Genomic DNA, 72,089 nt, shown 5'->3' with positions numbered 1-72,089 from the left:
ATGTAATCTATATAACTCGGCCATAATCTAAATATATGGAATGATGGAATATTCAGGAAAGTGCATTTAGTCATATTAACACTTCGACTTTATATCAAAATTTAACTTTCAATGTTTACTTGCTATTTTCCGGTGTAATACCAAACCAGTAAGCGTGGGAATAAACGACCCGTTTCCTGTAAAAGCCATTACACGGTGTAATATGAGAAAGAGATCCGAAACACAAGCGTTAAAGTGATATGTAAATTTACAAAAGTCGCATTCTGAGTAAAGAGTGATGCGGTTCTCTCCGGACATCTATGACAGTCAAAATGACGAAGGCGTGCGTTCAAATGTTCAAAGCGTATTCCCGTGACATCTTTTTGTAATACAGAATTGGACGTTAAATATAGTAATGGTTTGGCCAAACCCGTGCCAGATTGGTTGTGTTATACAAATACTTTACAAATTACATTGCCAAACGAATATTCAAGACGGGTCACTGGTCATAACCTTCTTTCTCGGTCCAATGGTACCATTAATTTACAGCAGCCTATTGGTAGTACTATGTTTTATGGTAATTGAGCTTTTTTCAATCTGTACCCCTCGTCTAAGGAATGCCTTGTCATCACAGATCCGTGCTGCTTCATCATTCGACAATTTTAAAAGAAGTTTGAAAACTTACCTTTTTATGTTGTTTGTTATAATTAGATATTTTATTTTGTTTATTTTATGCATGTTTTCATTTTACTAGTATTTTCCTTATATCGGGACATTATAAAAAGTTTTCAAATAGTGTATTTTTGTTGTTTTTATGTTTGTTTTGTTTTTCCTGTTTGTTGTGTATAGCACATTGTGATTATTTTAAAATGTAATGCGTTATATAAACAACAAAGATTCAGATTCAGATTAAATTGTCTCCAAGTTTACTAACATCGTTAATCCTCTGTAATCTTGACAAGGTGTTTGTGTATGCAAATTTAACCACTTCAACCAGCCAATCACATCACCGGAATGATTAAGCCGGGAAAATTCAAAATCAGGTGTTGTTTCCGGAAGTACTTGTAAAATAATTACCACCTTCTTACCAGCGATTTCATAGGGTTCAAATATATGTATGGAGAAAAGCTGGAATGTCCTAAGTTAATGATGGTGATATGCCAATTGTTCGATTTGTACCTAACTCACATATCGATGTGTTCAGCTATCAATAAACCGGTGTATGAAACAAAATAATGAAAAACGTTTAGTATACAGTTACATTACTAGTATCATATAATTTTACATTCGAATGCGATGCGTTATAGACGATTTTCGAAGTTAATTATATATTTGAAGGAAATAAAATGATTTAAACCGTATTTCCTTTTTAGTGTGAATATTAAATTACTGATAGGTTATCATATTGGGTATGTTGTGTAGGTGTACAATGAAGATTAAATTGGACAATTTGATTAATTTCCTATTTCTATTAAATCTAAATGACTGCTATTATGATATCCCTAAACATTACATCACAGATGGTGGTTCATCCTCATTTTTATAAGTAATATCTATGACTCATGAATCTATTAAAATAAATGTATGAGAATGTACAACTTCTCTGTATAGTCTCCCATAGCTTTGAAGCTTAACATAAACAGTCCTAGCTGATATATGAAATATACCTATATGCATCATCAGTACATGACAACTCAATTCAACTGTAATCGCCTACTTACGTACATTCTACCATGATGTGCAGATGACCTTCGTCATGTTGTTTGACGTTCAAGTTGACATTAAACGTCACTGATATAAGCCTATTTAATTTGACTTTCAAATTTATGGTGTAAATTGTGATATGTGAGAACAGTCACAACCTTTACAAATGCCACAAGATGCAATATTTATGCGTACTAATGCATCAAGGTGATCATAACCATTGTCAATATTTGAATGTACAGAGATTGATCAAATGTATTTAGTATTGCAGACCAATGAACGATATTTCTCATGCGCGGCCATACTCACGCATCAGTCTCATTGATACTTCAGTTTTGTCACGACATTGTAAATCTATTAGCGATCTTCAACCGCCTGAGTAGTATTGACACCTCATCTTCTTTGTTCTGTATGAACGTCATGGGACTGATGTGTCTAGAGCAGTAGAAAAGCAAACATAGCCACAAAGCTGAGATGTTGGCACATATGGTATATTTTTATTTTGTTATACGAATAGAAAATTGTGATTTCCATGTTATTCTTAAGGTTGAATTCTTGTAAACTGATAAAAATAAATGTTCAGATGTGGATGAGATTTGGCCTACGGTTTTGACATCAGTTTATTTTACGAATTTAATATGTATACTAAAGTGGTAGGAATTTGTTAAAACGTTCATATAACTAATAATCATTTACAAGAACTAACAAACCCTACTACTGGCTAGGTTTACACCTGTTTTTCCAACCGACACCAATACAACCATCAAAACCATCACAAACACAAACACAAACACAAACACAAACACAAACACAAACACAAACACAAACACAAACAAAGTAAATGTGACTCTATACATTTGGGATCTATAAAATGTGATTATGTGGAGGATTTGTACATATGAGCTAAGTGGCAACACAGACTGTCTGCTCCCTTGGGTGTACGTTGAGGAAATATAAGGGCTTGCACATTTATTGGTCTTTGCAACGGTTGATGCTTTGAGAACCATTTCGAGTATGGAAATCGCTATACAAGCATGCGCTGTGTCATTATTACTGACTAATCGTGTAAAACACCAAATAATGAGATATAAACAAACAGTTTCACCTTTCCCTGCAATTCGAACATCATCCAATGAGACAATAAGGAGATAACCAAACAGTTTATCATTCGGTAAATGGTCATCCCAGTAAAATGTACTGGATAGACTTACGAAATATCTTTAACATCCATGTAAGGAAACCAATTTTTCTTCGCAAAAATAAAGTATGGCCAATGGCGCCACTTTCATTCCTATAGCAGTCGACCTTTGACCTTTGGTATTGTAACGATTATCTTTTATCGTCTGCTGCGTTCAGTGGAGACTACGTTGCCTGTTCAGTGTGATGATCACACGTAATGAGAGAACGACAAGACTGTTTCATATAGTATACATATTAGATTTAATTATATATTAGATAAAGTCAAGACTAATAATCTATACCATAGACAATACCAATATAGACCGATACATCTTTTTATTCGTCTGTGCTGTCTGAACAAAAAAACTCACTTCAACAGTGATATACAGGTCACAGACTTATTTCACATGCAAGTATGCATTACTTAATTTAAATGGATATTTGAAATATGAAGGGGTTTTACCCACAGTTGATCTGGAAATGTCACATATTAGTAATCTTCTTAAAAGGATGGCGTCAAACTCTATCATGGTGAGTAATTTGATATATCACTATTGACATCATGTAGTGTACACAGTCATATATCACCTATCCATGGCCAGTGACTATTAGTTTTCGATATGCCGCCTACAAATACATTTGACAAGTCTCTATCGCTAACACGGATCGGATGTTTTATCTTGTTATCATCTTAAAGAGATTGGTGGAATGTGAGGTGAATAACCGTAACTATTAGCGTACTGTTCAACACAGGAATAATCGGTGGTATTATCAACCTTTTTGTCTGGACTTGAAAAAAATCGAATTGTAGATTAAACGAGGATAGGTGTCACTTTGGTATCATTATTGCAATCACGCAACGGCAGATACAACAACAACAACAACAACAACAACAACAACAACAACAGCAACAACAGCAATAACGACAATAACAATAACAATAACAACAAAAACAACAACAACAACAGCATCAGCAGCTACATCACCAACACCAACAGCACCTCCAACAAAAACAAAACAACAGTAACAACAACGACAGACAAAAACAACAACAACAACAACAACAACAACAACAACAACATCAACATCAACAACAACAACAATTCTTCTAGAATTCATCAAGTTCTTCTAGAATTCTTCTAAATTAAACAAAGATATATACCAGGATGTCAACATTATTGTAATCACACCACAGCAGATACAACAACAACAACAACAACAACAACAATTCTTCTACAATTCTCCTAGATCAAACAATTCTTCTTAAACAAAAACAGATGGCAACATGTCAACATTATTGCAAATCAAATTTGCTACCCTATGTTTCCTAACGATGTAGTATCGATATACTATCTGACAATATGAAAGCTTAAACTCCCTACGTTTACTTATCATGTTTTGAACCTGATCCGTTGAAATGAATACGGTGAATCCCCCGACTACGATAACTGTGTGAGCCACTTAAATCAATGCAATATACAAACCACAAATTGAGCGAATCTAATGGCCATTGTCTAGCATATCAACGAGTACACTTCATTGTCATAGCAACGGGATCGCTTATTGTGATGCTTGTGACTGTTCAATAGGATAATGATGGTCGACACTAGTCAAGAAAATCTTGACATTCTACTCGTTAAAGTCTGCACATCGTCAGTGTGCAGAGAGTTAATAATATTGAGCGATCTATGTCCAAACTCACTATAGTAAACAAGGATTAATCCATCGACATGACGGGCCGACATTCCATGACAGATAATTAGATTAGAAATTATTGTAATGGGTAGCACATAGACCATGAGTGAAAAAGATACTATGACACGACTACCTCTGTAACTACATTCGAAATCAAAATCTCCTTATTTAGTTGCAATAATTGTGTTCTGCAGCTCCCCCCTCTCAGTTTTATTCTTGTTTTTTAAATATTTTCCGACAGAAGACGTCACAATATATGTCATGAACAAAAAGATGGATAGGTGTCGCTTTTATTGTTTTTATGTCATTTAGGAATGATGGCGTGTAGACGCTATATCGATGAAATGAACCATGTCTGTACCTGTGCTCGTCTGTTTATCCCCTGCCTGCCTGCCTGCCTGCCTGCCTGCCTGTCTGTCTGTCTGTCTGTCTGTCTGTCTGTCTGTCTGCCTGCCTGCCTTCCTGCCTGTCTGTCAGTGTCTGTCTGCCTGCCTGCCTATCTGCCTGCCTGCCTGTCTACCTGTCTACCTGCCTACCTCACATTCCCATACACAACATATGGCTTGATAACTTATGATTGAGGAGTGAAATATAGGACTTTAGATGTTATTGCAGCTGTATACATTAGTATAGAGTGATTGTATGCCATACATGACTTCATAACATCAAATGTATCTTGTTGATTCTATCGAAGACCCAGTGCAGTGGTGTGATACTATCAAAAACCATTTATCATTTGAATCTGTCTGTGTCCTGGTTCTAAATGTTTATACTATTCAGAAAAGAAGGGGTGTCCATAATTGTATCAAATTATACCTGTCCAATTCTTGTTTTGTATAATATGTCAATTTGCATAAATTCTAGCGTACATATGTACATCTAGTATTAAGAGTAACTTCTGACGGAACACCGACTGATACTAATACGTGTATGTCGGCAATGTCGACCACTTCACATCGTTTCCTCAATTCACTTCGAATTCACAACGACGTCTATTTGGCTATACTACGTACGCGAATACAAATTATTCATGACGGAACGCAAACAACATTACACCCGAGGCTTACACTGCAATGTGATATATTATATTTCACTACTAGATAGAGTAGGAAACGCACTGATTGTGAATGCTAAGTCATATATTGTACAGCAGGTAGTTAGAATGTTGCAGTGTGCACGTGTACATAAAAGTCAACAATAACAATATCATCATCATCATCATCATCATCATCATCATCATCATCATCAATAAAATAATGATAATAGTAATGATAATACCAACAAAAACAGCAGAATCATCAGAATTAGCAACAACAGCACCAGCCGCGACAACAACGACACCATCAGTTGAAGCAGCAACAACTGCATCAACTACGACTACTATTATCCTCACCGCATCACAATCACCACCACCACCACCATCACCACCAAAACAACAACCTCTACTGTTGTCCTTACAATCATCAACACAACAGCCACCCCACCCCCCACCACCACTATCACTACATTCCGTTGCACCACGCCCTGAATGATTCAATAATCAAATAACTATTCACTGTTTTGAATGCTTATAAAGGCCACACTAATATCCGCTTGAATACTATAGCATTAAAACGCGCTCACCTTATTTACATCTATGACGCCAGCTGTTCGCCCAGTTTCATATTTATTTTATGAATTTCCTGACCCTCCATTCATCCCTTGTTATTGTTCACTTTCCAAGCAAACAATTTTGCGACATCTGTTTCACCGTTTATTATATGTCTAGTGCAAATCACTCGACGAGTACGTTTTGTTCACGTATAAACAAACATTGCCGGTTACGGACCGTTGCAGGACACTATATCATGTAATTTTAGGAGATGTATTCGGTTTGTACATGTAGAGTAACATAACTGGAGTATAGCCCTACAGATGCACATAGGTTTGTTGCTGGGAACATGAGAGGCATACTAATTTTCACCTCCTTGTTTCGTGTTAACGCCGCTTCAACTGGTGAGTGTATATATATGTTTAAAATATGTCATGTTTGTTGATATCGGGAGTTTAACACTGACAGAATTCATCTCTTCACGCTATCATGTCATTCCAGGTCATAATGGAAACCGTCGCAGTTGGACAGTGTTCTGAAAGATGACAGATTATTATAATCACCATTAATTTATTTTCATTTGTGCAATTATTTAGTAATTAAAAAGAATGAGGACCTATGTAATACATCATTAGGTTGCACGCTTTCGTCAACGTAGTATCCCAGAATTCCATATACACGCCGCCATCATGTAATTAAGAGCACTACATGCAAACATACAGTTATTGCTAAATAAACACTCGCTGACTGTTTTTCGTTCACGCTGTTTAGTTGGTTACACCATCTACACACCTAAGATATTGGATAGCCGATAAGTAAACTACTCTAGTTAATTTATACTTTGCCAAACAGATAGAAAGCTCGATGCAATGTTCAAGCTGATGCCATGGTAACAAACGCTTGATTAATACCAATGATTGTAGGCAAATATTGCTTTGTCATGCATAGTTCTGGGTGGTTGAACATCCAATAATTCCACTATTGCAAATAGAAGTCTATGAAAAAAAATGATAACGTTAATGAAAATACACGGTCACGCATTATTCTGAAATGAAAAAGAACTCGGTGAAATAAAACAGGTATTATTGTGTTTGCACAAGCTTTAAAACCTACCCAACCCAAACACTTTCTCTTGTCCATGGTTAGTTTTATTGTGCCGTGTTTGTTTTTGTCCTGGGTAGAAAAGCTAAAAGTGATTCAATGACAACTGGGCATATTAAACATGATTATATTTAAATTATTGATAAAATAAATATCAGGCATAGAAAAAAAAAGTTGTTTGGTTCCGGTTACCCGACCCCACCTAGTTTTTCACTGCCGACCCTAAACGTTGTTTTACATGTTCGAGAAAAAAAATAATCAAATGGTGAAACTGTGAAGTCTCGCCAGAAATAGTGGATGCGGAAACTGACATCAACTAATAAAAAGACAACGAAAAACTGTTCTTCATATCTGTAATGGCTGTACATGTGATGGGAAGAAACCAATATCACAGAGAGACCATTTGCAAAACACATAACTACATGACCTAGACACACACACCTCAAAAAATACAATAAAATACAATACAGAATCTACCTACCCCACCTATTCTAAAATTGAGTGTAATCGGAACGACACAATTTTTTTATTAGGCATTACTATGAACGTAGTGTGTTTTATGCAAAGCTCAACTATCATTTTCTTTGGTGATTAGTCTATTGAATATTGCATTTTATAGTCTACTGCACATTGTATAAAGGGTTTCGTCTCACCATTCGAGACACGTATTCCCTACTCATTTCCAACATTTACAAGGTGTTGCTTCTTTGTGTACGTACGTACATACGTACGTGCCCGCGGGTCATGTAAACTCGATTTGCCCGACAACTAATCAAGATGTTCCAAACTGAAGAGACGATACGGTATAAGATACCGTGCATACGTATGTATTGGGTACGTACTAAAGTACCTTTATAATAACCATGATATACTACCAATTAATATTCCTTGGAGATCCATGGAAATGATCGCAAATATTCCCAGAAATAAAAAAAATATTCCCTTGATGTCAATAGTACGTACTTTCAATATTTATCTAGACCTGTTACCAATATATCAACACTTTAAAAAATTCCTAAAGTTACAGTACTTTGTGTTTATACATGTAAGTATATAAGATTATCGCAAAAAGGAATGCTGTGGGTCATGAGGCAATTAATGAATGAATGAATGGCCCTGAGAAGATAAGAAGTGGGGATTCTATGAATTGGCTATCAAAAACTAATAAGTACTAAAATCATGATTGGTAGATTTTACAAAAAGATAATGACCTATCATAGATTGTTCGTATTGGCCAAATTCCTAACATTCTTATATATATATATATATATATATATATATATATATATATATATATATATATATATATATATATATATATATATATATATATATATATATCTGGAGAGAGCAGTGCTCGATTCAATATTGGTAGCAGAGCATTACAGACTTAATTCAAAATAGTAAGGATGTTACTGATGTTACTGACTTCCCGGGCTTTACCTCAAATACATCCAATTTCAAAATATATAATTACAAACAAGCGTCACAACAAGTAGTATAAAGGAATTCGCACAAAAACACACCTTCGGCATGAAAAATACATTTCTGCCTCACGAGTACATCATAAAGTCAATTAATTCATATATTGTCTGGTAGTGACGTGTGTAATGGAAGGTATACCCTACATTTGCTTTTCTATCTCGGATAAATTATTGAAACATCCGTTTGACATTTCCGTACTAAGCTCAAATCAAAGGCCCACTTCCACACAATATGCGCACACTGATGGAAACATATACAGACATTTGTGTGTGTGTGTGTGTGTGTGTGTGTGCACTGCACTACATACGTGTATATAATAAGTGCATATTCATGCATGAATATTAAAATACATGTATATATACCCAAAAGATATACATTGTGACAACATATACTTTATTGAGGTTAGTCAATAAATTAAACAATAGGAATTGTACCTAATTTTCTTTGTGGCGCCAGACGATAAGATATATAGCAATATTACTGTTACTGAAGATTTTTCTTACAGTAACCGATGATAATATTTAGCTTAATACATTAATGGTGGTAGATAGTTGTCAAGACGGGCGATAAAATGTTTTCAAGATTTCTGAGGAATCACACGACGATTTATATAGTATTTTATCTTCAAACCATGTGCAATAATGAAGTCGAAGGAACAAGCAATCAGTCGCTACTTTTATACAGCGCATGCTCACATTTGTACCTGTTTTGGATCATGATAATCGGCGAAAAATCAAATAAATATATTAAAGCTATGAGTCGTTGAAAAATCGACTCCAGGTGTAGATTAAGGTGATCCCGTTCCCTATCGAGATAGCTTTGTCATTAGGGTTGATGATACATCGATGGGTTATCAAGCAACCTTATCAAAGGTCAAGAGTTCAGCGAACATTGCTAACACGCCACAACATGAATGAATAGCGCCATTACACTATTCAAAGACATGCTTCCTTTTTACTATCGGTATAATACTGCACAATACATTCAGTATTTTACCTTCATAAGATAATATTGTCATTATAATCATAACTACAAACGCACAGTTTACTTGGTTATTCAGAAGGGTATTGATTTAGGTTTGTCGTGTATATCGTATGTTATTAGTTGATAACTTATTTCCAATTCCTATAATACGATTTTCTTTATGAAAAGCTATGGATTATTAATGTATGGAAATTCGTGGAAAAAGTTTGAATGATGGCGTTAGCATCATCAATTGTATTTGCTGTGGTTGTCATTATTATCGTTGTACTTGGCATCGTCCTCCTCCTTCTCCTCCTCCTCCTCCTCCTCCTCCTCCTCATCATCATCATCATCATCATCCTTCTTCTCCTCCTCCTCCTCCTCCTCCTCCTCATCATCATCATCATCATCGTCATCATCATCATCATCATCATCATCATCATCATCATCATCATCATCATCATCATCATCATCATCATCATCATCATTTTACATAACCACAAATTGTCGCAACGATATTTCTTTTTCAACTAATTACCTGCATGGGCTTCCAGGGCATGCAAGAATATCTGTTCCTTGACATTTACGCATCTCATATCATCTCATCTAAGTTCTTCTCTGAGCTACAGGATAAATTACACTACATCTTATTTTATTTCAATAATTTATCATTCCATTTCAGTAATAGCTTGCCGGTTTTTATTCACGTAAAAATTATGTAAAATTCTCGACATTGGGTCCATTGTTCAGTGATAGAGCATGTGTAACATCTTCAAACTGACATGATATTTTCCCAAAACCATTATGTTCTTGAGACGTGGAAAAAATCCTTTTTACATTCTACAGTGCAAACATATAATGATTTCTAGCCTAAAGTAAGCAGTTCCACCTGATACTCGATATAATATGACGCCATTAAGCCGTCTATGTTCAAAAAACCATACAAACAGAAGCAGTGAACATGCGCATTCGCAACTGTTAATCTGCCATAGCTGGCTAGGCTATTATATTTTGCATATGCTACATGGACACAGTACTAATGATAATGGAAACCAGTTGAGTGGACGTTGTATGGCTAGATTCTTTCAAGCACTGCTACATTTCTGGCTTGGCGAATATCTTATACTAACTAATCTATCTTACTTGCTAAATGTTATCGTCTGCTTCGAGAAAAATCAATTTGGCACTGCTAAATGTTATGGCCTGGTGCTACAGAAATAAAAACACAATTGTTATAGTTCGATCATTTCAAATGCCTAGAAAAGTTGTTACAATATGTTCGAGTTGGCCATAATCTGATAAGAATGTAGCAATACTGATAATACGATAATTTTTGTCAGAATTTTTGGCATGCCAGACGATAATTTTTGTCAGAATTTTTGGCATGCCAGACGATAACACGTAGTAATGTAATTATGATTTTTGTTGAGCGAGACGGCGTTGGTTTTAACTCCGAGTCGACACCTGGTTTCCATTGTAAGAATAGTTTGATAGATTTTCAAATGACACAAAGCGTTGTCCTCATTCTCAGACCACCAAATGGTGATCTGAGTCTTAAATTATGACATGTGGAGTATTTATCTTTAATCATATCTTCACCCAAAAGGTTACGAAAGTTGGTGCTTTAGAGATTCCAAGAAGTTTGGGTAGACTGCCTGGCAGTCTAACAGTTGGCATGGCGTTTCAGTGATGGGACATAATGTTATTTTTACATAAAGTAATACAGTTCAACTCCAAAATGACCATAACAGAGGCACCACACAAACAGCAAGCTCCTGAACCTAACCACATCTAGAAGAGATTTCAAGCATCGTTATTTTTTAACAGTGCAGTAGAAACAAGGTTTCTGTTAAGATGATCACAAAATGGGTGATCTCAATGTCTTCAGATGTTTACTGTTAAACGTCACCATTTCTCCGCTTTTACATCCCAACTGTGTGGAGAACTTCTGTATAAGTTTAATTTGGGTTAGAACATATTTTTCAGTAAACTAACTGTCGTGTTCCATCATGGCAACACCTCACTAACCCTGTTTCTGCTGTAATATAAAATCCCATCCTAAAGGAAGCAATAGCAATGGCAATGTTATCCCTTAATTGCATCTGACTGTACGTCATTCAATATCTCTCAAGGATAGCATCTATGAATATTTAGTTCCTACTTTCTCGTTGCCAACTGATAATTGTACAAAAAATACAATATGTATGGCGACTAGGTGTCTGCTAAAACCATCTTTCAGTATCAGCGCTTAAATTCATTAACGCACTCGTTCGATTTTAATTTTACATTGACGCACTTCACTTAATTAAATTAAGTTAGCGACCAATGTTGTAAATTATGGCTCCATTCAATTACACAAATCTGGCCAATATACATCCTTTTAAATCATACGTGAAAGGGGGGCACAGATTTTCCAGATTTTAAATGTCTATTTCAAATGTGAAATATTTCTAAGGTGATACTACATTTATACTTTGTACCTCTGTTGAAATATTATTGACTATACCTTCGTTGCTGCGAGGTCAGTTCACACGTGTATATAACATCAAAATACGTCATCGTGTTAAAATATATATTCTGATGACGATAAAGATGATGATGATGTTGATGACGACGACGATGGTGATTAACTCCATTACGTGAATGTGATATCATTTATTGCAAATAACATAGCTTACAGACAGTCAGTCAATGACAATATCAAAGTCATTATTTTATTAAAATTATTGGTAACATCATATTTGACAATATTGTAGATATTCGTGTCTTTTTCCCTAAGACAGTTCAGTTTTAATAAAGTTTTCATATGCCTTAGAATCCCCATCAGATGCCGGTATTCTTTGATATTTTCTTCAAAAACGACAATATCAAAATGAACTTCAATAGCATTTGGTTTATTAATATATACATTCTTTCACATTTGCATATCTCTGTGTATGCCTATCCATCACTTAGCTTACTTTGAATACGTCCTTTGTTACAAGTATACTTATATCTACAAATGCATTCCACGAGCAAAAGTCCCTAGGTATTCTAATCTCTCCCGGTTATTACAGTAATTGATTTGATTTTCCTTTCTTTTCTTCCAGGCAATAAACACATATTCCCTGGCACACCATCAAAATTCCCAGTGGATGAGTGTAGCAATTATCTGGTGTAACCTTGCAAGAAGTATTATTAATCCATGTTTGATACAGGGTGTATGTGATCGCTACAGAAAAGGCTTTAATAAAACCATGGGGAACCGATGTTGTAGAGCCGGCGAAATTGACGAACACAAGACTCTATCAAGAGGTACATTGTATAAAACAACGCATTGCTCAATATGAGAGAGGCATACATACATACATACATACATACATACATACATACATACATACATGCATGCATGCATGCATGCATACATACATACATACATACATACATACATACATACATACATACATACATACATACATTCATGCATGCATGCATACATACATACATACATACATACATACATACATACAAACATACATACATACATACATACATACATACATACAAATGTCAACCTTGTTCTCAATACCATGTTCACGATTCCCCTTTAATAGTATCCCATTTCTATCTCCCTTTCCTCTTATTGTACTATCATCCTTGCCCTTCACATATCTGTCCATGTATTGTTTCTCTTTCCATTAATTGTGCGAATTCCTTACTTCTGGCCTAAGTGTAAACTATCTTTTATTTTCATTAATGTTCAAATTTCCAAAACACATGTGTAAGGCTAAATAATTAATGCAAACCATATTAAGTCTTGCGGAGGAGTGGTTAGGCCCTAATGACTATTCTCAACATCATTGATAAATGATCAATATGAACTCTAGTTATGTATGAAATGTAGACTGTCATCTTACAGTACTCTTGGAACCTTGTGGTCTGAATTCGATATCCTTGAGATCGTCTATTGACCTTTCAGTTGAAGTGGGGTGTGATGTGGTTAAAATGTTGAATTTGCTAAAATTATGAATGTCATCTGTGACACAAAGAGACTACTCAGCTGAGTCTAAAAGATATATAAATACCCAATTTTCTTTAATGTATCAATGACATATAACAACAATGGAATAGACGTCTCTGTTGATTACTACTCATGGGTATGGCCGATTGAAAACTAGCATTCTCCTCTCATTAATAATGAGGAATGCAATTACTATCTGTCTGCACAATTCGTGCCTCAGGGACAGTTTTCCTGAAAATCCTGTTTATTCAAAACTCTTCAAACAATTTTGAAATAATAAAAGACGTTTGGTATCAACATATTTTTTCAGGCAAATCACCAACTTTGCATTTCGTACTCAGTTATCACAATATTCGACGGCCATTTTGGAATCTAAAATGGCTTGAGTTTGATCATTGTTATTTTGACTTATAATTACAATATTTGTATGATAAACCCCGATATTTTATCTTCATTTTAACTGAAACAGGGTTTGCATTTTCCTGAACAAAGTGAGAAACTTTACTATTTCTGAGGCACGTACTACATTGATATGAACATATCAACAAATACCTATATTTGTGTATATAAGTGGCGGGCTGTGCGAAATAGTAGTTTTATTTCATGTTTTTGACAGTGTTTAATATGCGTATTTAAATGATTTCCTCCTGATGTCTTTTTTTTTTACTCATCAGAGATCCGTACAATGTAGGTCAAAATGACCAACAGCTTTGCGATCAGTGATTTTTGACTTAGAAATGCTTTTAAAATATTTGTTATATACCAGTAGCGTAAAATGATCAAAAACGTTATTTGATAATTTGTATAATGATGGACACAATAATACCTTGTTTATGAGATAGTGTTGACACTGCAGAAACATGATATTTACTGACTAATTATTAAATAACTTTTGTATGCGTTTTGTCATTGAGTAAACAGAGCTAGTTTTCATTTTTGAGAAACATATTACTTTTGCATTTGCATAATCTTTGAATCAACAGAATTAATAAATCACAAACATTGGTTTTTCTTTTTGCAGAAAATTCCCCGGATATTAATCAAGTGCGAGGCTTTTCGGGTTTCCGAAATCAGAATTATCTAAGCGAGGAATATTTTGATGATATTGAAAGCCTTCCGAACAGTGAATTTTACAAATATGAAAGGAAAGGTTCGTTTGAAAGATCTGATTCGACAGATGTTGTTCTTGAGATGAGAGAGGACTCACCGCAGTTTGAATCTTACAACAACAGACGCGGTTCGGAAGACAAAGACCTTGATCACATTGTGACTTCTAATGGCCATGGTACACTTGCCACATCAGAAGATGGTGGACAAGAACCTAAATCCACGCACAAGAAAATATATTTAAAGAATCGACACCATGATGGCAAATTCAAGAAATCAGAGAAATTTAAAGGAAACGCACAAAAAAGTGATAAAACTTATCACCAGGGAAAAGATACTATTAGAGACACTTTTCGGCTTCAGCTACCTACCATGGAAAGTGTAGAAGAGGAAAGTGGCGAGAGTGAAAGTGAAGCTGGAAGCGAAGGCGTCTACAGTGCTTCTGATATTGCCATTGTCCTTGACAAGGGAATGGTAGTAGAAGCTCAAATTGAAAAAGTGCCTAATAAAACCGAAGATGCTAAAACTCATATGGACGACACAAACCGAAAAGGAGACGAAAAAAACATTAAACCAACAAAAGAAGACACTACAGTCTCCAATATCAAATCTGAAAATGTTGCAAAAGAAAGCCACAAACAAAACTCTAAATCTAAAGCAAAGAAGAACGGGGACAAAACCAGCACGTCCCAACAAAATACAAACAGCGAAAGTACTCATATCAAAGACGATAAAGCTAAATTGATTTGTGAATCAAACGAGAAGGTAGATTCGAACAACGACAGGTTAGATTGTGAACACAGAGACGAAACAGATAGCATGTGCAGAACATCCGGGACAGAACAAGATGGCAGATCGTCAAGGTCAGAGTTCATGACATCTGATACGAGCAGAATTCCGACGGAAAGCAATTCGTCAAAGAGAGTACCTTTAAAATACACAAAAAGTGCCCCTGTTGTTATCAGTGACTCGGGTTCTTCAAATACGTCTTCTCCACATGAAAGTCCTACAAGACAAGTGGTTAGATCGAAGTCAGCCCCGATAACGGAGGATTCCACAGGTCTTGAACTTGATCTATCAGATACCGAATCTTGTCAAGAAAGTCCACGAAGTACTACTTCCACGTTGACAACTCCTCTTAATAGTGCCCGAGGGAAGAAAGTCTTTTTAACACCAGAAAAGTTCATGAATGCGTTGAGTAGTGCCGAATTTTCAGTTCTTGACAGTGGTGAAATTGTACGACATGGACAGGAAGACAAAAATAACCTGCCGAGTATATTGCAGAACGCCCTCCACGGAAGTGGAGATAAAATGACAACTAGAAGTTGTACTGATGCCGTCATGTATATATAATTGAACCTCTCTACAATTCACGATTCACACTGGACATGCTCAGACATAAAGACTATGAAGTAATTTATAATCGCACTAATATAGAATCTGACGGGTTGATTGGGAACTTTAAATTGGCTCCAACAAGGCTCATGGTCTGGGTAACCAAATAATGACTAGTAAACATTTGTAGTTTAAAAACATTGACAGGTTGTCCACATCATTAACAATGGCACTACAAAACTCTTACCAGCATTGCCACTATGACATTATCTGTACAGTAACTATATTTAGGTGATCGACACCTTAAAGTTTAATAATTTTAAAAAATTGTTTTTGAGCTGGGTGAGAAAAGTTATACATTTTAGAAAGATTTTTGTCGTGTCAGGAAATGTTCGTTTTCAGGTTAACTGATTTGTCATTGCGGCAATACTTAACCAAGGTAGATAATGGAAGAAGAGTTCAACTGGAAGGGACTGAATAACCAAGACTCACATACGTGTAAGTTGTTACCTATACAAGGTTTTCAAGATGTGAACACTCTGGTTTCTGTTGTTAAAAACAAATACATTATTACATCTTATAATACGTGTAGAATTATAAAGAGATCACTGGTTTGGTGCACTGAACACAGACAATGAGGTGATGTCATAATTATTTTGCCGTTACCCATACACTATTAGTTAACTTTAACTCGTGTGACTACCATATTGTAAGGGGAAGATAACATTTTAAAGTGGTAATAGAAACCAATGCAATATTACTGTAACTCTGGTTGATTTTCAATTTTACACTATATTCATACACCTTTGAGGGTAAGATCACATTGTCCTAATCTAGCTGAGGATAGGGGTCTGATAATGAAAACAGGAATGGAATGAAACGTTTGGAGGTAACCTGGGATAAGGAATGCAGTGCCCTAGAGCGATTCATCACAATCCTTCCAGTCTGGAGATTAGTCCAGACGTCAGTATCTCAAGATGATTTCTATACCAAGCCAAGCTAAGCCCAGTCAGGCCTTTTTGCCTATGGACGCACACGAATCTGTTCTGCTGAATTTGAATTGCTCACAACAGCTCTGCTAAATCGCGGGCCCATGTGACTGTTATTGGGAGGTAGCCTATTATTAGTACCTGGAGATCCACTTAGATTTCAAGCAGAGCTGTTGGTGGTAATTTCAAATTCAGAACAGCTGCTTGTGTTTTCAAGAGCAAAAACCTAGATTTGGTGTAACAGCTTGTTGAGGTACAGGGGAAACACAAAGATATAGCTAATATGATGTAGGCTTGGTGTTTCACTCATGGAACATTACGTTTTTTGTCACAGAGATAGACACATTTCAACTCTAGACTAACAATAACAGAGACACAACAAACACAGCATGATCCTTTACCCAATCACATTGAACACTGACAAGCATTGCTATTCTTTCACAGTGCAGCAGAAACATGCTTCTAATGAAAACACTTCACATGGACTTGATGATTTTAATGGCTGCAATTGTTTATTTTCTAACTGATAATCATCATTTCAACTTGACTACTTCTACATGCCCAATATGCACGACACCTATGTAATTGTTTCTTTTGCTTTATGACTGAGTGTGTGTATATTGAATAAATGTCATGTCACATGAATGAAACACAAAGCCTACACCATTTTAGCTGTAAAGTCACTGGGATAGTCTATCATAGACTTTGTAGTCATACACATTTTTACATAGGCTAGAAGACAAGTCTTTACGACACGAGTTCGTTGGCCACATTTTTTTATTTACATATAAGATTTATAACGATGATACGGTGTGAGATGTGCCACGTGTGTATAGAGTTGACTATTTCATTCAATAACTGCAACTTAATGTTCACTCTGTCTGTCTGTCTGTCTGCTCGGTCAAAAAAGTATTTGTGTTTGTCCTGCACAGTCCTCAACATTTTTCCACAATTAAAAGTGTTTTTAATTATTGTTTTACTCTCTTTGACGGCCAAAAGTTTTGGCCAGCGATTTATAGCGAGTGTGAACACGTTTGGTATTTATCTACACCGTACTGTTGTCACGTACTCTGTAGCCAGATATGCCATCTCATAATGGGCGATTAGAGGCAATGGTTATGGCCTCTAAAACGTTATCCTGGCTTTAAAAGAAACATTGTGTAAGGGTTTTCGTCTAAATTAATTGAGTTACCCCAGACAAGGATTTGTCAGTGCTAGTTCTGCATCAAAATATCGTGGTGGTTACTGTGTAAGTCTTACCACTGAGGGTTCGGTAGGAGAAAAGGGACACATATTATTGCTTAGGTTGCTGTTTTCCTAAGGAAAAAAATCTCACGAATCATGCTACTACAAGTGTTCTTTCCGTAAAAGCAGGGCAAATGTATCTAAGTCAAAACGTTGTCATATTTAGACTGTAGACAAGGATAACAACAATCTAAGAAATACTACATGCCCAAGGGTAGGAGTGAGAAAGGGAAGTCAACACGGGTTTGTACCCAATCTCACCACCAGAGGGAGTTGTTCATTAGCAATGTGTCCCTTTTCATGTGACAGGAGAGAGAAAGAGAGAGAGAGAGAGAGAGAGAGAGAGAGAGAGAGAGAGAGAGAGAGAGAGAGAGAGAGAGAGACTGTGTATGTGTGTGTGTGCGCAGACATGCCTAAAGTGAGTCAAGATGAACACAACTATCAAATCTTACAGTATACCAATTGATTTCTTTTGATTTGTATCTATATTCCACATATTCGTTCATTAGAGTGCCGTCATATGAATTGTATGGTTTCTAATAAAGAATAAAGTTTATAACATTGTGTGAGTATCTTCCATAGTTTTTTGTCTTTCTCATCAGTTTCTTGTTATTTTCGTTTAATTGTTGTTCAAGAGACCAACTTGATTCTTCATAATCATGGTCTAAAGTAAGACATTGGTCACGGTTGTCACACAGATACATTGAAATGGAGCACACGATTTGAGTGTGTTAAAATATGCCGTATGTATGTATGTATGTATGTATGTATGTATGTATGTATGTATGCATGCATGCATGCATGCAGGTATGTATGTGTGTGTGTGTGTGTGTGCGTGCGTGCGTCTGTCTGTCTGTCTGTCTGTCTGTCTGTCTGCCTGTATGTATGATAAAGACAGGAAAATAGTTTGAAATCAAGACTTGTAAGAAAAAAGATGGACACATCCTTTATATGCAAATTAGATCAAACGTTTATTGCTGGTCTAAATACAGATTGTACAGTATGTGTTGGGATGCTCCTTGGATTGTCTAAAAAGGTAATAAGTAATTGTTCAGCTCAGGAACACAGTAACACGATTCACACCCATACAGCGGAACTAGTAACGTGTTCGCTAAAATCAAATCAGGGGGAAATTACAATTCCAAACTACTAAGATAATGTTCCTTGAAACTACATTTTGGAATCAGTTGTGTTACAAATCCATTGGCACTATATTCTCTTTAGTATAAATCTGTGATGTTAGTCTCTTCCCTATACTCTGCCTTGCGATGTCGTTTTCGTTTAACCACTTTTTCAATGACGGGCAGAAGGAATGCTAAAACAGCTGCCAGGAGAACAGAAATTCCTGCCATCCAGAATGCCCAATCATAGACACCAGTTTCATCTCTTATCCATCCTATGAGAAGACAAGTTGATAAGAAAAGTGCAAGACGGTCATTTCGTTTACTAATTTAAGGTAAGGTTTTGGCAGTGCACCTTCAAGGGTTGTGTTTGAGATGGCTGAGGTTCACATACTGAGTTTGAAGCTATACCTGTTGGTATAAATACTTTCTTAATGTGAAGGGATCATAACAAAATTCAACATATATTAATATTCTGGGTTCCATTTATACCTGCACTTTATTTCAACTCCAAATCAGTTTGTTTTAAGAAGTTTCATTGCAAATTTCATTGCAAACATAACAGCAATAAACCATCCATGAAAGTAGTATAGCCCTTGGTTTTGATATATGCGCACTGGTTGTACCCAGGGGGTTTGCCATCTCTACTACACAAACTATTTAGAACACCTTCACTCTTGTTTTTGAGAGTACATGATGATACGTCAGTTGTCATTAGCACCATGTAAACATCAGGCCATAATAAGACATGTACACTTTGTTATCATCATCAACATCAACTGTGAACTTAGTAATTGTAAGATATTGCTGATGATGCAGAGAGAGAGAGAGAGAGAGAGAGAGAGAGAGAGAGAGAGAGAGAGAGAGAGAGAGAGAGAGAGAGAGAGAGAGAGAGAGAGAGAGAGAGAGAGAGAGAGAGAGAACTATTATTGAGTGTATCGAAATATTTTCCCGTGCCAAGTGGTGGTTATGATAAACTGATAAACAAAGCATTTGGAAAATGAATTGTTAAGCGTTAAAACATTACCTGCTAGTGGCGACACAAGTAGCGTGGTCAAACCACAAACTTGTAATAGAAATGAAGTTCCAAATCCTATCTTGCTTGGTCCAAGAAATGATGATACGACTAATGGCATGAAAATCGTGTAACCACCATTACATATTCCAAAAATGATAATAATAAACACAGCTTGGCCTAGGATAAACGAACAAATCTGTTAAACACATTATGATAAACATTCACTTAAAAAAAGATACTTTACTATACACTGAGGGATACAATAAGGTCAAATATCCTTTGAAACATGTTTGGAACCAATGCGTCATATAAACGTGTGCTTTGAAGTTTGTCTTTGTGAAAAATGCAGACATTTGGATATTCAAATCCGTGGACGACAATAAAAGTAACTATTGTAACTATACGACACACTTGGTACCTTTCTAAATAAAAATATATGTTTTACTACAGAAGGAAACATGTTTATGTATGTATGTATGTATGTATGTATGTATGTATGTATGTATGTATGTATGTATGTATGTATGTATGACTGTGTATGTAAATGTATGAATGTGTGTGTTGCAAATTGTACTTATGTGTATATGGCGCTTGGTTAACAAGATAGTTTGTTCAAACTGTACTGTTATAACTGCCTGGTTTCACAAAGGATAAGACATGACGTTTGATTACCCGTGAATGTCCTTGTGTACGTACTGACAATAGTGTTCACGCCACATACAGCCAAAGCAATACCATAAAGGATATTGGGTCTTAGTCCACGTATATGTCCAATAGCACCCCACAGTGGACGTGTGATAACTTGTGTTAAACCCATGACAGCGGGTATTAGAGAACTGTAGTAATCCGAAATACCATATTCACGTGACCGACGTACCTAAAGGAATATAATATAAACAGCACATTTGGCCCGAAATATTAACAACTGTTTTGTGAAGTGTGTATTATGCGTTTACAAGAGAGACTTGTCTTGACGGGTAAATTGATAAAATAGAATCAACAGCACATATACAGATCATGCGTATGCTGTATGTAATATTCACAAAAAATAATATAATACTTACCATGTGTATAAGAATAGTGCCATTTACAAAGGCCTGACCTATAGCGATGCAAATTTGTACCCAGTAAACTGGTTCCAAGAATAATGACAAGTCCAACGGAGCTGTTACGCAGTTTTTAATGCACCTTAAAATACAGCTTGTCTTTGTAGATTTCGTTCCATTAACATATGTTCCCTGTATAAATTCTTCTGTGTTTAGATTAACATTCTCTTCATTTTCCTCTTCACTAATGTCAGACTTTTCAGGATAACTATTTTTACCTTCGTTTAATGGCCACAAGAGTGCGCCAGCAACACACGTGTTGAAAGCTATGGCTGATAAAAGTAAAAGAGTTCCTCTCCAACCAAGGTATCCAGTAAATATTGAATTACCAAAGATAATGCAAACTGACCTACACCACTCCCAGCAAACGATATTCCGAGAGCAATGGTCAGCCTTCTCTTGAAATACAGACTCACGATTTCTAGGCTGGCCATAAATGCCAATCCACAACCAGTACCTGTTGAAACATTTTAGTCATTTAGAACACACAAACACACACACACACACACACACACACACACACACACACACACACACACACACACACACACACACACACACACACACACACACACACACACACATATATATATATATATATATATATATATATATATATATATATATATATATATATATATATATATATAATTAGATCACAACACATGCCAGCGAGGGCAATGTTCACTAAATTGCGATATTGGCCGAGCGCATGTGTTATTAATTTTATTACAGCATCTAATCATCTCATTTACATGTCCATCATATATCCATAGAGAGAATAGGTCCCCTTTGGTGGTACATTTACAAATTGTGGATAACCACTGGCTACAGGCATGGCAATATTTGTAGGAGCTCTAGTGTCTCAACAGCTAATTTGTAATCATATTCAAAATTCATTCAAATTTCTGCAAGAAATAAGCTTGTGTATCTCACTGTGGTTACTTTGTCATCTTGAGCGGGCAACACCTGGAAAACATGCGAAGAACAGATGCACAACAGTCGAAATATCACCACTGGCAACAGTCTATTTAAAGAAGGTCATGTGATTCAATTCTGACCAATGACAGCTTTTGTAAGAACGTTGAGGTGTAATAAATATATATAACCAATCGGCCCTTTTACGACCTTATTGGGTTTACTAGATATCAGTTGAGAATTCTCCGACTGTCGTCGGTACATGTGTCAACAAGTGAACTAGCTTGTTTAATACCAGTCTTACTTTTCAAAAGGCATACTGTGTATTCCCGTCGATAGTGATAATTTGGCAGGTCAACCCATGTCTTGACTAATATATACTGCATATACTTACTACATATATTACGACGAGTGTTGCTCTTGATAACTCACACTTACCTGTGATAATACCATAGGTAAAGAAAAGGACCACCAAATGGTTCGCAAAGGAACTTGTAAAGAGTCCAATGAATACGAGAAACCCACCCAACATTACTGTCTTTTGATGTCCAATCTTTCTCGCCAAAGCAACACCAAGTGAAGATGTCAAGGCAAACAGAAATGTGAATATGGAACCAACCCATGCTGCAACAAAATTATATGATAATATGAATCATTTCAGCATAATTTATTATGGAAGTCTGAAAAGTACATCATTGTTACGTTAAGTCTAAATGATGACATGCGCAGTATTAGACTTTTGTGCAAGTTGGCTCTTATGTTGACCACTGTCATAGTGGGTTTTCACGTAAGCGTATACAGACGAACGTATGCAGACAAAAATCCATTCTTATGCAAATACAGACGTATGCATGAATAACGGCGACGTAGACATGAAAGCTTCACACATTGTATTGGCAATATTAACAACTTCAACAATTTGAACAGGCTGAACAAGATTTCATTAACAGGATTTCATTAACAGAAACACGGCTATTAATTGTATAAAACTCAATGCACATCTGATGCTGTCATATACTAGCTTACTATATCGATATACATATCGTTACCCGTTTTTGACTTCGATTCACCAAATGCATCCAGAAAAGCAACATAAAGAACTCCAAAAGAATACATGCTGCCAGCTGTCAGGGCAAAGGTTATGAAGGTTGCCATAACGATGACCCATCCCCATCCACCGTCTGGGGGATCTCTTGACGATTGTGATCTATCAGCCATATTGGAACCTGACAATTATTGACATCTCGCGTTAGATCCTAGAAAGTGCTGTGTATTTCTGTGTCAGTTCAGCGTGCCTGTCTTCCTGTAATCGCTGTCACTGCATTAACTTGCACCTAAACGGTTTAGAACAGTGGTAATTCGTTGGTCGGACACATGAGTACCACGATATGGGTCAACTGTGGGTCAAGGAAATATATCACGTGATTCGTACGGTGTCACTATGCCAACACAGTGGCTACTTAAACACTTAAACATTTACGGTACTCGTCAGTTAGCAGAGGACAATGGCCTGGAATTATGACAATGATATGGACCATAAAGGCGAGACTTGTTTGAATTAAAACATGGTGGTGTTATACCATAGTGACATAGTACTCGACAAACAAACAAATAACTACAATCTAGAAACCAAGATAGACAAGTTGAAGTGCTTGCTGTTGGTGATAAATCAATTGACAAAGACTTGATGGAACGTAAACACAAAAGTCAAACTAAGTCATCATCACGGAGAAGTTTTGGGACATTATATTTTATTTATTTGAATGTATGCCAGTTTTGGATGTGTGCAGACAAAAGACGAGAAAAGGGGTGATTTAGCAATTTCTAGAGTTTATTATTCTTGCGATAATGTCAGTGTATCACTTACTGTTCATACGTTCACGTGAGGACAAGGCTACTACTTAAAGCACAGGGAGCTCAGGCTCAGTTAGTTTTGTTTACAAATATAAACAAACAAGTAAACAAACAAACAAACAAACAAACAAACAAACAAAACACAAACAAGCAAAACAAACATACAAACAAATAAACAAGTAAACAAACAAATAAACAAAACAAGTAAACAAACAAACAAGTAAACAAACAGACAAAATAAACCGACAAATGAGTAGATACATACATGAGTAAACGACAACAAACCAACGAACAAACACCCCCCCCCCCCCCGAAATGGTCACATATGGAAATAACCCACAAGGGTTGAGACTGATCAAGTACTATGAGTACTATTTTAATTTTCATATCCTGGAAAAAATGCCATAAATTGACTTCAGATCAGTCAAAAATCCACCTCGCTAGAACAAATATGCTTAGAACTCACCAGGCGAAATTGACAGCAAAATGAACAGAAAGGCTGAAATCCCGACGATTTCTGAGTTGTTGCGCTGTGGTATCTTGCCATTTTTAAAGCTGGTTGCAAACGTTTCAAACACGCGGGCTACCTATTTGAATTTCCAATATTTAAATATTCATGTAACCGTCGTGAGTCACGTCGCTGACCCCGAGGTCATTCATCTGGCGAAACTTCCGTACCTCCGTAACCCGTGTCATTATTGATTGACATCCAGTTTACCCGCTAAAAGGCTATTAGCGACGTGACTCGTGACGGTTACATGAATATTTAAATTGGAAAATCAAATAGGTAGCCCATGTGTTTGAAACGTTTCATCGGGATTTCAGCCTTTCTGTTCATTTTACTGTCAATTTCGCCTGGTAAAATGTGAGTTCTAAGCATATTTGCTTTAATCCTATGCGCTGATGGCTGCAATGGATTGTATGCTCCCCGGGGAGTTGAGGAAGACTAAAGGGCCGTTGTGCCATTCTGATCCGAGCCAGGGGTAATAATTGTAAAGCGCTTTGAGCACGATGTGGGAAAGCGCTATATAAGAACCCAACATTATTATTGTGAGTGAAGTGTGATGTATTTGGGATATTTGCACTAGTGCATAGAGTGTTCTCTGCAGCTGAAATTATCTCATGCATGTTAGCATGACTGGAAATATTACAATATTGTTAGATGCCTCATCATTGTAATTCTTGTAATATCTATTACCTGTACAGAAATTGATATGCATGTTTATCGAAAATTCTGTTGCTAATTATTCACATTTTGTAGTGTCCTTAACATAAATTGGATTATGTTTTGATGTTATAGTACAATAAGTGGATGTTTAACACGACAATCAATGTCCAACAGAAAGAGAAATAAAGGTTTGACCTCTCCCCTCCGTCCCACGTGTCATATATTACGTATTCATTGGACTTCAAAGTGCAAGATTATATAAAACATTATTGCTTAAAGTCCACAGGCCAATCTAGACATACCTCATTTGCTTATGGAAATAACATAAACTCCTTGGGTTAACGGAGGTCAAGTCAAATGTCACCCAACTCCAATTGACTTGTTTACCATACAAAAAGTTGTGAAGCTGCACCCATGTTGTACTATTAAAGGAGGTCCAATATAACGATTCCTAGGTATATGATGATCTAAGCAATAAATGGTGGTGTTTGTTATGAAAATATAGTTCGCTGTCATTGCATTAACTTGCATCAAAACTATCTAGAACAGGGGTAATTCTGTTAGCAATCAAAGTCTGTCAAATCGTTGTTACGACGTCTCGGTATTACGTTTACTGATTTTATGAGTACAATTTGTCGGAAACCATGTCGGAGACTCAAAGTCTTGAACAATCTCTTGTGCTAACATTGATCATTAATCATAAATTCCCCAAACATATGTTGCTATTTAATAACTTTATGTGGTACCCATTGGCTAACAGAAAAAGTTACCGATAGCTAAACAGAAATTAATAAGGTGAAACTTACTTGACTTGAACCATAATGCTGTTATAGTGGCATAGTATTCGACAAACAAATAAATCACTAGAACGTTAGTTAGAGTAGAGGGCGTTGTTCGTGATACATCAATGGAAAAAGACTTTATGGAACACAAACGCAGCAGTTGAGCTAACCCATCAATTACATGTTTAGGTTTTTAGAACAACTATATGTAATGATTTATTTAGACGTGCCCGTTTTGGACGTACATAGAGACCAAATGATGAAATAGTGAAAGTATTAATATCATTATACATTATGTCTACATCCATAAATTCAGATACTGCTAAACAGTTTGGACCGTGATTTTGCTTTTGGTAGACGGCGATTTATTGGTAGATAATCAATCAAATGATTGATGGGTACATTTGGCATTTCTGTATATTCTATAAATTTTGTAAGGGAAGGTTATGTTATACTTCTGACTGACTGACTGACTGACTGACTGACTGACTGTCTGTCTGTCTGTCTGTCTGTCTGTCTGTCTGTCTGTCTGTCTGTCTGTCTGTCTGTTATACTGATGTTTTCTTCGAGTGTGTGTGCCTGCATGTATCTGTCTGTCTGTCTGTCTGTCTGTCTGTCTGTCTGTCTGTCTAACTGATTTTATGTTCGTGTGTGTGTGTTTGTGTGTGAACACGATATGCAAAAAAACTACACCATAGATTCTAGTTAAAACTGCTACACATCTTTCCTGTGGTAATGAAAAGAACTAATTAGATTTTGGTAAACATCCAATGAACATTTATTCGCCATTTGCATAATTGACGGATTTTAGTAATTAGGCTATATCTTACGAACGCACTCTTCAAATTTAATATAATTATAAAGCATTGCGTTGTATAAATATCTTCGGTTGTTTATAGTTTGAATAATTTGCATAATTTATGATTTGCAGTAATTAAGTTGTGTCGCAAGAATGCACACTTCGAAGCTTATAAGTCCATAACATTTGGTACATACATCAACCATAACACAACACACACGTCCTATCAAGCTAAATGGCATTGTGTTCGTTTTAATTAATTCCATATAACTTACGTAAATACATCAACCATAACAAATCAAACGTGTTTGATGTAGTATTTTATGTACATTAATTGTGATATGCAAATTGCATAAATTATCATTTTTAACAATTAGGCAATATCTTTAGAAGGCAATCAATAAATATTACATAAGTTTGTACATGCGTTGACGGTAAAGAAATGCTAGTGTATGTCCTTGAAAGCCTGTTCATGTTCCTTATGATCTTAATGATTATTTTGCATAATTAATGATTTTTCAATACTACGGCAATATGTTAACCATGCACGCTTCGAATTTCATACAGTTTCGTATAATAAAATAATTTTCCAATTAAGGGGTACATTATGTACAATAACTCAGACTATTTCATTCCAACAATGTGTGTAAGACCAAAAATCTTTGGTTTAGCTCTTCGCGGAGGCATTCAGTTTAATTGCGGTATCTTTAGTCTTCAGCTGTGATGTTAGTCTCTTCCCTACGTGTTGCCTTGCGAAGACGTTTACTTTGAACCATTTTTTCAACGATGGGTAGAATGAAGGCTAAAACAGCTGCAAGGAGAACAGCAATTCCTGCAATCCAAAAGGACCAATCGTAGACACCTGTTTCATCTCTTATCCAGCCTAAAATAAAAATAATGGGATAAATGAAATTGAAGACATCGTAAAACACGGAGTGTTACATGTAAATCGTGTAATTGGCAATGTCGGTCGTATAGATATGCGGAAACCATGAAATATTATGTGGCATGTCTGTAATTTTCTTTAACAAAGTGTTAATCGGACAAAAAACGAGAATACATTTATATCACCAAAATCAATAGTTTGACTGTGTATATATTTCTCATTTAATGCTAGTATGCCCAAATACCTCACAGGGAATACTCACATTTCAAATCTAATTTGCATGTAATAAGAAACTCATTAAGAAATATTACCGGCAAATGGGGATGTCAGTAAGATGGTCAATCCAATAATTTGATATAATAGTGATGTTCCATATCCAATTTTCTTATGGCCAAGAAATGATGCAACAACTAACGTTGTGAGCACTACGAAACCACCATTACAGATTCCATATATGAGAATAAATATAATTTGACCTGTCAAGAACAACATATTTTATTCAGCCATTGATATGAAAGGTTTCAAAATATTCCACAGTTGAGGAAGTTCTGCCAAATTGAAAGTATTTGATACCTTTCGAAATACGACTATTGATCATTTTCATTTATTGAGACGTTTTGATATTTTGTTCTATCCTATTATATTGGCATGACAGCCATGCACTATAATTGCTGAATATGTCAACAAACGCAAATGGTCATCAAACAGCCAGTACAGTGTGTTCTGTCTTTACAACGTATAGAATGTGTTATATGCTAACAAATACCTGCAAATGTCCTTGTGTATGTACTGATGATAGTATTCATACCACTTATAGCCAAGGAAATACCATAAGGAATGTTAGGTCTTAGACCATGTATATGACCTATAGCACCCCACAGTGGACATGCGATGACTCCTATTAAACCCATACCAGCTGGTATTAGGGCACTATATGTATCTGAAATGCCATAGTCACGTGCACGACGAACCTAAACATCACGAAATTTGATAAAAATAATACGCTGGTCATATATTCATGCGTAAAAAGAAAAAATACAGTTGATATAACCAGATTTTAAGTGAATGCCTCCCGTATGGGTAAATCCATAGCTTAAATGATCGTGCACGCATAGATGGATTGGACAATTCTGTACATTTTGGACGAGCATGCATAAAACATTCTACGACCATGTCAAACATATTATGCTTGTAGAAGTCTTAACTGAGAAAAGAAAATGTACATACCAAAAATAGGATTAACAGACAACTGATATATATTCATAGACAGAACCTCAGTAATATATAATAAGCAAAAAGATTGAATACTCACCAAATGTACAATGATTGTTCCATGTCCGAAACCCTGTCCAATGGCAATGAAAATTTGGAACCAGTATACTGGTTCACGTAACAACGATAAGTCAATCCAAACTGATATGCAGGACTTTAAGCACTCTGAAATATGTTGTCTCTTTCCCGACTTCATCTCAGTTACATGGCTTTCATCTTTTATCAGTTCTTTGCAGGTTTCACCCTTTTCAATCTCATCTGCTACATTCTCGCTTACTGTTGTTTCATTCATTAGCTCCTTATTATGACTATGGCGTTCCTCCTCTCCCAATGACCACATGAGCGCACCAGCAACACTTATGTTGAATGTCAAACCCGACAAAATTAAAAGGGTTCCTCTCCAACCATAACTATCAAGCAAATATTGACTGATCAGAGACAGAGCAAACTGTCCTACGCCCATTCCAGCGAACGCTATTCCCAGAACAATGGGTAACCTTTTCTTGAAATACATACTGACGATTTCTATGCTAGACATACATGCCAATCCACAACCAGTACCTGAAAATAAATGGACATGATGTCTTTGATAACTTTTCATAGTATCAATGACACCTTGATTTTGGGCACTATTTTGACTAAAGTCAATTAGCAGACAGTGCGCTATCAAATACTAGAGGTGGTCAGAATAGTATGTTGTAAATCGATTTCCACTGAAACTGAACATTTCATAGCAAGGGCATTCTAGCCGTACATAGTGTCTAGCATATACTGTTTACGTTATAATTAAATCTCTAATGAATGTACACAAGAAACAAAAGGTCACATGAACATCATGTAAATAGTAGGAGAATATCATTGTATATGAAACAATTGCACAGGTTTGACTGAATACTTGAACCCCCCACCCCTCTATATGGATATGGATAACATTTGATCGTTTTATGCATTATGTATGACAAATCCTACCAAATCAGGTGTTGTAACCCAACAATCTGCTCAGATAAATGATGTTCGTTGAGAGACAACAATGTCACCTAATTATATCTCCTGCCTTTCATCAATATCATTCTCACGAGTTGTTATTAGGGAGACACTTACCTGTAATAATACCGTATGTAAAGAATAGGACGACCAAATGATTCGCAAAGGAACTTGTAAAGAGTCCAAGAAATGCAAGAAAACCACCCAACATCACTGTTTTTTGATGTCCAATCTTTCTTGCCAAAGTCACGCCAAGTAAGGAAGTCGAATCAAGGACGGCGATAAATATAGAACCAATCCATGCTGTAACAAATTGCAGGTTGTATTGGTGCATGGTATGAAAACATGTGTGATTTATTGCATTAGTTCACTCAACTATTTCTGAAAATGACGACACGAAGGAAGATGCACTGTTTAAATATATATATATATATATATATATATATATATATATATATATATATATATATATATATATATATATATATATATACTTGTTTCTGGTATTGTATGCTGCACTTTGATATATAATAAATTAATACACTTTATCACATACACACATGCAAATATTCACATGTATGACGTCGAACAGGGCAGATCAAAAACCCACGTCACCCTATTCTACTGCACTCTTTCTCTCAACTGTTCGAGTGTTCCTGTCAATGCTGCGCTATGCTACGACAAAGTTATCGAAATAATTGTGTATTTAGAAATGCACACATTACTTTACATACATCCTTGGGTGGCATGACTCTGATACGTAGATACGTAGAGGTACTTTTATTTTTATTTTAAAAAAAATATTCTCATATAGATTAGCGAGCTTACACCCAATTTTCCGTCGAGCGCAGAGCTAGCTCCGAAATTACACATATCCAGGCGAATATAATTAAAATGACGGAACACAAGTCGCATTCAGACAAAGTTTACTTACGATTTTTAGAAACTAAATTTGATATTACAATTACATCGAAAGGTTACAACTGATAATTTTGGTTGAGATATCACAACATAATTTAACCTGTACGTAAGCGTGACCTTGCAACAGTCACGCAATGACGTAATTTGCATAGCATGTGGATTGTCTTAATTATGTGATAAATAAATAGATACTCCCACGAAATCAATGTTTCTTACAGGTCATAATGCTCCTAATTATGATTTCGCCTATTGGCTAGACTTTGCATTAGTTTGTGGAATAATACGAGGCGCATTATGACAGAAGACTACGGGGACCTACATACAAAATAAATATATAATACAAATCACTCTACAAAAGCCTTGACCCTGCAAAGTATCCAAAGAATCTCTCAGCTAACTGAAGACACGATGGACTGCATTTCTGTAATCACCAGTACCATTTTATTGCAGTAATTTATAACTTAGAGACATACATATTAAGTAGTTATACTTATACCTGACAGAGGAGAATATATGCACTTGTTGATCACCATTGTTTTAAGACTACATTAAAAAATATTCTAAGTATTCTTATGCTATTACCTGTTTTTGACTTCGATTCGCCAAATGCATCCAAAAAAGCAACGTAGAGAACTCCAAACGAATTCAGGCTGCCAAAAGTCAAGGCAACTGTTAAGAAGGCGGCGAAGACGACGACCCATCCCCATCCACCGTCTGGAGGCTCTCTTGACGATTGTGATTTATCAGCCATATTGCAACAGAGCAAACAATAATGTCTTGAGTTATATCTTAGAAACTGCTGTTACCCCTGTATGACACACAAGCATCGCAAGGTAAACAATATAAAGATAAAGGTTGTAACACTCTATTAATTGGGAACGTGTATTAGAGGTTCTGCTATCGATTAATGAATACTGGTGCCGATTGAGAATATGACGGGACCTCATGATTTGTGAGTGAAGTGTGATGTATTTGAGATATTTGCACCAGTGCATGGAGTGGGAGTGTTCTCTGCAGCTGAAATCATCTCAAGCATGACTGGAAATATTACAACATTGTTAGATGAATATCTAGTTGCAGTGCAAACATTCACATGTTTATCCAAAATGCTGTTTCTAATTATTCAAATTTTATATCGTCATTAACATTACTTGGTTGTGATGTTTTGATGTTCGATTAGGCTAACGCGAGAAGCAATGTCCAACAGAAAAAACGTAATAACAGTTTGAAGCCCTCCACCCCACGTTTCATACATTACATATTTAATGGACTTCAAAATGGTGCCACAAACGTATATAAATATTAATGTTTAAAGTCCACAGGCCAATCTGAACATGCCTCATTTGTTTACCATGCAAACGATGTAGGCTGACACAAACTCACTGGGTTAGCGGCGGAGGTCAAGGTCTCGTAGGTGTTTACCATGCATGACTGGAAATATTACAACATTGTCAGATGAATTTACCAGTTTACCATGCACCGTGTTTACCATGCAAAAAGCTTAGCAGCTGCACCAATTTTGTACTATTATATTACTATATAGAAGGAACTCCAATATTGACGATCTTTAGGTATATTAGCAAAGCAGTAAATGTTGGTGTTTGTTATGAAAATATAGTTTGCTGTCACTAAAATAACTTGCATCGCAACTATTTATAATAAGGGTGATTCTGTTAGCAATCAAAGTCTGTCAAATGCCTCGTAGCTCTGAATGTATATGCTACGAGGTGGACATGACGTCGAACCTCGTAGCAAATACATCCAGAGCTAGAAGGCTAGGTACTACGTTTACTGAGTTCTCAAGTCAAACTTGAGTCAGGGTCATATATCACATTAGACTGACTCAGTTGGTTCTTAATAAATAGCTACCTAAGAGCTATGTGGGACTCATTGGCGAACAGAAAAAGTTACCGATAGTTTAACTGAAATTAATACAAATGAACCGTAAAGGTAAAAGAGACTTACTTGTTTTGAAACATAATTCTGTTATAGTGGCACAGCATTCGACAAACAAACACTTCACTAGAGAGTTAGGCAAGTGGGCGTTGTTCAAGATAAATCAATCGGAAAAGACTTCATGGAACACAAACACAGCAATGCGCTTCCCAATCAATTACATTGATTAGGCTATTAGAACAACAATATTCAATGATTTATTTGGACGTGCCCGTTTTGGATGTATGCAGAGACCAAATGGTGAAATAGTGAATGCATTGATATTATTACACATTATGTCTACATCCATAATTCAGATACTGCTAAGTAGTGTGGGCCCTGATTTTAATTTTGATAAAGAGTGATTCATTGCTAATTGGTAGATAATCATTCAAATGACTGATGTGTACATTTGGCATTGCTATACATTTTATACATTTTGTCAGAGGTCTCTATTACAAGCATACCTTACCGTTTTTGCACATGTCTAGATCGTATATTAGGGAGCCTTCAGTAATTTCGTGGCGGGGGAGGGGGGATTTAGGGTATTTCTGTATGAACTTTAAAATGTGACCCTCCACCTACTCCTTTTTCTAAAATGTGACCCTCCCCGATCCCAAGTTCTAAATTCTGACCCTACCCCCATCTCGAAATGACAAATTCACTGATAGATGACATGGATGGATGGATGGAACTTATGTGGACAGATGAAAGGGACAGTGAGTAGCTGTAACTTTTGATGATTTTTTTCAGTCATGGTTTGTTCGTGTATCAACTACAGCGTTTAGTTTCTTGTTCTACTCCATAACGCACCCCTGTGTTTGGAAAGCACTTGTAAACACAGCCTGTATATGTTCAAACTACATTGTTATTTTTGAGAAGTGATTTTTAGTCTGGGCTAAAATTATAAAGAATAACAGTGCACTTTAAACAAATACAGGCTGTGTTGACAAGTCATATACAGTTTATTTCAAAATGTTTTAAGGGGTAGAAGAAGAAACCGTACCTAACACACAGAACAAAAGTATTGAAAAAGATCATCAAGTTACAGATATTGTCCCTTTAATGAATTTGATTATAAGACAAATATTTCTGTCATGCACAAATATCACCAACATTACTGGTACATTTATTCTTTGTTTATAATTGATATCGTAATTTCTATATGGTACACACTCTCCCTGATCGAATAACTTGTAATAACTCTGAAAACTAAGTATCACTTTGGACATTATTTCCTTCACCTCTCTTCCTGTCACTGTCCTTAGTGTCATTATCACTGTCATACAATACATTGAGGACAACAACAACAACAACAACAACAGCAAAAACAACAACAACAACAACAACAACAACAACAACGTCATCATCATCATCATCATCGTCCTCTTCAGTGGAGCTGGAAACACTGCTGTCTGTTTCTTCTTCCCCTTGGCTACACGAATCGTCGTAAACGCTATACTTGATTAGTTTAGCCATGGTTTTATATCAAGTATTTTGTATTACTAGCCAAAGTAAAAACCGTCTTAAGTCAGCCCGTGCCCCTTTAATGTTTTATTGTAATTTATATTTGGAAATATTTTTTTTGAAAATGTTACCCTGTGTTTTAAAGTATCACATAATCAGTACATTTCAACCCAGAGAAAAAAATATATACAACGACCACACCCATCGCAACAACCACAGTAGTTAATTATGGGATAAATATAAATATGACAACCACAAAAACGACCATGATAATTATGACAATGGTGATTGAAACAAAATATCAATTTAACTGTAATGTCAATAACATTCATGACAACTTCATAATAGCGCTATTTTACCGGGGTGTGGGGTTGGGTGGGGGCTATGTTATACTTCTCTGTCTGTCTGTCTGTCTGTCTGTCTGTCTGTCTGTCTTTCTGTCTTTCTGTCTGTCTGTCTGTCTGTCTGTCTGTCTGTCTGTCTGTCTGTCTGTCTGTTTGTTGTCGCTCTGTTTATGTGTGTATGTATGTATGTATGTATGTATGTATGTATGTATGTATGTATGTATGTATGTATGTATGTCTGTCTGTCTGTCTGTCTGTCTGTCTGTCTGTAAACACGATATACAAAAAACTACAGCATTGACTCTTTAGTTGTACATAACAAAATCATTTTTGATAATTAGGTAAGATCTTGAAATGCGATCATTACATTTAGTAATTGTTGATGAACCTGTGCTACCGTACGTACGCTTCAAATTTCATGTAGTTTCATATAATTAATTTTCCAATTAAGTGGTACATCATGTACACTATCTCAGAATTTTCTATTCCAACAATGAGTGTAAGACCATAAACCTCTGATTTTGTTCTTATGGGAGGCATTCTGTTTAAATCTGGTGTCTTTAGTGTTCATCTCTGATGTTAGTCTCTTCCCTATATGTTGCCTTGCGTTGACGTTTCCTTTCAACCACTTTTTCAACAACGGGCAGAAGGAATGCTAAAACAGCTGCCAGGAGAATAGTAACTCCTGCTATCCAAAAGGCCCAATCGTAGACACCAGTTTCATCTCTTATCCAGCCTAAAATTTCAAGGTGATAAAAAGTAGAAAACGAAAAAAAACGAGATTATATTAATATCGCCAAATTCAATCTTTCTCATTTACGTCAGTACACCTAAATACCTCTAAAGGAATATTCAAATTTTGAATATAATTTGCAGAAACTCATTAACAAATATTACCAGCAAATGGAGATACCAGTAAGACGGTCAATCCAATAATTTGATATAATAGTGATGTTCCATATCCAATTTTGTCATGGCCAAGAAATGATGCAACAACCAATGTCATGAACACTCTGAAACCACCATTACAGATTCCATATAGGAGAATAAATACAATTTGACCTGTCAAGAACAACATTTGTTATTTAACCATTGAAAGGTTTTTAAATATTCAACAGGTGAGGAAGTTATGCAAAATTGAAAGTATTTTATAACATTCGAAATACGACTATTCATAATTTTCATTTATGGAGACGTTTTGATATTTTGACTGTTCTATCCTATTATATAGGCATGGCAGTCGTGTACTATAAATGCTGAATGTCAACAAACGCAAGCGACCAAAACGACCTCTACAGTGTGTTTACACTGTCTTTTTATACAAAATGTAATTATAACAGAAGCTCATTTCTCAGAGACGGAATGTTTTATGCAAAAATACCTGCAAATGTTTTTGTGTATGTACTGATGATACTGGTCACAGCACATATAGCCATGGAAATACCATATGGAATGTTAGCTCTGAGACCATGTATATGACCTATAGCACCCCACAGTGGACGTGTGATAACTTCTACTAAACCCATACCAGCTGGTATTAGAGCACTGTATGTTTCTGAAATGCCATAGTCACGAGCACGACGAACCTAAAGAAATATGAAATTTGATAAAAGAATACACTGGACTGTCAAGAATTTCATGCTAAAAATAAAAATAAAGGTGATATTATGGTGTGAAATTGTTGTCAAAGGGACTATCAAATTTAAACTGAATGCAAAACCATAGTTTATTTTCATCCTACACACATAGTAAGAACGCAAAATTATGTACATTTTTTCGACCAGCATGCAGAAAACATTCTACGACCATGTCAAACACATTGTAGAAGTCTTTCTTGACCAAGGCAAATGCACATACCAAAAACAAGATTACCGGAGAACTGAGATACATTTATAGACAAAACCTAAGTTAAATATATAAACCCAAAAGATTGAATATACTCACCAAATGTACAATGATTGTTCCGTGTGCGAAACCCTGTCCAATGGCAATGAAAATTTGGAACCAGTATACTGGTTCACGTAGCAATGATAAATCAATCAAAACTGATATGCAGGACTTAAAGCACTCTGAAGTACGTTTTCTCTTAACCAACGTCATGCCAATTACACGGCTTTCATCTTTAATCAGTTCTTTGCAGGTTTCATCCTTTTCAGACTCATCAGCTGTATACTTGCTTCTGTGTCCTTTCTTTGACTTTACTGTAACAGTTGTTTCTTTCATTAGCACCTTATTAGGACTACGGCGTTTTTCCTCTACCAATGACCACATGAGCGCACCAGCAACACTAGTGTTCAGTATCAAACCTGACAAAATTAAAAGGGTTCCCCTCCAACCATAGCTATCAAGCAAATATTGACTGATCAGAGATAGAGCAAACTGTCCTGCGCCAGTTCCAGCCAATGATATTCCTAGAACAATTGCCAACCTTTTCTTGAAATACATACTGACGATTTCTAAACTAGTTATATATGCCAATCCACAACCAGTACCTGAAAATAAATTGACAAGGTGTATTATATAACTTTTCATCGTATCAATGACATCTGTGGACATTTTTTTTGACTAAATTAAATTACCAGCTTGTTCGATATCAAATACTAGAGACGATGAGAATCGTCTGTTGTAAATCGATTTCCTCTGACAATGAACATTTCCAAGCAAGGAAATTCAAAACGTACATAGTGTCTGGCATATAAATGTTAAGTTATGCTCAAATATCTGATGAATATACACAAGAAAGAGAAAGGTCACATGACCACCATTTAAAAAGCAGGAGAAAATGGAACAGTTGCACAGGCTTGACTGACTACTTGATACATCTTATACTCTTTGATAAAAGGTTCTTCTTTAAATGGACATGGGCAACATCTGATAGTTTTATACATTGTTTATGTATTCCAAATCATATTAAATCAGGTGTTGTATGTAACCCAGTAATTTAGTCAAATAATTACTGTTCGTTGAGAGACAACTAAATCGCTTAATTTTGTCCTGTCTGCATTTCATCAACGTCACTGTGAAGAGTGTTAATAATGTTGACACTTACCTGCAATAATACCGTATGTAAAGAATAGCACAACCAAATGACTTGCAAAGGAACTTGTAAAGAGTCCAAGAAATGCAAGAAAACCACCTAACATCACTGTTTTTTGATGTCCAATTTTTCTTGCCAATGTCACGCCAAGTGAGGTAGTCGAATTCACGATAGCAATGAATATGGAACCAACCCATGCTGTAACAAATTGCAGGGGTATCATATCAATAGTATATTGGTGCATGATATGAATACATGAAGTTCATACAACTACTTGTACTAAAATAAGAACACAAAAAAATAGGAAAGGAAGGAAGAAGATGCACTGTTTTCTAATAATGCGATTAATTGTACATATAATCGTTTGTGGTATTATATACTGCATTATGATATATAATAAAATAATATACTATATATTAATAAATATCACTCTACAAAGGCCTTGATTTCTTGACTTTACCTAGACTTTTTCTTCTTTCATAAGAATTGTCCGAAGAATTTCTCACATATCCGAATATACAGTGGATTGACTTTTTTCTTATCATAAATACCATTTTATTGCACTAATGTATAGGAGGCATGCATATTAATCAGTTATATTTATACCTGGCAGAGGACATGTACACAGGTGTTGTTCATCATTGCTTGTCAGATTATATGAAGGAATGTTCTAAATAATGTTATATCATTACCCGTTTTTGACTTCGATTCGCCAAATGCGTCCAAAAAAGCAACGTAAAGAACTCCAAACGAATTCATGGTGCCAATAGTCAAGGCACAGGTTAAGAAGGTGGCGAAGACGACAACCCATCCCCATCCACCATCTGGCGGTTCTCTTGACGATTGTGATCTATCAGCCATATTGCAACAAGGCAAACAATGAAGTTTTGAGTTATATCCTAGAAATTCACATTATTCCTGTAATTGACACACACACACACACACACACACACACACACACACACACACACATCACAATTCGTAAGGTAAACAATATAAAAATACAGTCATCGGGAATATGTATTGGTGGTTCTGCTATCGATTAATGAATACTGGTGCCGATTGAGAATATAATGAGACCTCATGATTTGTGAGTGCAGTGTGATGAATTTGAGATATTTGCACTAGTGCATGGAGTGTTCTCTGCAGCTTAAATAATCTCATGCATGACTGGAAATATTATAATGTTGTTAGATACGTCATTTTTGTACTTTGTAATATCTATTAGCTGTACAAAAATTGATGTTTACCGAAAATTCTTTCGCTAATTATTCATATTTTTGTATTGTCGTTAACATAAATGGGGTGTTTTGATAAGTGGATGTTTAACACGATAATCAATGTCCAACAGAAATAGAAATAACAGTTTGACCCCCTCCCTCTGCCCCACTTCTGAACATGCCCCATTTGCTTACTAAGATGGTGACCGACATAAAGTCCTTGGGTTAAAGGAGGTCAAGGCTTCTAAATCAAAGGTCACCCAACTCCAACCGTTCACCATACACAAAGCTGTGAAGCTGCACCCATGTTGTACTATTAAAGGAGGTCCAATTTAACGATTCCTGGGTATATGATGATCTAAGCAGTAAATGGTGGTGTTTGTTATGAATATATAGTTCGCTGTCATTGCATTACCTTGCATCAAACCTAGCTAGAACAGGAGTAATTCTGTTAGCAATCAAAGTATGTCAAATCGTTATGACGACACATCGGTACAACGTTTACTGATTTCGTGAGTACAATTTGAGTGTCATATATCACATTAGACTGATGCAGTTGGTTCTTAATAAATAACTACCTAATAACTTGATATGGTACTCATTGGCTAACAGAAAAAATTACCGATAGTTAAACAGAAATTAATACAATAAACCATGAGGTGAGACTTACTTGACTTGAACCATAATGCTGTTATAGTGGCATACTATTCGACAAACAAATAGACTAGAGGGCGTTGTTCGTGATAAATCAATCGGAAAAAGACTTTATGGAACACAAACACAGCAGTTGAGCTAACCCATCAATTACATGTTTAGGTTTTTAGAACAACTATATTTAATGATTTATTTGGACGTGCCCATTTTGGATGTATGTGGAGACCACGTGATGAAATAGTGAATGTATTAATATTATTATACATTATGTCTACATCCATAAACTCAGAAACTGCTAAGCAGTTTGGCAACTGATTTTAATTTTGGTAAACAGTGATTTATTGGTAGAAAATCAATTAAATGATTGATGTGTACATCTGACATTGCTATATATTCTATAAATTGTGTCAAAGGTCTCTATTACAAAGTATACATTACAGTTTGTAAACTATGTGTCTGGATCATATATTAAAGAGTGAAAGCGAACATTCCTACCCAGAGACAAAGCTTGTGCAATTAGTTATGTAATTACGATTTGCGGTAATTAAGCTGTCTTGTAAGAATGTACACTTCAGACTCCACAACATTTGGTAGATACATCAACCACAACACAGCAGACATGTCATATCAAGCTAGTTGGCATACGTTTAGATTTACTTAATTTCATTTAACTTGGTACATGCATCAACCAAAACATTTCGCACGTGTTTGATGTCATATTGTATGTATATTAATTGTGATATGTAATTTGCATACATAATAATTTTTGATAATAATGGAATATCTTTAGAATGCAGGCATTTCATTTTAGATAATTTAGTATATGCATTGATGGTAAAGAAGTGCATGTGTACATCCTTTAAAGCTTGTTGATGTGCCTTACAACCATAATGGTTAATCTGCATAATTAATGTTTTTCAATACTTCGGCAATATGTTAACCATGCAAGCTTCAAATCCCATATAGTTTCATATAACAATGAGTGTAAGACCAAAAATATGTGGTTTTGTTCTGATCGATGGGAGGCATTCAGTTTCAATATGGTCTCTTTACTCTTCAGCTGTGATGTTAGTCTCTTCCCTATGTGTTGTCCTGCGTTGGCGTTTCCTTTCAACCACTTTTTCAATGACGGGCAGAAGGAATGCTAAAACAGCTGCCAGGAGAATAGCAATTCCTGCAATCCAAAAGGCCCAATCATAGACACCAGTTTCATCTCTTATCCAGCCTAAAATTGTAAGGGTATAAATGGTGGAATAAAAACAATAAGTATGGTGCAAGTTGAAGACATCGTAAAACACAAAGTGTTATATAAAAAATCATGTGACTGACAATGTCGGTCGTATAGATATGCGAAATCTATTAAATGCTGTCAAAAAATGCCATGTTTCAGTTTCTTCAAAAAAGTGTAAAACGGGAAAAAACGAGATTATATTAATATCAACAAAATCAATTTTTTGACTGTATAGATATTTCTCATTTAAAGCTATTATGCCAAAATACTTCACAACGAATATTCAAATTTTGAATTTAATATACATGTAATCAGAAACGCACTAACAAATATTACCGGCAAATGGAGATATCAACAAGATGGTGAATCCGGTAACTTGATATAATAGTGATGTTCCATATCCAATCTTGTTATGTCCCAGGAATGATGAAACAACCAATGTCATGAACACTCTGAAACCACCATTACAGATTCCATATATGAGAATAAATATAATTTGACCTGTCAAGAGGAATATTTTCATTTAACCATTGAAAGGTTTCAAAATATTCCACAGCTGAGGAAGTTATGGCAAATTGAAAGTATTTGATAACTTTCGAAAAACGACTGTTGATCATTTTCATTTATGGAGACGTTCTGATATATTGATTCTTCTATTGACTGTTATGTACTTTAATTGCTGGATATGTCAACAAAAGCAACTGGTCATCAAACAGCATACAGTGTGTTCTGTCTTTACCACATATAACAGAAACTCATTTCTCAGAGGAGGAAGTGTTATAAGATAAAATACCTGCAAATGTCCTTGTGTATGTACTGATGATAGTGATCACACCACATACAGTCATGGAAATACCATATGGAATGTTAGCTCTTAGACCATGTATATGACCAATAAGACCCCACAGTGGACGTGTGACGACTTGTATTAAACCCATAACAGCTGGTATTAGAGCACTGTGTGTATCTGAAATGCCATAGTCACGAGCACGACGAACCTAAACAAACACAAATTTGACATTATGGTGAGAAACTGCTGTCCATGAAACTACCAGAGTTAAACGGAATGCCTCCTGTAAGGGCAACGTTTCTTTGTTCGTACACACAGAGTTGGGATGCACAATTATGTACATTGCGGACCAGCATTTAGAAAATGTTCTACGATTATGTCAAACATATTATGCTTGTAGAAGTATTTCTTGACTAAAGACCGAAATGCACATACCATGAGCAATATTATCGGACTGCCGATATATATATATATATATATATATATATATATATATATATATATATATATATATATATATATATATATATATATATATATATATATATATATATATATATATATATATATATATATATATAACTCGGTGAGTATCAATCTGCTAAGACAGTGCTCTATACCGCAGTGGCAGAGCGTAATAGTTTTGGTAGTACTGGAACTCTCTCTTGGGTGTAACTCGGAGTTTCACGCATATTGCGATCATCAGACACAGAGAGTGTCTGATGATCGCAATATGCGTGAAACTCCGAGTTACACCCAAGAGAGAGTTCCAGTACTACCAAAACTATATATATATATATATATATATATATATATATATATATATATATATATATATATATATATATATATATATATATATATATATATATATATATATATATATATAAGCCAAAACGATTGAAATTATACTCACCAAATGTACAATGATTGTTCCGTGTGCGAAACCCTGTCCAATGACAATGAAAATTTGGAACCAGTATACCGGTTCACGTAGCAATGATAAGTCAATCAAAACTGATATGCAGGACATAATGCCATCTGAAATATGTTTCCTTTTTCCCAATTTCAACCCAATTACATGGCTTTCATCTTTTATCAGTTCCTCGCAGTTTTCATTCTTTTCAAAGTCATCTGCTACATTCTCGCTTGTGTTTATTGTTTGACTTTGTACCTGCTTCATTCATTAGCTCCTTATTAGGACTATGACTTTTCTCCTCTACCATAGGCCACATGATCATGAGCGCACCAGCAACAGATATGTTCAATGTCAAACCTGACAAAATTAAAAGGGTTCCCCTCCAACCATAGCTATCCAGCAAATTTTGACTGATCATACATAATGCAAACTGTCCAGCACTAGCTCCAGCCAACGATATTCCCAGAACAATGGCCAACCTTTTCTTGAAATACATACTGACGAATTCTACGCTAGCCATATATGCCAATCCACAACCAGTACCTGAAAATAAATTGACAAGACGTATTTGATGACTTTCAATGACATCAGTGGGCATTATTTTGACTAAAGTCAATTAGCAGATAGTGCACTCTCAAATACTAGCGGCGGGCAGAATCGTATGTTGTAAATCGATTTCCACTGACACTGATCATTTCCAGGCAAGGAAATTCTAGCCGTACTTGAGTTATGGTTAAATCTCTGATTACTGTACACAATAAACAGAAGGTTAAATGACCATCATGTAAAAAGTAAGAGAATACTTGACCCATCTTATACTCTGTAATAAAAGTTTATTTAAAAGGACATGGACAACATCTGATCGTTTTATGCCAAATCACAACAAATCATGTGTTGTAACCAAATATACTGGTCAAATAATTACTGTTCTTTGAGAGACAAGAAAGTAGCCTTATGTCATGTCTATATTTCACCAACGTCACTATGTTTATTATGATGATACTTGCCTGTAATAATACCGTATGTAAAGAATAGGACAACCAAATCATTCGCAAAGGAACTTGTAAAGAGTCCAAGAAATGCAAGAAAACCACCCAACATCACTGTTTTTTGATGTCCAATCTTTCTTGCCGAAGTCACGCCAAGTGAGGTAGTCGAATGAAGAATAGCAATAAATATGGAACCAACCCATGCTGTAACAAATTGCAGGGTAACATATCAATAGTATATTGGTGCATGGTATGAATACATGTGTGACTTATTGCATGTAGTTGATACAACTACTTGTATTGATATTAGACCACACAAAAATACGAATAAGATGACAAGAAGTAAGATGCACTATTTCGTAATAATGCTATTAATTGTACATATACTCGTTTGTGGTATTATATAGTGCATTGTGGTATTTAATAGAATAATTTGCACAAAGAAAGACGACCCTCTGCTCAGATTCCACAGAAGTCTATGTAGTCAACACCACCACCACACTTTAAGTCAGTCAAGAATACATTTTGATTTCTGTGATGATAATTGATGAATAAATATATATATATATATAGATTGATAGTTTAAGCATTAGTTGTAAATTGCTGTGTTTGGGGATCACACTTATATATCCTGTTGTTGCTGTAAACCGTCTTTGAGAGTGATATTAAATTACATGTGAGTATAGATGATCACACAGCAGAAATTTACTGAATATTGTGAATTATGAATAATTGTAAATATTCTATTTACTGTTATTCACAAATACTATCCACCAATTACTCAATAGTTTATTTTCCTATATATTGAACAATGAACAGACTTAAGAACTGAATGTTCGAGCCACTATAATCATGAATATAGGTAGAGAATGATAGGACGTGTATTCACTCCTGACATTTGGACATTTTGCGTTTGAGATCGGAATAACACATCGAATCCCAGACCACATTAAGCTTGGTTCCATACATTATAATAATTTATAATAATAATAATAATAATAATAATAATAATAATAATAATAATCTTTATTTATACTGGATAGTTCTTTAAGCATTTAAACACTTGTCTCCCAAGAAGTCCAGTGAGGGCCATCCCTTATGTCAAATATAAAACATAGCAGTTACAAGGGAATTTGTATACAACCAAGCATAGCATATAATTTTCACTAGGATTCTATTGATAGGACTAGTACATCATTTTGTGGAAAAATCTACCTACAAAGGCCTTGATTTTTTGCACATTCAAAAACCCATTATAAAAGGTATCCGACGAAACAACCTAAACGCACGATAGATTGACATTGTTAACATGAATACCATTTCTCAATTGTACTAAATTATAGTATAAAGGCAAGCATACTAAGAATTTATAGTTTTACCAACCTGGAAAAGGGTTGTCCACTACTACATGATCATATGTTTTAAATATTATTATATCATTACCCGTTTTTGACTTCGATTCGCCAAATGCATCCAAAAAAGCTACGTAAAGAACGCCAAACGAATTCATGCTCCCAGTAGTCAAGGAAAGGGTTAAGAAGGCGGCGAAGACGACGACCCATCCCCATCCACCATCTGGAGGCTCTCTTGACGGTCTTGGGCTATCAGCCATATTGCAACAGGACAAACATTGAAATCTTGAGTTATATCCTAGAAAGTGTCGTTATTCCTGTAATTGGCATATACATCATTTCACGAGTGAGCTTGGGTTGAATGTTGTTAAAGGCATGGTAATGTGTCTGTCTATATGACACTGGCACGCAATATACACGTATATTATACGTCTACGTTTACAGCGGCTGAGCTTATTGCAGTGGCACTTCTTTGGAACGTTACTAATTGTCTGGTCAGACAATACACGGATCATCGGTGTGGAATTTATTTAAACAAGCTATTTATTTCAAAACATTTCAACTGTAAAATGCTCAACATGTACAGACATGTTTGGTATGAGAATATGACGTAAACAGGAATGTTTAATTGGGAACGTGATAGATTTCGTGAAATAACTATTACTTGTCTAAAAACATATTTTGTTCATATTTTGTATCGTCATTAACATACATTGGGCGGTTATTTGATGTACTATAAGTGGTTGGTTAACACGCAATCCAATTTCAACGTGTGTAGAAAACAAACCAACAGTATGACTCCCCTCACCTGTCATTGGTTATGTGTTTATGTGAATTCAAAAATGCTAGTACACAAATTTATATATACAATAAAGATTAAAGTCCAGCGGCCTCATTTGACCTCATTTCTTTACGAAGATGTAGGCTGACATAAACTCATTTGGGCAATCTCAAGGGCTCAAAGGTCACCCGACGCCATATTCACCATGCAAGCTGTTGAGTAGCTAGCTGCACATATGCTGTACTTAGGAGGTCTAATAATGACGGTTCGTACGTATATGATGAGCTAAGCAGTACATATTGGTGATTATTGTAAAGATATAGTTCGCTGTTACTGAATTATTAACTTGCGTCTAAACAATTCACAATGGTGGTCATCCTGTTAGCAATACAAGCCTCTCAACTTGTTATCACGATGCCTCGTTTGGGTGTGGGTCATATGACATTATACGCACACGTTCGTTCGTAATAAGTACTAATTAACAGCATTATGAATCACTTTCGGCCTGGAGAAAAAAGTACCTGAAAGCTGAACTGAAATATATTGTTACGATGATTTAGACCATAAAGGTGATACTTACTTTAATTGAAACATGGTGCTGTTGCAGTGACACAGTATTCGCCGAATAAATAAATAACTAGAGAGAAAGGTAGACAAGAGGGCGCTGTTCGTGTTTAACCAATTTGCAAAGACTTAATGAAAGTCACACATAGTTGTTGACTTAACCCATCAATTACAACATGTTTAGACTTTAAATTTAGGACAACTTTTTTCAATGATTTATTAGAATGTGCCAGTTTAGTTGTATTTATGATAAATGATAAACAGTGTTTTATTATTGGTGAAGTTTATTTCCCATCCTCAAGATATGTAATGACAGTTGACAAAGTTGTCAGCGAAAACGTGACGATCTCAGTCCTTTCCAGACAATGAAACTGTTCTTATGGTTAGTCTTTTTTTCTTTTCACACATTCGTTATAAAAAGTGACATGTTGATGACATTGTATGCCCCATGTAGTAACGTTTTTGATTGGGACAAATGCCAGCAGTTGAAATAATAAAGAATGTTAATACTACAATCTATCAATACACACTCAGTAAGGAAAGGCAAACACTATAGACACACGCCAGAAAATATTTGAAGAGTCCATTTATTTGTTTCAGAAACATTCGTGAAAGCGAAGGACATGGCAATAGAGACCCTAATAATCAATTGTTACAATTGTTAATTTTTTACTTTTACATCACCTTTACTAAACATATAGAATTTTATATGACTAAGGACAAGCGGTGCTTTGACATTAAAACATTTTCATATATACATGGATATTGTACAAAGAAGTGTATGATTTAAACCAAGTGTTACATACGGGTAGTGGTGGCGAAACGATAGAGAAAATAGAAATCTTGAAAATGCGAGTTATGCTTTCAAAGTGAGCTTGGGTTGAATGTTGTTAAAGGCATGGTAATGTGTCTGTCTATATGACACTGAGACTGAATATACACGTATATACGTCTACGTCTACAGCGGCTGAGCTTATTGCAGTGGCACTTCTTTGGAACATTACTAATTGTCTGGTCAGAAGATACACGGATCACCTGTGTGGAATTTATTTAAACAAGCTATTTATTTCAAAACATTTCAACAGTAAAATGCTCAACATATTTGGTATGAGAATAGGATGTAAAAAAGAATGTTTAATTGGGAACGTGGTAGATTTCGTGAAATAATTATTACTTGTCTATAAACAGGAAGTGAAAACGACCTTGGATAATTGTCTAGTTACTATGGGGTACTTAGTTTGGGTGTGACGATTTTGGTCTGGTTGTCGAGGAGAAAATGACGAAAGGTTAATGATATCCATTATGTCAATATTCATAAACTGAAAAACTGCTAAGTAATTTATGTCGTGACTACATTTGGTATAGTCTTTTATTGCTAGAGAATTAATCATATGATTGATGTATACTTTTGACCTCGTTTGTCTATACCTTTTGCCAAAGGTCTCTATTACGAAGTATATCTTATAATTTGTACCCCATGTGTCTGGACTGTATATCAAAGAGTGAAAGCGAACATTTCAACCAAGAGTCAAAGTTTATTCAAAGACCATACCCATTGCAACAATCAAAATCGTTAGTTATGGGACAAATATATATGACAACCACCAAAAAAGCCATGACCACGATGAAAAAGGTGAGTGAAAAAACATTGACTATAACTTCAATAAGATTCAACATTTAGCCCTTTTTTCTCGTTAATGTGTGGTGTTAGTCTCTTCCCTATATGCTGCCTTGCGTTGACGTTTCCGTTCAACCACTTTTTCAACGACGGGTAAAAGAAATGCTAAAACAGCTGCCAGGAGAGTAGCAACTCCTGCTATCCAAAATGCCCAATCATACACACCAGTTTCATCTCTTATCCAGCCTAAAGTTTTAAGGGGATAAATGGTAGAATACAATCAATTAGGATAGGTTAAGTTGAAGATATCGTAAAACTCAGTGTGTTAAATGTTATCGTGTGATTGACAAATTTGGTTATATATATATATATGTGGAAGTCATGAAATGCTGTACGGTAGGTCCGAAAAGGTCATACTTTCTTCAACAAAGAATGAAGAAGAAAAAACGAGACTCTAATAATCACCAAAATCGACCTTTCGACTATGCTATGCTGGTAATTCTAAACGAATATTCAAATTTCGAATCTAATTTGCAGGTAATAATAAACGCATAAACAAATATTACCTGCAAATGGAGATATCAGTAGGACGGTCAATCCAGAAATTTGATATAATAGCGATGTTCCATATCCAATCTTGTCATGGCCAAGAAATGATGAAACAACTAATGACATGAACACTCCGAAACCACCATTACAGATTCCATATATGAGAATAAATACAATTTGACCTGTCAAGAACAATACTTTATATTTAACCATTGAAATATTTCAAAATATTCCACAGTTGAGGAAGTTGTGCCAAATTGAAAGTATTTGATAACTTTCGAAATACGACTATTCATCATTTTCATTTATGGCGACGTTTTGATATTTTGACTGTTCTATCCTATTATATTGGCAGACAGTCGTGCACTATAATATGTCAACAAACGCAAATGGTCATCAAACAGCCAGTACAGTGTGTTCTGTCTTTACAACATATAGAATGTGTTATATACTAAAAGAAATACCTGCAAATGTCCTTGTGTATGTACTAATGATAGTGGTCACAGCACTTATAGCCATGGAAATACCATATGGAATGTTAGCTCGTACACCATGTATTTGACCTAGAGCACCCCACAGTGGTCGTGCGACGACTAGTATTAAACCCATAACAGCTGGTATTAGAGCACTGTATGAATCTGAAATACCATAGTCACTAGCACGACGAACCTAAACAAACACAACATTTGATAAAAGAATACACTGGACATGTATTTCCTGCCTAAAAATTAAGTAGAAATTATATTATGGTGAGAAACTGCAGTTCAAGAAACTAAAATGAGAGAATGACAACCAGTAAACTGCAATGGCTTCTGTAAGGATTGTTGTTCCTGTGTCCTTTGCTGCCATCCACTCACTATATACTAATTAAGCTGTTACATAATTACAGGAAATAAAAAAATATGCAAATAACATAGTTAAAAAGTAAAAACTAAACAACCAAGGTCTACATGTACTCGAATATTTGCACTTTTAATCGAGGCGTGTACCAGTAACTTTGACACTTACGATCATAAGATATTGCGTAATTACCCCACAAAATTACATATAAACTGTTCATTTAAAACTACATCGACAACTTTATAGGAAAGGTGAAATTTGTCGGCATGAATGTACGTACAAAACTGATATATTGATATGATATTGGAGTCCTGAATGCATAAGACATTGTCTAATTGCCAAAATCGTTATGTGACGTGCTCTGGCTATTTAATATTATTAATATTCATGAGTTGGTACATGAATATTAAGTAGGGGCTGCACTATCCTTACTTTGTGAATTTTAGTCTACAACTTGTAGCAATAAAGTATGTGCATTTTAAGTGAACTCTGTGGATCTGATTCTCCTTCTTTACCTACTGCGCGAAACAACTTGCTACCAAGTCTCGGACCTGATAAGGTTACACATAATAAAATACATCTGCAAACTATATAATGCATATGCGATTTGCTATTACCAATGTAAACCTATAATTGTATGAAATTTGAAGCTTGCATTCTTAAGACATATTTTGTAACTTAAACAGTATTATTTCCTATGAATAAAGTAAAAGAATTTAACATACTCACCAAATGGACAATGATTGTTCCGCGTGTGAAACCATGTCCAATGATAATGAAAATTTGGACCCAGTATACTGGTTCATGTAACAATGATAAGTCAATCAAAACTGATATGCAGGATTTAAAGCACTCTGAAGTATGTTTTCTCTTTCCAGATTTCAGCTCAATTACATGGCTTTCATCTTTTATAAGTTCCTCGCAGTTTTCAATCCTTTCCAACTCATCTGCTGAATTCTCCTTTATGTTTTCTTTGTCTGGCTTTGTTGTTGTTTCTTTCATTAGCTCTTTAGGACTCTGACTTTTTTCCTCTCTTAACGGCCACATGAGGGCACCAGCAACAGATATGTTCAAAGCCACAGCTGACAAAATCAAAAGGGTTCCCCTCCAACCATAGTTATCCAGCAAATATTGACTAATCAGGCATAGGGCAAACTGCCCTGCACCAGTTCCAGCCAGTGATATTCCTAAAACAATGGTCAACCTTCTCTTGAAATACATACTAACGATTTCTATGCAAGTGACATATGCCAATCCACAACCAGTACCTGTAAATGTATTGAGATGATATATTTCATAATATCTTATCGTATCAATGACGACTTTGGGCTAAGTAAATTAGCATACAGGACACGACCTGAACTATGCGTGTCTGGTCGTAATACAACAAGAGCACAGTGCTTAGCTCGATCATTAGTCTGTCCACTACCGGATTCAAACACAAGAGACTGTCAAAAAAGTGTGTTCTTAATCGATTTTCACTAATACTGAACTAACAGTACGTATTATCCGGCATGCATTAGTTAAACTATGCTCGAACCCCTGATGAATACACACAAGAACTGAACAAAAAAATCACATGACCAACAGGTGAGAAGTAGAATATCATTGTACAGGAAATCATTACACATTCGTGACTGAAATACTTGACTCACTCTTATGCTCTTTACTAAAATGAGGACATGGGTAAGATTTGAATTGGGTTTTTTTTTGCATTGTTTTTGCATTTATTTAACTATGTCAAATCACCTGTTGTAAACCCATAAAGAGGTCACATAATTAAAGTGAGGTTTGTTGAAAGACAACAAAGTCACCTTATGTCATGTCTATATATCATTAACGTCACTCTGAAAAATGTTTTTCTTATGATGACACTTACCTGTAATAACGCCGTATGTAAAGAACAGGACGACCAAATGATTTGCAAAGGAACTTGTAAGGAGTCCAAGAAATGCCAGAAAACCTCCCAACATCACTGTTTTTTGATGTCCAATCTTTCTTGCCAAACCAACGCCAAGTGAGGTAGTCCAAGACTATATCGCAATAAATATGGAACCAACCCATGCTGTAACACATTGCAGGTGTAAAATATTGATGCATTCGTGAATTCATGTGTGACTCATTTATCTTCTTTAAATAATACACAAAAATAGGAAAATGATAACATTAAGCAACATGCACCGTCTTCAAATACTGATATGTTGTATATATATGCCATATATATAAATTTATGGTATTATATGCTGTAGTATATAACAAAGAAATATGCATGAAGAAATACGATTATCTGCTCCTACCAACAATTATGCATACTATTCAAAGTTCAGTATCAATATATTTCACATTTGCCTATGTAGAAAACATTACCAATTCAGTAAAGAACAAATTGTGATTTCAGGGCTGACAAAAATAGATGAATACGTATGTATGGATAGTTGAAGCATTGGTTATAAATTACTGTGTTTGGGGATCGCAGTTAATATATACTCTGTTGTTGCAGTATATCGTTTCAGGGAATGATGTTTACTTACACAGGAGGAATGAAACTTTGAAATAATGAAACTGAAAGATTTTATTTACTAAAATGCATAACTAGCCATTCATGAATATGATCCACCAAATACTCAATAGTTCATTTTATTTTCCTATATAAATAACGTACAGAATGTTGGGGAGACAATATATGTTAATAAAGGTAAGGAACGGTATAGCAGCTAGGAGTATAAACTCCAAACATTTGAAAATGTTGCACATAGTATAAAATAACACATCGACGATTTTAATTTTGGTTGCATACATTATGCAAACTAAATGTAATATGCATTGTATAATAGCTTCAGGGGAATGTCCATATGAATAATTTGCTGAGACTATTTACATTAATTGACATAGCATATATTTAAATTGACCAAGTTGATGACAAATCAAACATTTTGTATTCATTAAACAAGTGTGCTCTGTTGTCCTACCTACAAAACACAATGTGTAACAATAAATTACAAAAAAATAGGAATCATCTGAAAAATTTGTTATTGTACGTAGAATAACAAACATTTACACATTTTAATTTTTCAGATATTATTGTTTTCTCAAGTACAAAAACACAGTAAACTTTTAATCGGGGATTACAAATTCTCGCCGACTGGCTCGAATTTGTATTAGTCCGTGGAATCATACTCGGAGCAGTATAACGTAAAATTAACATTGGTTTCGTGGGATTATATATAAATATACAATACTCAAGCCAAGTTACTGTATTTGAATAAAACACATGGATTATATACCCGTCATTTTACATCACGCACGACAACCCATGTCCTTATTACTGGTTTGGCGTTCCTCAAAGGACGTGACAAAACATTCCAAATCGCCATTATTTTTCCCGACATTTCAAAAATGACGCACGAGGAGGTATAATAAATTTATATTCTTCCGTAATATTTTACTTAATTAGATTTAATTTTGTCATTACTCGTCTAGCGACTCGTAGTGAGAAGGCCTCTTTAGGTCACTGGTATTTTACTTGGCTGAACAAAAAAACCTATTGGGAAATAATATCTAATTATATCATTACCCGTTGTTGACTTCGATTGTCCAAATGCGTCCAAAAATGCAACGTAAAGAACTCCAAGCGAATTCATACTGCCAGTAGTTAAGGCAAAGGTTATGAAAGCTGACATGATGATGACCCATCCCCATCCACCATCTGGAGGCTCGCTACGCGGTTTTGATTTGTTGGCCATATTGAAACTTGGTAACCAGGTTATATCCCAGAAATTGTCTTTATTCCTGCAATTGGTACAATATGTATACATCATAAGGTAAATCATGATCAATATAAAGATACAGGTTCTAACACCATATTCATCAAGACATTTTGTCGTGGCTTCTGCTGTCCTTTTTAAAGAAAAATGTGATCATTGAGAATATGACAGGACCTCATGATGTGTGATTGTAGTGTGGTGTCTTTGGGATAGTTGCACCGGTGCTTGCAAAAGTAATCTCAAGCACGACTGAAAATACTCCGTTTTTGTTGGATGCCTCACTTTTGTACTTTGCAATTTCTATTGGACACACACAAATTGATATATATGTTTACCCAAAATGCACCAATTATTCATATTTTTGTATTGTCATTAACATATATTGGATGATGTTTTGATTTACCATAAGTGGTTGTTTAACACGATAATCAATGTCCAACAGAAAAAGAAATAACAGTTTCACTCCCTCACCTGTCATAGATTACGTATTTTATTTGACTCCAAAATGCTGCCACACAAAAATTGTATAAACATTAACGCTTAAATTCCATATGATAATCTGTACATGCCTCACTTGTTTATCAAGGTGTAGGCTGACATAAACTCCTTGAGTTAACCCAGGTCAAGGGCACTAACTCAAAGGTCACCTGGCGCCTTGTTTGTCATGTAAAAGGGTGGGCAGCAGCACCCATGTTGTACTAGTGAGGTCCAATAACCAAGAATCCTGGGTTTACGTTGAGCTAAGAGGTACATATTGGTCTTTCATGAAAATATTGTTCGCTGTTACTTACTTATGTAACTTGCATCTACACTTTTCAGAACAGCGGTAATTCTATTATATAAAAGACTGTGAAATCGTTGGCATGACGCCTTGGTAGTACGTTTACTGTCAGATTTCTTGAGTAAAATTTGAGTCAAGGTCATATATCACATTATACTACCATGACAGGATTCGTCGTTCGTAATAAATAGCTTTAAGAGTTATGGTATTCGTCGGCTAGACGAATAACGTAGCTGGATAGCTAAACTGAAATTAGAACAATGATATCGACTATAAAGGTTAGACTTACTTTCATTGAAACACAGTGCTGTTGTTGCAGTGGCACAGTATTACATATGGAACCTGAGAGAATGTTAAACAAGAGGGCGCTGTTTGTGATTGAGTGATAAATCAACTTGCTGAGACTTGATTAAACTCAAACACAGATGTTTAGTTGACCTAACCCACCAATTACAACGTGTTTAGGCTTTAATTTTAAAACAGGTATATCCATTGATAGTTTGGGATGTGCCAGTTTTAGTTGTATTTATATAGAAGACCAAATGATGTAACACCGAATACATTATTATATACGAAGTTGATTTACTAGAATCAAGATATGCAATGACAGCTGACAAAGTAGTTGTCAGCGCAAAACTGAAGACCACAGTCCTTTCAAAACAATGAAACTGTTTTTATGGGTTTGACATTTTATCTTTTCACAGGTAATTTATAATATGTTGATGACTTTGTTCCAGGTAGTAACGGCTGTGGATGGGACAATTGTCGGCAGCAGAAGTAATAACGCATTTTAATACACACTCAGTAAGAAAGGGCAAACACCCTGGACAAACTCCAGAAAACATATTGCTGTCTTCTAGATCATTTGAAGAGTCCATTTGTTACTGCGATATTCGTGAAAAATGAAAGACATAGTGACCCAAATAATCACTTCTTATAAATGTTACTTCTTTACTTTTACACCACTTTTAATCAACAAAAAGAACTTTAAATAACTACGGACTAGTGGTGCTTTGAAACTATATAAGATATTGTGCTGCGCACGTGTAAGTCTTGGAAATATTCAGTTATACATGGATATTGTAATCAGCAGTGTATGATTTAAATAATGGCAACAAGTTAAATCCTTACATATGGGTAGTGGTAGGGAAATGCCTGGAGAAAACAGCTTGGGTTGAATGTTGTTAAGGCATGGTAATGTGTCTGTCTATATATGTCTGACACTCAACGTACCTGTATATACGTATACGTCAACAAAGGCTGAGCATATTGCAGTGACACTTCTTTGGAACGTTACTAACTGTCTGATCAGAAGGTATGCGGATCTCCTGTGTGGAACTTATGTTTAAAGGTTTCAAAAGATTTGCTCGGCAGACATGTTTGGTATAAGAATAGGATGTAACTAGGAATGTTTAATTAAGAAAGTGATAAATTATATGAAATAATTATTACTTGACTAAAGGCAATAGGTGAAACCGCCCTTGGATAATTGTCTTGGTACTATGGCGTACTTGATGTGAAGGTATTGGTCTAGTTGAGGAGAAAATGACGAAGGGTTAATGATATCCACTATGTCAATATTCACAAACTCATAAACTGCTAAAGCAATTTGTGTCTTGATTGTAATTTTGGTAAACAGTCATTTATTGCTAGATAATCAATCATGAGATTGACATGTTTATTTGGCTGGCTATTCTATACTCTTGGCCAAAGGGTCTTTTATCACGAAGTATATCTTACAGATTGTACACTATGTGTGTGGATACCATTGGTTCTTTAAGTCGTCCATTAAAGTGAAAACGAACACTTTAATCCAGATAAAACACTGTCCACATCCATTACAATAATTCTTGAGCTTTGAGTTAACTATATATTCAAAAACAATTATGATGATTGTGGCCGGTATATTTGTTCATTGTAGCAACATTGATTTCAACTTGAAGATTTATCATAGCTCATATAGTGCTATTTTCTCGTGGGTCTTCATCTGTGGTGTTAGTCTCTTCCCTATACTTTGCTTTACGTTGACGTTTTCGTTCAACCACTTTTTCAACGACGGGTAGAAGAAATGCTAAAACGGCTGCCACGAGAATAGCAATTCCTGCTATCCAAAAGGCCCAATCGTAGACACCAGTTTCATCTCTTATCCAGCCTAAAGTTTTAAGGGGATAAATGGTAGAATACAATCAATTAGAATATTCTAATGTGAACATATCATGAAAGACAGTTTGTTATACGTAAAGTGAGTGGTTGTTAATTTAAGGTCATAAATACATGTGAAATGTGAAATACCATGCTTTATATCTGAAATTTGAAACTTGATTTTCTTCAACAAAGACTAAAAGCCACCAGCGGGAATCTAATAATATCAACAATGGCATCATTTGACTACATCATTACTTCTTATTTCATCTTTCTCGGCCTGAATACTGATAAAGCAAATCTTCTATGTTTGTATCTAATTTACTTAGAAAAAAATATTACCGGCTAGTGGTGATATCAGCAAGGCGGTAAATCCAACAATTTGATATAATAGTGATGTTCCATATCCAATCTTTTTAGCGCCATTAAATGATGAAACAACTAAAGGCAGGAACACTCTGAAACCACCAGTACTTATACCGTAGAAGACAATGAAAACAATTTGACCTGTCATGAAATGCAAAAATTCTTCAGCACATATAGCAAACATTTTCATTTAATTAATGAACGATTTTAAAGTATTTAATAGGTGATCAAATCCTCTCTTCTCTTTTCTAAATAAATGAAGATGTAGTAATCGAACTTTTGCACACACAAAAAAAATTCACGGAGTCCCACCGTATCATGGAAGACATGATATTTATTATCAAAGTATTTGGTACCTTCCGAAATACGAAAACTCGAATTATATTTTGGCTCTTCTAGCTTATTTTGTTGGCATGACAACCGCGAACTGTAATTGCTGAATATGTTAACAAAACAAACGATTATTAAACAGTCATTGTGTTCTACCTTTAAAAAATTTATTATACAAAAAAAATTCTCAGAGGAGGCAATTATGATATGCTAAAAATACCTGCAAATGTTCTTGTGTATGTACTGACAATTGTAATCACACCACATATAGCCATGGAAATACCATATGGAATGTTAACTCTTAGACCATGTATATGACCTATAGCACCCCACAGGGAACGGGCGATGATTTGTGTAAGACCCATAGCAGCTGGTATTAGGGCACTGTATGCATCTGATAGGCCATAGTCACGAGCACGACGGACCTACACAAACACAAAGTTAATAAAATAATACACTAGACATTTATTTCACGCCAAACAATTGTAAATAATATATAATGATGACAAACTGCTGTCAAATAGACTAACATGGGAATGAGAGAAAGACAGTAAACTGAACTGTCTTCTATAATGCTTTGTATATCCTTTTTTACCATCTACTTACTACAGAAAATCATTAATTATGCAAACGACTCATTAAAATTAACAGCAACAGAAACTTGCTTAATGAAAATCCTCCATTTTTCATACCCGCCCCATATGACATTCAAAGAATGAATTCTCTAGACATTCCCTTATTACCAAAAGCATTAATGTGCAAACGATTCATTACACACAAGTCTCAATTCATTAAGTTATTTCGTATTCATGCGCTTTATTATCATCCATTTCCATATATACAAGCGGACATGAAATTTGAAGCTGGCATCCTTAAGATATTGCCCAATTATCTACATTAATTAACTATGCGAATTACTCACTGAAATCAAAAGCATCATCAACAAGCTTTATGAAACACTTGAATAATGTCAACTTGAATGTATATTTCAGATCATATGAAATAAGAAGCTGTATTTCGTCAAATGTTGCCTAATTACCGTAAATAGTTAATTTTACAAACAAATAATTAAAACTGAAGACCACATCAAAACAAAATATATAAAGCTAATTGTATTCTGATGTATATACATACATCAAACATAAGAAAGTGCAAATATCCTATACAAAGCTTATGACATAGCTATTAGTCTTCATGTGTCATTTGCATAATTAATTATTTTGTTAATTAAGTAAAATGTTGAGAATGCAATTCTAAACTCATATAAATTGGTACAGTGATGATAACGTGCATTTGTCCTTTAAAGCATATTAATGTAGCTACCTAATTTATTAATCTGCATAATTAATTATTCGGTAATTAGGCAATATATTAAAGATACATCCTTAAAATTTCATATACGTTGAGACAATTTATCAATTGTTGGGTTATACAAATTATTGCGTGTATTATTTATGGTGGAAACAGCTCGGAATTTTACATTCCAATAGACACCGTATGTAGGAACAAAAATATTTTGCCCTTGCATCCTTGTTAATTTCTTGCCTTCATCATAAGAAAGATGTGTAGCGAAATTCATCAAAATTGATGCTGTAGTTTTTGAAATATTGTGTTCAGACAGACAGACAGACAGACAGACAGACAGACAGACAGACAGACAGACAGACAGTCAGTCAGTCAGACAGACAGGCACATGCACAGCCAAAAGCATGACATAAACGTTTCTTTCATAAAGTAAAAATGAGCCAAACATTAATTCAGTTACAGGAGACTTGAATACACTGAAGATTTGTCGGGAATGGGCAATTCAACTATAAACAAATGATTCAGAAATAGTCTAATATTTCGAATCTGGGAATGTTGAAAATGGCCAAAAACTCTTAAAGTACGTTATGTAGTCGAATTCAGAAAAAAAGGTATGGACCTGTCAAACGCACTGTGTTTGTAGAAATCTTTCTTTTTAATAAAAAAATAACATAAAAACAGGATCATCGGACAGCTGATGTAAATAGTTTACCCGAAACGTTTGAATATACTTACCATATGTATAATAATAGGTCCGTTTGAGAAACCCTGTCCAATGGCAATGAAAATTTGGAACCAGTATACTGGTTCATGTAACAATGATAAGTCAATCAAAACTGATATGCAGGACAGAAAACACTCTGACCTGTTTCTTCTCTTTTCAGAATATGGCTTAATTGCATGGCATTCGGGTTTTATCTGTTCGTCACAGTTTTCATTCTTTTCCGACTCATATTCTCCATCCTTGCTTCCGTGTTCTTCGTTTGACGTCAACTTTGTTGTTGTTTCATTCATTTGCTCCTCCGGACTTTTCTCTTGTCTTAATGGCCACATGAGCGCACCAGTAACACATATGTTCAAAGCCAACGCTGACAAAATCAAAAGGGTTCCTCTCCAACCATAGCTATTCAGGAAGTATTGACTGGCCAAAGATAAAGCAAATTGTCCTGCACCAACTCCGGAAAGTGCTATTCCTACAGCAACACTCAACCTTCTCTTAAAATATATACTGACGATTTCAATGCTTGTTACGTATGCCAACCCACATCCAATACCTGTAAATATGTTAAGATTATGCATTGAATGACAACCAGTATCTAATTGTAGAAAATGTCACGTAATCTATTTGACGACATTATCTTAGTAATGATATTTTTAGGCATTAATTTGATTAATAAGGTCAAATGGCCTACAATGCACTTCATGAACCATGCATTTCTGAAGTATAAAGGATAACACATAGCTTAGCTCAACAACAGTGAGATTCTAGCAGTACATATTGCCCTGGTTACATTGATTAAGCTATGGTCAAACCCCTGGCAAATGGTAGAAATACCTGACCCACCCTTATACTCTTTAACAAAAATGATATTGAATGGACGTCTAGGTAACATCTAAACTATGTTTATTTAATCATGTCAAATCACCTGGTGTAAACCAGTCATATAATTAATGTAAGGTTTGTTGACAGACAACAAGGTCATCTCATCATTTCCTGTCTGTATTTCATCAACGTCAATGTGAAGAGTTTATTATGATGACACTTACCTGTAATAATACCGTATGTAAAGAATAGGACGACCAAATGATTCGCGAATGAACTTGTAAAGAGTCCAAGAAATACAAGGAAACCACCCAACATCACTGTTTTTTGATGTCCAATTCTTCTAGCCAAAGCCACTCCAAGTGAGGTAGTCCAAGAAAGGATCGCAATAAATATGGCCCCAACCCATGCTGTAACAAATTTAAATTGCAGGCGATTGGTCGATGCGATTTTGATATAGTTCTTGTCAAATCTGTACTGTGTTTTGTTTGACTTTAGGGATTGGTGTGTTGACGCTTAACTTCAACGATCGATGTCAAAGTTACCCGCGTGACAGACCCCATTTTCAAGGACCCCTGCATATTGCTTGACATATCACTTACCATGTCAACAGTATACACACGAGTCATTACATTGTTGTACTTACTAGAATATCCCTTTGGATATTGTTATCGAAAAGCGTCAAATTACTTTTGGTATACGTATTTTTCTCCAGTGACAAAATATATACCACATGGTACATATACATCGGTGCTTGGCATGGATCCATGTGTGACTTGCATGTAGTTGATATACATACTTCTATCGAAATGTTTTCAAATCCCACCGCTGTCACCATTTTGACGATCTCATGGAAAGTACACGAGAAACTCGGATATATAACACCTGATAAAACACTAGAATAGATTGCCTACAAAAGCTAATAAGTGGTAGCGTTAGCAAACCTTCGATAAGTATGAAAAACCCGCTCCGTCACACCAAGCTGTTTGATTTGAAGGTCTTGTATATGTCAGAACATACACTATAAAATTGAGTACAGACACATTCGCCAATGCAAGCATCTCTAGACCACGAAATAACCAAATAAAAAACAGGAAATGTCACGACCAATTCGTGCAACCAACAACTGAACCTCACAGAGGCAAACAAGAAAATGTTTTCCTAAATTTAAAGGAAGAAGTAGGTTTTAACAGAAAAGAAGTGAAAATGACGGTAAAGCAAGATATTATGTCAAGAGCGTATTTGACACGATGTTGACTACACGGTGTCCAGCAAGAGAGAGAGCATGGGAGAAAAGTGTTGCTATAGCTACCTGACCATGTGACCAAGACTCCGCCCCTCAGCAACTGACTGGCATATGAAAAGTGTGCTTCGACTAAAACACAGTATCTAGGCCTGAAATACAGGGAAAAATCCGATTTTCTCCAGTAAGGTACTGAGACAAGCCAATTTCAAGTATAGGCACCCGGGGGCGTGACACCCACGTGTTTCCCTATGGAACTTTGTTTGAGAGCCGCCATATTGGTTAATAGTGCCGCAATATTGGAATTGCGTCCCCAACGACCATGTTATGCATTCTTTTGTATATTGATTATATTAGAGTGCTGCTTATTATAACATCACATTTTGTTGAAAAACTGATGTTTACTCACGACATGTCCAAAGTGATGATGTATAATGAATATTTCATAATTTTCACAAGGAAATCCGCATAATTGTATAGTTTATTTTGAGTTTCCATAACAAAAATTCTCTGTTTTTATACTGTAAATCTGTTTTTCATGCTAATTTGGAAAGGGAGTTTTTGGTTATAACATTCCTTTCACTTGTGATGTAGACATTAAAGCATCATACAGCTTTACAAGTTTGTGGAACACTATTCTTGAGGCTATTTATTGGTTTTTGAATCTGAAAATCACAACAAATGTCTATAAAAAGTGGGTATATCTATCATTGATTCTGCTCTGAATTTTACATTAATGGTAACAGCTGTATTACTCCTATTGGGCCAATTGACCGTAATCAACTATGTGAACAGAGTACCAAATTGCAAACACATGTCAATGTGTCACATATTGTTACTGACATGACCTGTTCAGTTGTATCAAAGTATGATTTCTAACTAAACATTTGAGGAATTACATCCATTGGGCTAGACTTTGCCAGGATGTGATCTTCGGATTCAAAAAAACAAAGGATAGCATCTAGACGAGTGGGACAAATACACAAACATTCCACACATACTCAAATAATTTAAGAACAAACTATATCATAGTTATCTTCATAGTTAACTATAATTGTTGTACTTTTATTTACATACTGTATTTACACAATAATGACATGATTAAATTTAATCCAAATTTAAAAATACCCCTTTTCTCAGAGTTGGCCTGGTATGACCAGGACAAACCTGGACATGGTGATTGTTGATCATCTGAACTACTTTCACCAAATCCTGACCTGGCATACAACTGTAGTTTGCATATGACGGGTTAAATTTGTGGTGAATTGCCTCCACACCATGATCAGCAGATATTCCCAACCCACACTTATGCTCCATGACCCTTTCCATTACATGACACTCTAAAAGATGTAATTTTGGAAAAACGTTACATGCAGGAAAAGTTTGCCTGTAGGTTGGTTATGGATGTATCTGTAAAAAGAAAAAAGAAAGAAAAGAATTCAAACTCAACCCAAGTTTTGTTTTCATTCTTTGGCAACTTCGGTGACAAAAAATATACAACTTAATTTCACAATGATCAGTAAGCAATATAATTGGATATTCTCACCATATCAGCTACAAAATGAACTTGGAGTTTCTGTGAAATCACAAGCCTGGAGTGGTGTTCCCCTTTACCAGTCATTGTAGTCTTTACACTGTGATTAGAGAAACCTTGAAAACAGACATGAATGCTGAAAATGTGTTTTTTTTTAAAGATAATCTATGTAATAATAAATGCAATGGGCTGTATTCAGACAAATACAAGTGTTACTCCTAAACGAGAAAAAAACATGATTTACTGCTGCTTATTAGGCACGCAGAACTTTAAGGTACCCCCTAACTTTGCGAAGCGTTGACCATGTGAGACCTAGATCGACTTTGGCCATAAGACCAGCACCAGGTTGGATAGTTAGGATCAGACCAATGGACTCCAGGAGGTCCTTCTGTTCTGTCTTATTGATACGCTTAAAGTCGACAACTGCAACTTGATAAGTGGATGCATTTTCACCACCACTGATCTTTTGCCTGACTTCGACGAACAACTTTGACCATTCTGTCACTGTACGATGACAGCACTCATTACTTTGTTTTCTTGGTTGAACAGTCTTGGTCATCATAATTGGCTAGAAAAGATAATTAAATTATGTTAAACTGATTAAATTTTCCCCAAATACTACTATGGGCGTGATTCAAAGTACACATGTATACCCAATTGTTGTAAGTATTTTCAAATTGTATAAATATATAATCAAGTACATATAATGTGATGAAGATTTATTCAAAATTCACAATATTTTTTAAGGTGATCTTTGCAAACTGAACTTTTAAGTGAAATTAACATGAACGTGAACATATAAATTAATTAAACTAATACATCTATAACTCACCTGTCCTTTGGTTTTAAACTTTACCAAGCTGCCTTCTATTTCAGCAATTTTATTTTTTTCTTCTTCACTAATTAAGTAGACAGCTCTTCATATCTTGGGTGAGTGTGCAATTCAGGCACATGTTACAGCACGACCTCAGCTGCTTGAATTGGTCACATAGTCATTTCATCTTCAACACTACTGTCACGGTCATTTGTTGAATTTAGGAAGGGGACTAGATTGATTGTTTTGAAGGGGCCAGCTAATGAATAACTATGGCCGTGTAATATTTGCTGATACTGACATTTTGCTGCATGATTTCTTAGATCTTGCAATCGCAAAATCTCTCTACAGCCAGCACTGGCACAGTCACAAGTAATTGTAAGATTCGACAGAATATTAGAGAAGATGACAGGCGGACACACAATAGAATCACAAGACAAAACAAAACGACAAACAGGACATGATGGTGAATCAACTAACCACAAACACAGACATTCACAACAAAAAATATGGGGCCCATTACATATTACTTGGATTGGTTCGTCAATGATATCTTTACAGATGGGGCATTCCATTTCTTCGGTGATATTACTGAACCGGTGACTTTGTAGAGGAAACTTACAGTTCAAACTCTACCCATACCTTTGTCTCACTGATGTTACTAAATGATCTGTTACAGTTTTACTTGCAGTGTTGTCATCTAGTATCTGGTCTATATCCTTACTACTACTACTGCTGATATTCTTTGGTCTCCCTCTGTTCTTACTATCCTTCTTTTTCTTTTCTCTCCTACTTACTTTCACATACGTATGTACTCCACATTCTCCTACTCGGATGTGTTTAAACCATTCTGCTACATCTGTCCCCAGTCTGTATGTTTTGTTTTCAACCCTTGCCTTATTCCAGGACAAGATAACTCGTTTGCAATGGTGGCACAAACGTTTAGGGGTACACCTTGTTCATCTTCTCTGATGTCGATGCCAAAACACTCGACAAATTCATTCTCGAAATTTGCACAAGTGTAACTTGTACCACTAAGCCTTCTTGCACACACACAGTATCGTGATTTCAAAATACTCTCACGAAACAGATAAGACATTGTTAAGTAGGTTTTCAAATCCGGCAGAAATTATTCGAAAGTGGCGAAAAAAACAAGTTGCCGGCAGTTGATGTGTAAACAATACACAAACTTCGTTACCGAGGACACGTACATGCGACTCATAGTGACAACGGCCCTTAGGTCAATTGTGATTTCCTTGGCTGAACCAAGAAAACTACTGGGCAAATAACATCTAATTGAACCAGCAATAGCTTTGTTTGTTAAACGTTTTATTCAGTCTACAACCTTGATTTCTTGAACCTATAAAAACATTACATACATACATCCCAATAATTACATTTATGTATCCATGGTTCAAGGGATAACATGGAGAAGTGTTGTCTACCTTTGCTTGTCTGACTGCATTAAAAGATGCTATATAAATGTCTTACCCGTTTTTGACTTCGATTCGCCAAATGCGTCCAAAAAACCAACATAAAGAACTCCAAACGAATTCATGCTGCCAACAGTCAAGGCAAAGTTGAAGAAGGAGGCAAAGACGACAACCCATCCCCATCCACCATCTGGAGGTCCTCTTGAAGGTGGCGATCTCTCATCAGCCATTGCAATTGGAACATTGAGTTTTATCCTAGAAACGGTTTGCAATTGTCACAGCACAAAGCAAACCATAATCAAGATAAAGATAACATTACGAACATGTATTTATAATTTGTAAGTGCTGCAGCTCCAGAAGAAATACTGGTACTCATTGACGAGAGCTTGTCCTGTACTGGTTTTGTCTTTTGCATTAATCCGATAATTGTGTGCAACCTGTTGATAGTTCCAACCTGTTCCAAATTTGTGGAGGATACTACCATTGTTAAATCAGGAACTAGACACAATGCAGCTATTATTGTAGTAGGCTACAAGAGGTTATCATTACAATTCTAGCCTGTCTACTCACAGGGAGCCCAGGAACCATGTTACGAATAAATAATTAGAAAAAATCAAATAAACAAACAAACAAACAAACAAACAAACAAACAAACAAACAAACAAACAAACAAACAAACAAACAAACAAACAAACAAACAAACCAATCAACCAACCAACCAACCAACCAACCAACCAACAAACAAACAAACAAACAAACAAACAAAATAATTATAATGTTACTTATGTTGGTTTTTATATAGTGCATTCCCATTCATGTGCCCAAAGCTCTGTATAATTATTACCCCTGGCATGGATCTATAGTGGCACAACGGCCCTTTACTTCCTCAACTCCCTGGAAAGCATACAGTCCATTGCAGCCTCTATAAGCGGATAGGATTAAAGCATTCACATTGCAACCTCTATCCTACCAGTCCAAAATCATATAGCTGTGTTGGCTGAGGCACAGTCGTGTTTCAAATCTTACCCAATTACTTTAGCCACTCAAAAACAAACGACAGTGTGATGGTGCTCGAACCTGCAACCTGCTGTTTCCAAGCCGGCCTCAACACGTGCATCTTGTTTTCATTTGATTCACCTTTGCTCACAGGGAATTGAAATTGGCCATATTTTGTTTACAAATTGTTGTTTTTGTTCATTGTTTACGTTCTTTCCTTACCAAAATGAGTTTTTAGTTTGTTTACTGTTTTTGCTCTTTAAAAAATATGTTTTTCCCTACAAGGTGCCATGTAATAAATGATGTTTGAAAATCTGGTGGGTTTTTTTCAAAATTAATTTTAATAAACCACCTTTACTCTCAGACAACTATAGTTCTCTGATCTTTACTGTACCGGCTCAGTACCTTATCACTTATTCATGAGTTAGTTCTACTGAGCGCCCATAAATTTGACCCTTCCTCGTCCCACACACCATTGAAAGGAGACGGTAAGTGGGACGACGAAGGGTCAACGGTTGAGGGCGCTCAGTAGAACTAACACATAAATAATTAATAAGGTAGTCTGTCATTGTATAGTAAAGTTGGCTTATTAAACCAACAAAAGAACAAGTTAAAACCGATTTAGAAAACACACACCCCATTTTCAAATCATCACGTTAAAAGATATTTTTTAAAGAGCAAAAAAAAGTAAACAAACAAAAACTAATTTTTGTAAAGAAAGAAAGAACGTAAACAATAAACAAAAACAACTATTTGTAATGTAAACAAATATGGCCAATTTCACGCATCTGTGCTTTGTTTAAGGTCGAATAAAAGTCAGCTAACAGCTCTATATTTTATGGAAGGTAAAAATGGTGCGACGACGCGAGTTTAAAAAAAAAATTATTTTTATTTTTTTTAATTCTTAATAAACATGTCACTCAGTCTACTATTTGCGCCAGCTACTGTTCTTTTCATTTAGTACTTTAGAGCAGGTGCAGGGTTCTCCACCATTTTGACTAATAAAGAGGTGACTTAATTTGCATATTAATTTGCATATCATCTTTAGCATATTTTTCAGATCATAATATTAGAGAGTGAAAATATGTTTTCAACATCAAAAAGGCATACAATTAATTGAATTCCTATTTTGTCCATTCAGCAAACTAGAATACACAGAAATTTGTTCAGATCAACAATTTCAAAACCTTTAACATAATTCACAATATAAAAATTTCAGGAAGGAGATTGGCAGTTGATTACACAGCTTTGACGACGTTGGCAAGCATACCACACGTGCTACACATTGCATGCACCTATAGGCTAGCTATCAGTTTGTTATCGAGGCGATACACATTGAAGTGTGTATTTTCATGTGAACAATCTTTGACCACTACTTCCTCTATTATATACTAGTAGTGGTCTGACGAACAATGAACTATGAATTCCACACTGAAAACTGTGCCCTATATGTTTATCAGTAACAACTGTGCCCTAAATGTTTATCAGTAACAATGAACTATGACTTCCACTCTGACAACTGCGACCTATTCGTTTATCAGTAAGTAGACTTGCATCAACTCCATATTGGTTTACTGCTTTCAGGGACTACACTAGCTGCAATAGTTGTAGCGTCTGATGTGATTTTGAGGGCTTTTCCGTCTGTTTTTGTGCCATTTTTTGTTCGGACGTTTAACCCGAATCAAACGCTACAATTCCTCTAATGCAAACGCAAATAGATGGAACCGATTCAGATTTGATTCGCAAAGTTGGGCGGACTTTTCTGCTAAATTACGCCTTACCTGGCAAAATATTGCACATTTCCTAACTCCAACATTAATTACGAACCCTTCAAGACCCAAGAAGTGTTCAGAGGTACCCAAATTCTGTCAAAAACGGCAAATGTAGCAACGCATGCAGCATTTTGAAACGGGTAGAACGCTGACACGTCGCTCACGTTTTCAACGTGGTCTCGTCTATTTGCGTTTGCCTTAGAGGAATTGTAGGGTTTGATTCGGGTTAAACGTCGGAACGAAAACAGACGAAAAAACCCTTAAAATCACATCAAACGCTACAGTTATTGCAGCTAGGACTACACCTTGCAACATACAATTGATGACAATTACCAAGCTGTAATCATAACAAGTATATGTAAAACATAGGAAAGACTTACCTCAATGGAAACACGTTGGTGTCAAACCACAACTGTAGGGGCTAGGAATGAAATGTAAAAAGAGGGCACTAAAGTGATTAATCAAAACGCCATACTGTCAGTGTCGCGGCCGATCTCGTGATACATGCGAATTTGCCAAACAACGGTGGTCACAGGGGTCAAGCTATAAACCTTGCCATGTTGTTTTACATGAAGGACAATGTATTCGTCTGAAATAAATACTCCCTTTTAACAACGGTTACCGTAAGTCGTCATGGAAAACATTGACAAATTCAAAGTATCCGAACTAAAGAGCATGTTACGAAAATTTGGCGAAAAAAACCTCACGGTGTCACACCGTCATTTCCGAATTCACTGTCATTTCTGGAATATGTTGTCAGTGCAAAACTTATGCAGCATACTAGATGGCTATAATATTTCAATCTTGAGAAATGGTAATTAATGACAAGCCAAATCGAGTAGTTTTGATTATTAGTAAACATGTACATGGTGGAAGCATTTTCCGTCACCAAGTTCAATAATAGTATTTTAGTACGCCATGCGAGTGAAGAGTCACGTGGTATAGTAGTACACATACATCATAAGCCAAGCCCTGATGTACAGTTGGTATTTACATTGTTGACAAATACGGACCAAAGCCAAACGTCTTTTCAGAGAACATATTCTCTCATATTCTCTTTCTTTCAATTTCGAACGTTGAGTAAGACGATTCTGGTTGGCTACTCATCAGTACGAGATTGAAAACCTAATGTAATGTGTCAGATGTATGTAACAAGTGCTCACAAATTAAAAAGAACAAACGACAGTAAACGTAACAGCCAAAAAGAAATAGTGAATGTACACTACATCAGATTTTAATCAGATTGTCGTCAAACAGACTATCATTTTACTCGCAATGTAAAGCACGTCGTGTTTTACTATATAGCCAGTAGTTGTTATCGTAAAATGACAGTAAAGACCAATCTTTCAAATAGATATTTTTTAATAGGATAAGAGACGAAACTCGTGTCTACGATTGGGCCTTCTGGATGGCAGGAATTTCTGTTCTCCTGGCAGCTGTTTTAGCATTCCTTCTACCCGTCGTTGAGAAAGTGGTTGTACGGAAACGTCAACGTAGGCAGAGCAACGTATAGAGCAGAGACTAACATCACCGAAGTATAATATCAAGTTGTAGTATATATGTCTATTGAGAGTAAATGTGCTTTAGTAAGGGTATAAATGTGTGTGTAACGGAAATGTACACACATCCATTTTGACAAGAAAATGGCTCTATGGGAGAAAATTATATATTAAGTAATGGGTAGCTAACTACATTTAATTTTAGGTCCTTTAAAGCTGGCATGATTGTGGGTGACATATTAAGAAAAAAAAATATTATCAATTTCATTTTTTTAATTTTCCGTAATAATTTGTAATTCTAACAGAATAGAAACCATCCTTTAGAGGTTTTAATTCTTTTCTTAGTAACTTTCACATCATGGAATTATCCATTGCTAGTTTATATTATTTTCATCATGATCAAATGAAGGTACAGAAATTGCATTTGAGAACACGTTTTATTTTAGGTGTTCTAACTTTTAATGCGAGCCATTTTTTCGCTCTTTTTCTTTCTGTTTTGTCATTTGTCCTCCTTGCTATGGTCTGTTGTAGTGTATTTCCTTTGTATATGTAAAATAAATAAAAACATTGAAATTAATTTTTTTTGTTAATTGTTCATTTTCAAGCTTACGTGATCGGAAGGTGTCGATCATTTTGAAGTCACTGAATAGATAATCAAAAACACAATTATGCCACCTCATCGCTAAATAAATTGCCTCTTGCACTCTGGCATAAAATGAATTGGATTGAAAACAATATAAATGCAGTAACTATGACGACGCTCCTAGAATTCCATAACTCGTATTTATCATTCCCCCCCCCCCTTGCAGTACCTTCAAGTAAAAACCAGCATTTACATATTGCAATATTTTTTGCCTGTTTGTCCTATGTTTCTTTTGAAAAATGTGTTGTTTTGGTTATTTTTAACATCACTCTTGCCAACTTCTCAAACATTTTAAAAACATTCCTTACTGCTTCTTTATTTTTTGGAGTAAACAAAATCCATGCGGTAATGGTGACAGCCGTTGATCTGTGTTCTTGTAAACACACATTCGAAAATAAATTGCGCCTTAAGAATTCATTCCTATTGTAGGCTAAATAATGTTAAGTTGTTAACATATGTCAAATTCAGATTTAAGCCAGTTTGTTGAAGGCTTACGTATTAGATGTATAGTCAATGCAATTTTGACCAGCGCGCCCGCTATCCCTATTGTTTTGTTTTAAGAGCTGGCAGCCATCGCTGAACGTAGCATTCTCTTTCGTTCCCGATGCTTCGAAAAGACCCAGTGCCTCTTGAAGTGTGACATAGAAGAGGTTGTGGTTTAGGACGATGACAGAATAGGTGAGTTACTGCAATCTAATCGAATCTAATCTACCTATTCTTATCGGATCTTTGATTTCAGATTGACTATCTGCCATATTACTTACCTTGCCAATGCTTACACTCACAAGATCTTAGCACTGTTACATCATAGTGGGCATTTCTCACCGAGTGACACGTTACCCAATTGCAAGTTTATGCCCTGTGAATATAACCACAAGACTGAAAGACAAAAGTACCGTGGCATAAAGTCGATGTCTTTAGTAAACGTGATTGCTAACAGTATTACCTTTGTTTTTTTTTAAAGTTGCAAATTAATCAAGTGAATGTAAAAGGTGTGTTAGTGCATGAGTGGTCAACAACTCTAACGATCTACAAACATATACACTGTGTAGGTATTAATATGGTCTAGTCAGAGTTAAACAACAATAAAGCATAGAGTGTTATAGGTTCACCTCTTGCAGCTCACTGCTAGATAAACAAAGCTTGATGTGTCCTTGTCTGACCTTTCACCCCCTTGTCACCGTAAAAGCGAGTCTACGTCCATGTTATCATTGTTGTGACTACCAAATTGGACTTTCAGTACAAACTCATTGACTGTTGGTTAAACTTCAACCCAATCACTGTAATAACTATGACCTCGAAATTTAAAAGCCCAAATGTACCAAATGATATAGCTATTATCGAGGTTTGTTTTTAAATGCACGCCATATAATTATATATAGTCTTCAACCTATGTATTTCAAAAGATTTTTTTTTTAAATGCGTAAAGGTAATTATCGAGGGTGAGATTGAACTTAGTAAACACTGACGTGTAGTTTTAACAATTATCAAATGTGCGATAACCCCGCAAATCTTGGATGACAAATTGCCTTGTGTTCTGGCATATGTGACCTTTAACCCATGTTTCTACCAAGTAAACACATCTATCACTATCAAACTGCACTGTCAGTTAAAAGTGTTCACCCAAAGCACACTCACTGTTCACTAAAAGTCTAGCCAAAAATATAAAGAAATAAATCTTACAACTATGTTTGAAAATCTAAAACATGACAAATAACGTAGTTTAGCAGTCACACTTTATAAAAAAACGCAAGCCAACCGATTCTCTTTGAACAGAAAATATGGATTATATACAATGTACCTATGTCAGTGTATGTCATGAAAACCTGTGTCTACGTCACTGGCTCTGCACTGCTCTAAGTATGAGTAACAATGTTCCAAATTGCCGTTAATGTTCCCGGTAACAAGACTAAAGTTTTCCTTAAATTCGCTGATCCCACGACCTGATGTAAAAGTGGAAATAGTTTATGGAGAAATGGGGTGATAACATTAGAGCAGTCGACGCGAGTCAGTGACAGTAGTAAATAGAACGTTGACCCCTTTTGTACATAGGGTCAGTGCATCTTATTATGGTTGAGTCATTGGTAGGGTAGAAGAATTTGTATACTGTAAAAGTTTTTTGAGGCAATTGTGAGGCTGTTCATGGCCCTTTAGGCAATAATTTCAGTTTTACAAGACAGTACTGTCTGAGATTAGTAACGTCTCTTTATACATACGGTTGAAATATTTCAAAAATAAAGTTTGTCAGCATCTTCACACTGAATGGTAGAAGAAAAATATGAGATGAGGAAATATTCACCTCTCGTAGTGAGTCCTAGGGGGGTTCCCCCTTGAGCTCTGTGCATTTTTGTACTGTTAAAGTCAATGTTTAGGATATTGAAAACCTTTAAGGGAATGCCAGTATGCCTTCAACTTTTATATGGTCTTAAGAT

The 72,089-nt window shown here is 35.6% G+C and overlaps 5 protein-coding genes and 2 pseudogenes across 6 annotated transcripts in view; 1 reads left to right on the top strand and 6 right to left on the bottom strand.

Moving 5' to 3' along the window:
- Positions 1 to 19,593: 19,593 nt before the first annotated feature.
- Positions 19,594 to 23,754, bottom strand: LOC144451237 (monocarboxylate transporter 12-like). The gene is made up of 7 exons (XM_078142037.1): positions 23,586 to 23,754; positions 22,975 to 23,160; positions 22,374 to 22,446; positions 21,577 to 22,075; positions 21,185 to 21,389; positions 20,522 to 20,689; positions 19,594 to 19,769 (listed from the first exon to the last, which is right to left on the bottom strand). Exons 1-7 carry the CDS (start codon positions 23,752 to 23,754, stop codon positions 19,594 to 19,596), a joined length of 1,476 nt encoding a protein of 491 aa, XP_077998163.1.
- Positions 23,755 to 27,846: 4,092 nt separating this feature from the next.
- LOC144451236 (monocarboxylate transporter 13-like) lies at positions 27,847 to 31,953 on the bottom strand. The gene is made up of 6 exons (XM_078142036.1): positions 31,785 to 31,953; positions 30,399 to 30,584; positions 29,338 to 29,858; positions 28,792 to 28,996; positions 28,337 to 28,501; positions 27,847 to 28,022 (listed from the first exon to the last, which is right to left on the bottom strand). The coding sequence occupies exons 1-6, from the start codon at positions 31,951 to 31,953 to the stop codon at positions 27,847 to 27,849; spliced, it is 1,422 nt and encodes a 473-aa protein (XP_077998162.1).
- Positions 31,954 to 35,508: 3,555 nt separating this feature from the next.
- Positions 35,509 to 38,846, bottom strand: LOC144451235 (monocarboxylate transporter 13-like). Its single transcript, XM_078142035.1, has 6 exons — positions 38,678 to 38,846; positions 37,998 to 38,183; positions 36,893 to 37,440; positions 36,330 to 36,534; positions 35,846 to 36,010; positions 35,509 to 35,684 (listed from the first exon to the last, which is right to left on the bottom strand). Exons 1-6 carry the CDS (start codon positions 38,844 to 38,846, stop codon positions 35,509 to 35,511), a joined length of 1,449 nt encoding a protein of 482 aa, XP_077998161.1.
- Positions 38,847 to 40,908: 2,062 nt separating this feature from the next.
- Positions 40,909 to 43,397, bottom strand: LOC144451234 (monocarboxylate transporter 12-B-like). The gene is made up of 5 exons (XM_078142034.1): positions 43,055 to 43,397; positions 42,797 to 42,897; positions 41,884 to 42,088; positions 41,427 to 41,591; positions 40,909 to 41,084 (listed from the first exon to the last, which is right to left on the bottom strand). Exons 1-5 carry the CDS (start codon positions 43,395 to 43,397, stop codon positions 40,909 to 40,911), a joined length of 990 nt encoding a protein of 329 aa, XP_077998160.1.
- A 4,782-nt stretch (positions 43,398 to 48,179) lies between these two features.
- Positions 48,180 to 53,235, bottom strand: LOC144451233 (monocarboxylate transporter 13-like; annotated as a pseudogene).
- A 2,757-nt stretch (positions 53,236 to 55,992) lies between these two features.
- On the bottom strand, positions 55,993 to 64,977 carry LOC144451232 (monocarboxylate transporter 13-like). Its single transcript, XM_078142033.1, has 6 exons — positions 64,806 to 64,977; positions 59,948 to 60,133; positions 58,916 to 59,454; positions 57,096 to 57,300; positions 56,522 to 56,686; positions 55,993 to 56,189 (listed from the first exon to the last, which is right to left on the bottom strand). Exons 1-6 carry the CDS (start codon positions 64,975 to 64,977, stop codon positions 55,993 to 55,995), a joined length of 1,464 nt encoding a protein of 487 aa, XP_077998159.1.
- A 5,247-nt stretch (positions 64,978 to 70,224) lies between these two features.
- LOC144451592 (monocarboxylate transporter 9-like) overlaps positions 70,225 to 72,089 on the top strand; it is a 6,687-nt pseudogene continuing 4,822 nt past the window's right edge. The window contains exon 1 of the transcript XR_013482301.1: positions 70,225 to 70,335. The product of XR_013482301.1 is annotated as a monocarboxylate transporter 9-like (transcript). The remainder of the gene's footprint in view (positions 70,336 to 72,089) is intronic.

Source organism: Glandiceps talaboti, chromosome 21 (genome assembly GCF_964340395.1).
Source record: "Glandiceps talaboti chromosome 21, keGlaTala1.1, whole genome shotgun sequence".
NCBI classification, from domain to species: Eukaryota; Metazoa; Hemichordata; class Enteropneusta; family Spengelidae; genus Glandiceps; species Glandiceps talaboti.
The sequence above is the reverse complement of the archived record's forward strand: the minus strand, read 5'-3'. Positions and strand labels throughout refer to the sequence as shown.

Excerpts from the sequence above, each read along its gene's own strand:
- LOC144451237 (XM_078142037.1), bottom strand. The coding sequence starts at position 23,754 with ATGGCTGATAGATCACAATCGTCAAGAGATCCCCCAGACGGTGGATGG. Across the intron at positions 21,390-21,576 it reads GCACTATTCTTATACACATG|GTACGTCGGTCACGTGAATA; the intron begins GTAAGTATTATA and ends ATATTCCTTTAG. Across the intron at positions 19,770-20,521 it reads ACTTGTGTCGCCACTAGCAG|GATGGATAAGAGATGAAACT; the intron begins GTAATGTTTTAA and ends GTCTTCTCATAG.
- LOC144451236 (XM_078142036.1), bottom strand. The coding sequence starts at position 31,953 with ATGGCTGATAAATCACAATCGTCAAGAGAGCCTCCAGACGGTGGATGG. Across the intron at positions 28,997-29,337 it reads GAACAATCATTGTACATTTG|GTTCGTCGTGCACGTGACTA; the intron begins GTGAGTATTCAA and ends CGTGATGTTTAG. Across the intron at positions 28,502-28,791 it reads ATACACAAGGACATTTGCAG|GTCAAATTATATTTATTCTC; the intron begins GTATTTGTTAGC and ends TGTTCTTGACAG.
- LOC144451235 (XM_078142035.1), bottom strand. The coding sequence starts at position 38,846 with ATGGCTGATAGATCACAATCGTCAAGAGAACCGCCAGATGGTGGATGG. Across the intron at positions 36,535-36,892 it reads GAACAATCATTGTACATTTG|GTTCGTCGTGCTCGTGACTA; the intron begins GTGAGTATATTC and ends ATATTTCTTTAG. Across the intron at positions 36,011-36,329 it reads ATACACAAAAACATTTGCAG|GTCAAATTGTATTTATTCTC; the intron begins GTATTTTTGCAT and ends TGTTCTTGACAG.
- LOC144451234 (XM_078142034.1), bottom strand. The coding sequence starts at position 43,397 with ATGCCCACTGATGTCATTGAAAGTCATCAAATACGTCTTGTCAATTTA. Across the intron at positions 42,089-42,796 it reads GAACAATCATTGTACATTTG|GTTCGTCGTGCTCGTGACTA; the intron begins GTGAGTATAATT and ends GTGTTTGTTTAG. Across the intron at positions 41,592-41,883 it reads ATACACAAGGACATTTGCAG|GTCAAATTATATTTATTCTC; the intron begins GTATTTTATCTT and ends TCCTCTTGACAG.
- LOC144451232 (XM_078142033.1), bottom strand. The coding sequence starts at position 64,977 with ATGGCTGATGAGAGATCGCCACCTTCAAGAGGACCTCCAGATGGTGGA. Across the intron at positions 59,455-59,947 it reads TACATACGGTATTATTACAG|GTATTGGATGTGGGTTGGCA; the intron begins GTAAGTGTCATC and ends ACATATTTACAG. Across the intron at positions 56,190-56,521 it reads GCTGATATCACCACTAGCCG|GCTGGATAAGAGATGAAACT; the intron begins GTAATATTTTTT and ends TTAAAACTTTAG.